The 70190-nt window shown below is 45.8% G+C and overlaps 4 protein-coding genes and 1 non-coding gene across 11 annotated transcripts in view; 2 read left to right on the top strand and 3 right to left on the bottom strand.

Moving 5' to 3' along the window:
• The window catches only part of Psph (phosphoserine phosphatase), a 25720-nt gene extending 10103 nt beyond the window's left edge, over window positions 1-15617 (top strand). For 6 of the 7 annotated variants that reach the window (XM_052755550.1, XM_052755548.1, XM_052755544.1 and 3 more), the window contains 6 exons: window positions 3303-3435; window positions 8025-8183; window positions 9487-9621; window positions 10708-10853; window positions 14365-14513; window positions 15274-15617. In XM_052755550.1, coding sequence (XP_052611510.1) covers window positions 8044-8183; window positions 9487-9621; window positions 10708-10853; window positions 14365-14513; window positions 15274-15381 — 678 coding nt within the window. In that variant the 5' untranslated portion in view covers window positions 3303-3435; window positions 8025-8043 and the 3' untranslated portion in view covers window positions 15382-15617. Of the gene's footprint in view, window positions 1-2145; window positions 2962-3302; window positions 3436-8024; window positions 8184-9486; window positions 9622-10707; window positions 10854-14364; window positions 14514-15273 lie in introns of those variants that run through there. The other variant, XM_052755551.1, reaches the window with a different exon arrangement.
• Window positions 11271-11346, top strand: Trnaa-agc (transfer RNA alanine (anticodon AGC)). The gene has a single exon. It is a non-coding gene; the product is annotated as a tRNA-Ala (tRNA).
• Window positions 15618-23153: 7536 nt separating the features above from the next.
• On the bottom strand, window positions 23154-53837 carry Nipsnap2 (nipsnap homolog 2). The gene is made up of 10 exons (XM_052755541.1): window positions 53689-53837; window positions 42142-42281; window positions 42002-42047; window positions 37371-37465; window positions 36564-36634; window positions 35560-35700; window positions 34059-34090; window positions 28488-28582; window positions 26667-26750; window positions 23154-24319 (listed from the first exon to the last, which is right to left on the bottom strand). The coding sequence occupies exons 1-10, from the start codon at window positions 53763-53765 to the stop codon at window positions 24255-24257; spliced, it is 846 nt and encodes a 281-aa protein (XP_052611501.1). The 5' UTR covers window positions 53766-53837; the 3' UTR covers window positions 23154-24254.
• Window positions 53838-60612: 6775 nt separating this feature from the next.
• On the bottom strand, window positions 60613-63544 carry Mrps17 (mitochondrial ribosomal protein S17). Its single transcript, XM_052754756.1, has 4 exons — window positions 63457-63544; window positions 62474-62609; window positions 61966-62105; window positions 60613-61003 (listed from the first exon to the last, which is right to left on the bottom strand). The coding sequence occupies exons 3-4, from the start codon at window positions 62086-62088 to the stop codon at window positions 60737-60739; spliced, it is 390 nt and encodes a 129-aa protein (XP_052610716.1). The 5' UTR covers window positions 62089-62105; window positions 62474-62609; window positions 63457-63544; the 3' UTR covers window positions 60613-60736.
• A 5163-nt stretch (window positions 63545-68707) lies between these two features.
• On the bottom strand, window positions 68708-69217 carry LOC128120747 (zinc finger protein 713-like). Its single transcript, XM_052754947.1, has one exon. It carries the CDS (start codon window positions 69173-69175, stop codon window positions 68708-68710), a length of 468 nt encoding a protein of 155 aa, XP_052610907.1. The 5' UTR covers window positions 69176-69217.
• Window positions 69218-70190: the final 973 nt, after the last annotated feature.

Below are 70190 nucleotides of genomic sequence, written 5' to 3'. Positions count from 1 at the left end.
TTGTAAATCTGTCTTCAACCTACAAGAAATTTGTTTAATGCGGGGGGGGGGCGGTGGTGGCACACAGCTTTAATCCCAGCACTCGGGAGGCAGAGCCAGGTGGATCTCTGTGAGTTCGAGGCCAGCCTGGTCTACAGAGCAAGTTCCAGGACAGGCTCCAAAGCTACACAGAGAAACCCTGTCTCTAAAAACAAAACAAACAAAAAACAAAAAAACAAAAAGAAAGAAATTTGCTTAAATCTCCCCCCCCCCCCCAGCGGTATATGAGAGTTCTCAGTACTTTTATCTTCACAGAAACTTTACTCATTCTTTTTACAAGTTTATTTACATAACTTCCTTTTTGAATGGTGTAGTTAAATTTTTGTTTTGTTTTGTTTTTATTTATTTATTTATTTATTTTTTGAGACAGAGTGTCTACAGCCCAGCTGGCCTGAAACTTGAAAATTCTTTATGTAACCCAGGCTAGTGTGAACATGCAGTGATCCTCCTGCCTTACTTCCAAAGTGCTGGGATAATGGCCAGCACCAGCACCTTCAGGCCTGGCTTTCGGCTCTATTTCTTAACTGTTCTTTTTCTTTGGAGATTTAGCACCTTCTTCTACTAAACTTATATTCCCAGTGTGTGTGTGTGTGTGTGTGTGTGTGTGTAGGCCAGAGGACAAATCTGGGAACGTGGGTGTTACTTCTCAGGTGTGTCCATTTTCTTTTCTTTTTTTTTGTTTTTTGAGACAGGGTTTCTCTGTGTAGCTTTGGAGCCTGTCCTGGAACCCTCAAACTCACAGAGATCCGCCTGCCTCTGCCTCCCGAGTGCTGGGATTAAAGGCGTGCACCACCACCACCGCCCGGGCTTTTTTTTTTTTTCTAAGCCAGGGTTGCTCACTGTCCTGGAGCTTGCCAATTAAGCCTGACCGGCTGAGCTCAGCAATCTGCCTTTCTCCTTATTGTCAGCCTGTGCATTATGCTTGGCTTTTTAAAAAAAATGTTTATTGAGTGTGTGTGTGTGTGTGTGTGTGTGTGTGTGTGTGTGTGTGTACCTGAGTGCATGCTGGATCTAACTTTCGTGAGTGTTTGTTGTGTGAGTGTGGGGGTCAGAAGACAACTTTTTGGAATCAGTTCGCCTTTTTCTAGGCTATTCTGGTTTCTGGGAATTGGACTCAGGTCATCAGGTTGCCTGGCAAGGACTTTTACCCACCAAACCATTTGACCAGCCCCTGGCATTTTTAAAAACACTGTTCTAGTGATTGAACTTAGGTTAGACTGACTGTGTGAGTCATTTCCCCAGCCCCCACCTCCTTGATTCTTTTTTTTTTTTTGAGACAGACTCTTGCTATGTAGTAGAGCCTGTCTTTAAATTTAACACCCCTGTGCCTTATTCTCCTGAGAGCTGAGATTATGGTCATGTACCAAGATGTCCAGCTATTTTTTTTTTAAGAATTTATTTATTTATTATGTATACAGGATTCTGCCTGCATGTATCCCTGCAGGCCAGAAGAGGGCGCCAGATCTCAATACAGGTGGTTGTGAGCCACCATGTGGTTGCTGGGAATTGAACTCAGGACCTCTGGAAAAGCAGCCAGTGCTCTTAACCGCTGAGCCATCTCTCCAGCCCGTCCAGCTGTTTTTTTTTTTTTTTTTTTAAAGACTTATTTATTTTATATTTGTGAAATATTTTGCCTGTATGTATGTCTGTGCACCATGTGTGTGCCTGGTGCCCCCCAGAGGTCGGAGGAGTGCAAGGGCATCAGATCCCTTGGAACAGGAACTGGCGTTGCAGATGATTATAATATGACATGTGGGTGCTGGGATGCGAACCCGGGTCCTCTGCAAGAGCAGCAAGTGTTCTTAACTGCTGAGCCATCGCTGCAGCCTCTGTTTGCGTTTTAACGCTTACTATTATTGTTGTCGTTTCTTCTACTTGGGTTTTTTTTTTTTTTTTTTTTTTTTTTTTTTTTTTTTTTGGTTTTTCGAGACAGGGTTTCTCTGTGTAGCTTTGCGCCTTTCCTGGGACTCACTTGGTAGCCCAGGCTGGCCTCGAACTCACAGAGATCCGCCTGGCTCTGCCTCCCGAGTGCTGGGATTAAAGGCGTGCGCCACCACCGCCCGGCTTTTTTTTTTTTTTTTTTTTAAAAGAACTTTTTGTGGTGCTGAGGATGGAACTTGGTGCGCGTTAGGTAGCCACTTTACCACTGAGCACTTCTCTAGTGCTAACGGTGAATATCACAGCTCACAGTTGGTAGCTTTGCTCCCTCGATGCTAGCACCAGAATTCCTTTACCGTATTTATTATTACTGCGAGTATCGGTACGGACACGCATGCGCCATGGCGTACCTGTGGAGGTCAGAGGACGGCTCAGGAGCCAGTTCCCCTCCTTCACCAAGGGTTCCAGGGCTTGAGCGAGCGAGGGCCATCAGAGTTTCAAGGTGAGCACCTACCGAGCCATCTTGCCAGTTCCGGAATCATTTTCTGACTTCTCCGTTACTCTTGACTTTGTTTCCCTGACTTGTAATTCATTAGTTGATTAATTAAATTGTTTCGTGAGCACAGGTCCAGGGTACTTGACTGCTGAGCCACACCTACAGTTCTAGCTCCTGGTCATTGATTTCTTTTCTTTTTTGAGTTTTGGAGACAGGATTAAAACTCAGAGTGATCCTCCTGCCTCAGGGTTCCTTAGCCCCTCTAATGTTGAAATTACAGGCGCGAGGCACCACACACATGGGTCTTATTTGGAAGACAGCAGGGACTGTTGAATCTAGCCCATGCTCAGGTCTCTCCACTCTGATTTGCATATTGTCTCCCAGCAGGCCCTCTTTGTACTCTGTCCATCAGGTACGTTAACTTCCCGGAAGTGGAAGCCACAGACCAGGCTGTGTAGCTACTTCTCTGCTCTGCTCCAGCATCTCCCAGGGGAAGCAGTTTTAGGAAACTTTGGTTTGAACCGTTGTTGGAACAATCTTACTAAGAGGTCAATCAGTCTTCCTTCCCCACACACCCCTGAAAATTTTCTTTGTGACTGGGTCTCATAATCCAGGCTTGCCTTGAACCGCTAACACCCTGTGTAGCCTAAGATAACCTTGAACTTCTGATCCTTTGGATGGATTCTGCCCCTTGAGTGCTGGGATTACAGGTGTAGGTCATCAACCCTGGTTTATGCACTGCGGAGGGTAGAACCCCAGGCTTGCTACCTTCCAGGTAAGCGCTTTACCAACTGTCCCACAATCCCCAGCCCCGCTACCTCCTTTGCCACAAGTCTGTTCCTGGTTGTTCATTTTCTCTCTCTCTCTCTCTCTTTTTTTTTTTTTTTAGACTCTTGCAAAAAACCCACAGTTATTTCTTACAACAACAACAACTCTAATCTGAGGTTTACGGTGCATTTTTAACCAACAAAGTAAGGGGAAGAGAAAGACATTGTCATCCAGGAATCCAGCTCTGGAGAATCGTGAGTACCTGACATCTCCATGCATTTGGTCGTTAGTTTTGCCAATGAGCTAACCTCCTCTAGCGGAAAGTAGCCAGCTGTTGGTTTGAGGGTGTGGCTTAGTGGGTAGAGCGCATGCTTATCATGCTCAAAGCCCTGGGTTCCACTGTACAAAGTAGGTGCAGTGTTCATGCCTGGCATCTCAGCACTCTGGAGGTGGGAATGGGACGATCAGGAGGTCAAGGTTATCCTTGGCTGAGTAGCAGGTTTGACGCCAGGCTAGGTAGGATACAGGAGACCTGTCTTTAAAAAGGAGGAGGAGGGGAGGAGGAGGAAAAGAAGAAAAAAACATTGTCTGCCATAACATGACATATGCCTGCCACTCTGGTTACAAGAAGTTTATCTGTTTCTTTGTTTTTTTTTTAATTAAATTTTTGTTATATGTGTATGGGTGTTTTCCCCCACATGCATATCTGTGTACCACTTGCAAGGCTGATACCTGAGGAGGTCAGAAGAGGGTAGCAGATCCTCCGGAACTGGAGGTGTAGTTGGTTATGAGCCACCCTATAGGTACTTGCTAGGGTCAAAATCAAGTTCCCTGGAAGAGCAGCCAGTGCTCTTAACCGGTGAACTGTCTCTCCAGCCCCTAAAAAATGCTTTTCTTTTTCTTTATTTTATTTTTTTGTGGCAAGGACTCATTTTGTATCCCAGGTTGGTCTGTAATTCACAGTAACCTCCTACCACAGCCTCCTGAGTCGTGACATACACATCATGCCCAGCTTGAACAGCTAGCTTTCTTTCTTAAAAGAATTCATTTATTTTGCCTTTGTGGTGGCGCACACCTTTGATCCCAGCATTTGGAAGGCAGAGGCAGGAGGATCTCTGTGAGTCTGAGGCCAGCCTGGTCCATGTGGTGAGCTCCGGGACATGTGTAGAGAGATCATGTCTCAAAAAAACCAGAAGAAAAAGAAAGGAATTTCTTGTGTATGAGTGTTTTGCCTGCCTGGATGTATGTGCACAACCTGCATTCAGTGTCCACTGGAGTCAGAAGATGGCAGTGAATCCCCAGGAACTTAGAGTTACGGATAGTTGTAAATCACCGAGCAGATTCTGGGAACTAAACCCAGGCTCTCTGCAAGAGCAACAAGTGCTCTTGAGTGCGGAACCATTTCCCTAGCTCCCTTTTCTTTTTCAAATTTACCATTACATTTTTTTTTTTTTATTTATTTTATTATGTATATAGTGTCCTGCCTGCATGTATGCCTGCAGGCCAGAAGAGGGCACCAGATCTCATTACAGATGGTTGTGAGCCACCATATGGTTGCTGGGAATTGAACTCAGGACCTCTGGAAGAGCAGCCAGTGCTCTTAACCTCTGAGCCATCTCTCCAGCCCCTTACCATTACATTTTTAAAATACGTGTGTGTGTGTATTTCTAACCACTGAGACATCTACCCAACCCTGTTTTTTTTTTCCTTTTTAAAAACATTTTTATTTATCTATTTTTTTTTACATTTAATTTCTTGCTTACTAATTTGTTTATTGTACATGTTGATTCCTGCACAGGTGCCCTGGTACTTGTGAAGTCAGAGCACAATATTCGAGACTCAGTTCTCTTCCTCTACTATGTGGGCCCTGGGGACAGAACTTAGGTCATCAGGCTTGGCAGCAGACTCCTGTAGCTACACTGAGCCGTTTCATTCACCCAGATTAACTGTTTCTTTAATCATAAAATGTAAGTGGCCAGGTATAGAATCATCCGCCTGTAATCTTAGCACTTTAGCTAAGGCATGAAGGTCTTGTGTTTGGCATAGCCTAGGCTACATGAGGAGTTCCATACCAGCCTGGGCTACCTGACAAACCCTTCTGCAATGAAAAACAAACAAACAAAAAAACAAAACAAAACAACAACAACAAAAAAACCCAATAAAAACAAAAGAAAAAGAAAGAAAAAAAATATGCTGGCCTAACACTTTTCCCCCCCTCCAGAGAGGGTCTCTGATTTGACCTGGATCTAGAAGTTTCCCAGAACCTGTTTTGCTGTCCAGGGGTCCTGAATAGCTTTGCCCTTAGGATGTTTCACCCACTTCCAGAGCCTAGTAAACTTGATTCTCTCCAATGTGTTTAACCTCTGTGGCCATTTTATTTATTTGTTTATTTATTTTCATAATGCAAAATGTACTTATTCCAACACTGAAAGTCCTCATGGTCTTTAACAATTTCAACACTGGGGACTGGAGAGATGGCTCAGCAAGCTAAGTGTTGTTGCTCTTCCAGAGGACTTGAGTCTGGCTTCTAGTACCCATGGTAGGCACCTTAGACCACCTGTAACTCCATCTCCAGAGGATCTGATGTCCTCATCTGTGTGGCCACTTTAAAAATGTATCTGTTTTTATTTGATGTATGTGTACCACACATGTACTAGTCAGAAGAAAGCACTGGATCCCCTGGGCCTGGAGTTACAGGCGATTGGAGAGCTGCCGTGTGGGTGCTGGGAGCTGGGCTGGTCCTCTGTACAAGCAGCAAATGCTCTTAACCACTGAGCCACCTCTCCAGCCTCCCTGTGCTGACCTTAACTGTCCTTTCTTTTGAGGCAATCCTTCCTGCTAATCCTTCTGTTTCCACCCTTCCTGTGCTGGGAAGATAGACAGTCCCACCACACCTGCTTTTATCTATTTTTAACGCAGCTTAGGAGATAAGAGGTGTGTATCATAACATAAGAGCTAACGTAATCTTAGGTGCCTCTTGCAAGATACTAGATGGAAAAGCATCGATCTGTTTGAGCAAGGAAAAAAAATTTTTTTTTTTTCCCTCTTACCCCAATTCCGGCCTCCTAAATCCAGCCGTGAAGGAAAAACCCTTTTTTTCATTTTGGGGCTCCGGGGAAGAACGGCTTGTCAGCACAATTTTTAAAGAAATACAGTCAGGTGGACGCACTGCCAAGCTGAAGTCCCAGCCTGCACCACGGAAGGCCGTAAGGGGGCCTGGGCCTGTGTTTGAACACAGACCTTTCTTCCGGCAGTCTCTCCACGCCTCATCTGTGGGCTTCCTCCCTTCCCCCAAAAGCCAGATGTGAAGGTTCCAGAGTCCATTCCCAGCAGTGATTTTTCTTTCTCTCTGTGAAAGTCTAATGTGCACAATTTACTTTGAAGCAGCTGAACTTAGTGTTCCCCTATAGCCAAGGTTTTTTTTTTTTTTTTTAAGACTAGTCTCACAATGTAGCACCAGCCTAGCTTTGCACTCATGATCCTCCTGCCTCAGCCTCCTTAGTGCTGGGAACACAGATGGGCATCACCACCCATACCCACTTATTTATTTATTTAGAGGTTGGATCTCTAGCCCAGGCGTGCCTTGACCTTAGGACCCCAACTCAGTTTAGACCCAAGGATGACCTTTAACCTCTGACCCTCCTCCCCCCATCTCCCCTCCCTAGTGCTGAGATTGCAAGCGCGCGCACACACACACACACACACACACACACACACACACACACACACACACCACCACCACGCCCAGCATCTCTGAAAGACCGTGAGCCTCTTAAGGACATTGTTTTGTTTACCTTCAGGTCCCACGTCAGGTGCCTGACCCGGATTTGTCTTTTTGGCTGGTTTTGAGCCTCTGGGTGCCTGTCAGTTACTCTCAGCCACGATCTCATTTTAGCTCTTATGTAATTTGCCTTCCTGCCTAGCTTTCCCTCAACCTGTGCCTCACCGTCCCGCCCAGTTGAATCGCATGATACATTTATGAAACAAGCTTTATGTCTTTTCTTAAGAAACTGTTGTTGTGTGTGAGTGGGGATGCATGTGTATAGCACAGTGTGAGCATGGAGGTCAGAGGTCAACTTTCATGACTCCTCTCTTCTACCATGTGGCTTCCAGGGTTGAGGTTTGGCAGCAGGCATCTTTACCTATTGAACCGTCTCCCTACTGCCATTTTTATTTGAAACAGGGTCTCATGTAGTGCAGATTGGCCTCAAACTTGCTATGTAGCTAAGGATGAACTTTAACTCTCTCTCTTACTCTCTATCTTTTGGTTTTTTGAGACAGGGTTTCTTTCTCTGGCTGTCCTGGAACTCTGTAGACTAGATTGGCCTCAAATTCACAGAAATCTGCCTGCCTCTGCCTCCTAAGTGCTGAGATTAAAGGCATGTGCCCCCACCACCCCGCAACTCTCTCTTTTTTAAAAATTATTATTGCTATTTTTATTTAACTGTGTACGTGTGTGTGTGTGTGTGTGTGTGTGTGTGTGTGTGTGTGTGTGTGTGTGCGCGTGCCAGAGAGGGTGATGGATCTCCTGGAGCTGGAGTTACAGGCAGCTGTGAGCTGCCTGATGAGGGTGCTGGGAATTGAACTTGGGTCCTTTGAAATTGCAGCCAGCACTCTTTACCACTGATCCATCTCTTCAGTCCTAACTCTTGATCCTCCTGCTTCCACCTCCTCAGAGCTGGGATCACAGGCAGACATCACTACACCTGACTTCGGTGGTGCTGGGGGGCTGAAACTCAGGGCTTCATGAGTGCTGGACCAACACCCTACTACTGAGCCCCATCCCTAGCCCCTTCTGATTGTATCTGACATCTTTAAGCACATTCCTCTTTTTCTCCTCCAGGAGGAAAATTCTTCCCAGGATGGTCTCCCACTCAGAGCTCAGGGAACTTGTCTGTTCAGCAGACGCAGTGTGCTTTGACGTCGACAGCACCGTCATCCGAGAAGAAGGGATTGACGAGCTGGCCAAATTCTGTGGTGTGGAGGCTGCCGTGTCTGAAATGTATGCGCTGTCTTTATTCCCTTTATGAGATGGTAAAGATGTCACCATGTTTGAAAAAAAAAAAAAATGACCTTCTGGGCATAGTAGTGCACGCCTTTTATCCCAGCACTCGAGAGGTAGAGGCAGGCAGATCTCTGTGAGTTTGAGGCCAGCCTGGTCTACAGAGTGAGTACCAGGACAGCCAGGGCTACACAAGAGAAACCCTGTCTCAAAAAAACAAAAACAAAAACAACCCCCCCCCCCCCCGAAACAAAACAACAACAACAACAACAACAAAAAACCCCCAAAGATAAACAAACAAAAACACCAACAAAAAAAAAAAAGACTGGATGAAAGGCCAGGGTCTCGGTTCCTAGGTTTGGTTTCTGGTCCAGTGCTAAGACAAAGCACTAGATATTTCCTCCGGTTGCCTGGAGCTGAATGTGGTATCATGCCATCTTTATTTATCCATCTGCAAATATTCCAGCAAAAACAAAGTCTGCAGATGAGACGCATTCTTAGACAGGCTGGGAAAATGATTAATCCAAGAAGATAATCCGGAGCTCTAAACATTCAGTTCCTCCTGTCACGGTTGAGAGTGCAGCCTTCTGCCTCGGTGGAGAGAGATCCCAGGCCGGGATCTTCTGTCCCTTCCCTCTCCCCTTCCCATTCTGCGGCAGCGACACTGTCCTGAGCTATGGCTGTCACCTGCTCAGCTGCATTTGACCCAGGAGCTTTCAGCCTTCGGTTTCTGGGTGTGTGTTTGTTTGTTTGTTTTGGTTTTTCTATTTTTTTTGTTTCTATTTTTTTTTTTCCAGAGCTGAGGACCCAACCCAGGGCCTTGCACTTGCTAGGCAAGCGCTCTACCACTGAGCTAAATCCCCAACCCTTGTTTTGGTTTTTTAAGACACGGTTTCTCTGTGTAGTCCTGGCTGTCCTGGAACTCACTCTGTAGACCAGGCTAGCCTCAATCTCACTGAGATCCCCCTGCCTCTGCCTTCCATGGGCTGGGTTTAAAGGCGTGCGCTACCACCTCCCGGCAGCCTTTGGTTTTGTTCTGGGTTTATGGCTTGCAGGCAAGGTGCCTGTGTGTGGGGTGTGTGGGTTTCTGACCCGTTGGTGGATGCATAGTACATAGTGTCAGAGTCTCAGTGTGATTCCCAAGCAGCCTTTCCGTACACAGCCTGCAGCATGTCTGTTGGAGAGTTGGTCTCGTGGCACTAACCTTCTTCCTGATGGTTATCATGAAGTCCTGGCATAGGAAGGCATGTTGACCTCAAGAACAGCTATGCCAACAGGCCTGATCATTGAGTCTTCCTCCTAGGACACGGAGAGCCATGGGAGGAGCATTGCCTTTCAAAGACGCGCTCACTGAACGCCTGGCATTGATCCAGCCCTCCAGGGAGCAGGTGCAAAGGCTCCTAGCTGAGCACCCTCCACACCTGACCCCTGGCATAAGGTAAGTACAGCCTGGACCCTTGGCACACTGCCTTCCTATCGGCTTGGGGATTTGTGACACTCTTTGCTCCTGGGAGGATCTGTTGCTGTGCAGCTCCCTTCTGCACGGCTCTCTTGGTACCTATAGCTGCTCTCCTCTTACTCTCTGGTCTCGCTCAGGTCTGTCCTCATGCTTCCACAAGGCTCTCTAGGAGTTCTTTATCTTAGCATCGGTGCGAGCATGGTTTGCTCAGCATGGTTTCCCAAAGCAGAAAAGCTCCACCCATTAATTTCTAAGTACATCTGAAAAAAACACATATAATGCTGGGAATGGTGGTGCATGTTTTTTAATTCTAGTATTCGGGGACCTAAGGCTGGAGGTTCATGAGTTCAAGGCCAACCTGGGCTACATAGTGAGACCTTGCCTTAGAACACACACACACACACACACACACACACACACACACACACACTCACAAGCCGGGTATGTGTGTAGCATACCCTTGTCTATCCTAGCACATAGGAGGTTGGGGCAGGTGGTCAGAAGTTCAAAGTCATCCCCAGACACATGGGATCCTATATCAAAATCAGCCAGCAAAACAGACAAACACAAAAGCCACAACCAGGTGTTGGTTCATGGCTGAGGCAGGATTGCTGTTGTGAGTTCAAAGCCAGTCTGGCTACATAGCAAGAGTTTGTTTCAAAAACAACCACAAACAACCAACCAAAGAACAACGAGAAAGGCAAAAATGACAACAACCTCACCACAGACGAGCGCAAAAGTGGACGGAGGAATAAAAATGTAGTCGATGGTGAAAGTGCGGACCCTGAGCAGAGAGACCTGGCTTCAGAACAGCCGCTGTGACCGGACAGAAGATCAATAAAGTTTTATTTAAACACATAAAACCCAGATGAACAATATCTCACTACCACCACTGACCCACCTCAGGAAAAAAAAAAAAACAAAAAGGAAAAGCATACAAAATGTTAAGCCCTTATAGATGGACCTCCAGCATTGGACCTAAGAGGAAATTTTTTAAAAAAGCACCTTTTTCATGTTTCCTTTTTGTATTAATTGATGTTTTGTGTCTTGTGTTTATTTTTGTAGGGAGCTGGTAAGTCGCCTACAGGAGCGAAATGTTCAGGTGTTCCTCATATCTGGTGGCTTTAGGAGTATCGTGGAGCATGTGGCTGCAAAGCTCAATATTCCAACAACTAATGTATTTGCCAATAGGCTGAAATTCTACTTTAATGGTAAGATTTTTTTAACCATTTTTTAACCACCATAGCTAATGGTAAGATTTTGATGGTAGTATATTCCCTTTCTTATCTGTTCCGTTATTTAATATTCTAGATAGCGTCTGTTGGAATGTAACTTAAATGGCTCTGAGGTTAAGAGTTACATGAATTATTCTTTTAAAAACATTTTTTTATGGCAGCTGGAGAGGTGGCTTATGGGTTGAGAGCACTGGCCACTCTTCCAGAGGACCTGGGTTCAATTCCTAGCATACACATTGGACAACCCACAGCTACGTAAGTCCAGTTCCAGGTATCCAACTCCCTCTTCTGGCCTCTGAAGGCACCAGACATTCATGTAGCACACAAACAAGCATACAGGCCAAACAGCCACACACATAAATAAAAATAAATAAATCTTTAAAAAAATTTTGGGCTTGGGGATTTAGCTCAGTGGTAGAGCACTTGCCTAGCAAGCACAAGGCCCTGGGTTCGATCCTCAGCTCAAACAAACAAAAAAAACATTTTTTTATGGCTGGGCAGTGGCACACGCTTTTAATCCCAGCACTCGGGAGGCAGAGCCAGGAGGATCTCTGTGAGTTCCAGGCCAGCCTGATCTACAGAGTGAGATCCAGGAAAGGCACCAAAACTACACAGAGAAACCTTGTCTTGAAAAAACAAATTGTGTGTGTGTATGTGTGCGTGCGTGCGTGCGTCCTTGGAGGCCAGAAGAGTGTATCAGATCTCCTGCAGCCAGAGTTACAGGCTGTGTAACAGAGCACAGGTTGTGAGACACCTGACTCGGATACTGAGAATTGAACTCGGGTCCTCTGCAAGATCTATTTGCACTCTGGACTGCTGAGCCGTCTCTCCAGCCCCATTTGAATGGCTCTTTTGACTGATACCCTCTGCACTTTGGTGTTCTTGGCTCTGCAAAACAGGCTGAGGATGTCATCTGTCCTGGCTTGACTTTGCATATTCATATGCTCGCCCGTCTACATATAAACTAAAATGTTAGCCTGCTGGCTTATTTTGTGATGTTACAGTTGAGGGTTTGTTCGTTTGTTTGTTTTGCTGTATCTGGAGCAATTTAAACCCAGGAAGGAGTTTGGTTAATGAGTTGCTGCATTACCATTGTTCTTGGGACACCTGGGGTCACAGCTACATTTACATAGTCCCAAGAGGGCTCCAGATATGCTAGACTCTTGAGGTGCTGAGGCAGGAGTATTTCAAGTTTGAGTCTAATTTGGGCTACAGAACAAAAACTTGTCTCTAAAGACTGAAAACAGGATGAGATGTGGCTCAGTGGTTAAGAGTACAGGCAGTTCACTTGGAGGATCCGAGTTTATTCCCAGTACCGTATTGGTTGGCAGCTCACTGTGGTCTGGATTCCACACAGCTGCACCCACATGTACATCCCCCACAAATGCATCATAATTAATAATAATAACAACAAAATAAACAGCAAACAGAGCGCTCTTGGGCTGGGCTCGGTCCTTTGGTTCAGTGTTTGTGCAGCCTGCCTAAAGTACCGGGTTGGCACTTAAACCGGGCAGGTTGGTTCCCACCTATACTCCAGGTGGAAGCAGGAAGATCAGGAGTTCAGGGTCATCTTAGGACACACAGTAAATTCTAGGATAGCCTGGGCTGTATGAAACCCTGTTTCAAAAACCAAAGAGCTCTCTAGTTTTGTCATGGGGTAGGTGGTAGTCTTAAAACCAAGTGAGGGCCAGAGAGATGGCTCAGCAGGTAAAGGTGCTTGCCAAAGAAGCCTGACTTGAATTCAATTCCTGGAACCCACATAAAGTTGGAAGGAGAGAACCGACTCCACAGAGTTGTCTGTTGACCTCCATGTGGGTGCCGTAGCTTGCACGTCCCCACCCCACTGATTTAGAAAGGTATCGAGATAGCCGGGCAGTGGTGGCTCACGACTTTCATCCCAGGAGGCAGAGGCAGGTGAATCTTTGAGACCAGCCTGGTCTATAGAGCAAGTTCCAGAACAGCCAGGGCTACACAGAAAGTCTGTCTTGGAAAAAAAAAAAAAAGTATGACACTGGGGAAGGGAATTGTGGCAGGGACAGGTCCGTGGAAAGAAGGAACAGAGGCACTCTAGGATGAATTCTAGCTTTCTGTGGCCACAGGATAGTCAACTTCTGATGAACTGACTCCTATAGCTTAGCCAAGGGCTCTTTTATTATTATGCAATTTTACACCCTTTAGCAAGTCAATTTCCATATACCAAAACTTCTTATCTGAAGATCCAAAGAGACAAATGCCAAAGCAGTTCCTAGCCATGGGACATCTCAGTTTGCTGAGTCCTCTTGTAACCAAATTTTGCATCAGCTTTGAACTGTTAGGAAACTCTCTGGATAAGAGAGTTTCAAACAGGAGGTACCGGACACAAAAGGTAGCAGTCACAAAAGGCAGATCAGTCCAGGTACTAACACTCGGGAATTAAACCAGCTGCAGAATTCTTCATGAACTCCCATAACAGGGAATGCCTATGTAATCCTAGCACTTAGAAAGCAGAGGCAGGGGATTAGGAATTAAAGGTCATTTTTGGCTACTTAGACTCCATCTTAAAAAATAAAAACAAGGCTGGGCGGTAGTGGCGCACGCCTTTGATCCCAGGCAGAGATGGCTGGATCTCTGTGAGTTCGAGGTCAGCCTGGTCTACAGCGTGAGATCCAGGACAGGCACCAAAACTACACAGAGAAACCCTGTCTCGAAAAACATAAACAAACAAACCAAACTAAGCCAACAAACAAAACAAAACAAACAAACAAACAAACAAAAAACAATTCAGTGACCAGGCCTGGGGACTCCTTCTTAACATTTGGGAGGCTGAGGAGGAAGTATTGCTTCAAGTTCTAGACCAGCCTGAGCCACAGAGTGACACTCATCTCAAACACACCACACCAGTCCCATGCCCCACTAATGAGTGTGTTCATTTCTGCAATAATAGAAATAAATTCAGAGTTGGGGATGGGATTCAGTGCGTAGAGCACTTGCCTAATGTGTAGGAAGCCCCGAGTTCCATCCCCAGTCCTGCATACACCAGGCGTGGGGAGCGCACGCACACCTGTAATCACAGTGCTCCAGATGTGGAAGCCGGAGAATCAGACATTCAAGGTCATCCTAGGATTCATAGCAAATTCAAGGAAAGCCTGCTCTACATGAGATCCTATCTTTTAAAAAAAAAAAGTAAGAATAAATTGGTTATTTCCTTTAGGTAATGTTAATATATTAATGTGATAAATTAATGTATTGCTATATTATGGTGCTCTGATATCTTAACAAAGTTTAAAATTCCTACATTGGAAGCTTAGAAGATGCAGGTAATTCAACTCAAGGTAACCCACCAGCGCCACCTCCTCAGGAATATGGGTCAGGTCCCTTGCTGTGTGACCATACCCAGGGCTGTTTTAGACTTCATGCTGATAGTTAAGTTCGGGTATCATCAGTATAAACAAGCTGGCCGGAGCCAGATGCTTCTGTGAACCTCGGATTTTCTCTCTGTCCTCTTAAGGGGAATATGCAGGTTTCGATGAGATGCAGCCAACAGCGGAATCTGGTGGGAAAGGAAAGGTCATTGGATTTTTAAAGGAAAAATTTCACTTTAAGAAAATAATCATGATTGGAGATGGAGCTACGGACATGGAAGCCTGCCCTCCTGCTGTACGTATCCAAGGATGCTGGGGGGTTTTGTTGTTGTTGTTGTTGTTGTTTTCCAGGTGGTAATTCTGTTTCCTAGGTCTGGCTGAAAACCATAGGAAGTTAACCACAGAACTTACACAAGAACAGCTAAATATCATAAGAACACAAAACCACTAAAAGACATTCAACCAGGAACACGTGTGATAAGTGTCTGAGTTACTATTCTATTGCTGTGAAGAGACACCATGACCAAGGCAACTTAAAAAAACCCCAAAAAACATTTCACCGGGCTTGCTTAGAGTTTCAGAGGGTTAGCCCGTCATCATGTAGGGGAGCGTGGTGGCAGGCAGGCAGGCATGGTGCCGGAGCAGTAGCTGGGAGCTCACCTCTTATCAGCAAGTTGGAAGCAGAGAGTGAGACTGGGCATATATACATATATACGTATATATAGCAATATGCACACACACACACACACACAGATATACATGTTTTTTTAAGTACATAGGCAATTTTTCCCTTAGAAGTATTTTATAGGGCACTGGAGAGATGGCTCAGAGCACTGGCTGCTCTTCCAGAGGTCCTGAGTTCAATTCCCAGCAACCACATGGTGGCTCACAGCCATCTGTAATGAGATCTGGTGCCCTCTTCTGGCCTGCAGGCCAAACGCTCTGCACATAATACATAAATAAGTCTTTAAAAATTATTTTATATGTATTTGGATGTATGTTTCTGGGTGTGCCATTTTCAACGACATTAATCCCCTTCTCCCTTTCCCTCCTAGGATGCCTTCATTGGATTTGGGGGAAATGTGATCAGGCAGCAAGTGAAGAACAACGCCAAGTGGTACATCACCGACTTCGTTGAGCTGTTGGGAGAACTGGAAGAATGATCTCAGCTTGTCGCTCACTCAGAACAACTCCAGCTTCTCCAAGCTACAACAGCGAGGCCCCTGGTGCAGTCCAGGGGGTAGCTAGCCTTTTCTACTGTAGTCCCAATATTAATATGACTACTAATTACCTGGAGAGTTTTATATTCTGAATCTTTTGTGAATATTTCTACCTATATTTTACCTGGAGCTTTCTGAGGTGCATAGTAAATTAAATGCTTTTACTCTTGGGACATGGATTCAGTAGCCTTAAGTGAATATTGGGTTTCTCTTGGTATAAAAAGAATGTTTGTATATCAAAACAGGCCTGTTTAATTTTCCTTTTTCCTTTTTTTTGTTTATTTGTTTCTTTTGAGACAAGGTTTCTTTGTGTAGCTCCGGCTGTCCTGGAACTCACTCTGTAGACCAGGCTGGCCTCAAACTCAGAGATCCACCTACCTCTGCCTCCAGAGTGCTGGGATTAAAGGTGTATATCACCACAACCAGCTGATTTGTTCCGTTTTCAATTCTGCCTCTTAGGAATTCTTTGTCTAGTGTTTCAGTGACTGTGAGTATGGAAGTTCCCAGCACCCACAACCAGTGGTTTATAACTCTCTGTAACTCCAGTTCCTCGGGGATCTGATGCCTCTGGCCTCCTCAGGCACATGCATTCATGTGCACATACCCACATGCAGAAACACACATACACACAATGGAAAATAATAAAAAACAAACATTTTAAAAAGGAACGATGGAGCTTGAATAAAAATACTGGCTTTAAAAAAAGTTGCTCCTGGGTCAGAAGTGGTAGCTCCTGTCTCTAATCCCAGCACTCAGGAGGCAGAGGCAGGGGGATGATTGCCACATTTGGGGCCAACTTGGTGCCTCGGTTCTATACCCAGAGTCACAAAACAAAACCTGTCTATACCCTGTCTCAAAAGACAAAACAAAGGAAAATAAAAAAAAACACATTTATTTTTGTTAGTTGCGTCGAAGTTACACATACGGTTTACAAATCATGAAGGGAGGGGAACATTTTCCTAATATTAGCACAGTTACATATTGAGACTGCAGAATTTACCCCTGATGCGTCAGAATTAACTTCACTATTTATTCAGTTACAAGATACAATCAGGAAAAGGAGTCATCCTTTATATGTAACTCACATCCGATCCCATACTGGTCTGCCAGGCCCTCCAGCACAAGGCAATGATGAGATTGATAAATTATTGATAGGAAATGTGCTGGAGGCCTCAGCATTTCATAAAAAACATGTCAATAGTAAAGGTTTAAAAAAGGATTTTTCCATAACCTGGCAACAAGCCAAGGAAATAGTAAAGAAAAGTCCTACTTGTTCCTTCTACAATCAGACGCCATTACCAGCAGGATGTAACCCAAAGGGTACTCAGAGGAATGAAATCTAGCAGATGGACGTGTTTCAGTTTGCCGAATTTGGAAAATTGAAATATGTACACCATACTATCGATACTTATTCAGGATTTCAATGGGCAACTGCTTTGAGTTCTGTAAAAGCTGATTCTGTAATCACTCATTTGCTAGAAGTTATGGCCATCATGGGCATACCTGCACAAATCAAAACTGACAATGTTCCAGCATATGTCTCTGTTAAAATGAAACATTTTCTTGCTTATTACAATATAAAGCATATTACAGGTATACCACATAATCCTACAGGCCAAGCAGTTATAGAAAGATCAAACAGAACTCTAAAGGATATGCTAAATAAACAGAAAGGGGTAACAAAAAACCCCAGAGAGATGGGCTCACTGGGTAAAAGTCCTTGCTGCAAAAGCCTGGCCATGCGAGTTCAATTCCTGGAACTCAGAGGAGACAACTCTCTCAAAAATTGTCTTCTAACCTCTACATGTGTGCTGTGGCATGTGTGCACCTGGCGCCCAAACCACACATGCACATGTGCTTGCGTGCACGTGCACACGCACACACACACATATGCACGCATGCACACGCACATGTGCACACACAGAGTTCTTTTTCACAGATGTCTTGGGAAGAAAGACCTGCAGGTTCATGTTTGAGGCACTATCAAGGGTGGGGAAGTTCAGAAAATGCTTTAAAGGATGAGATTGTTTACCCTCCTTGCCTAAATTCTGTCCGAGGGGAAGGGTGTGGGTTAGGAAGACACATGTAGTATTGACTATTAGGTCATTAAGTAGGAAAGGCATATAGATTTTTTTGGGTTTTATTGTGTGTGTTTTATTTTTGAGTAGTGCTAGGGATGGAGCCTAGGGGTTTGCACATTTGAGGTAAGTACTCTTTCTACCCTGGGCTTTTAATGTTATTTATTTATTTATTTATTTATTTATTTCCAGAGCTGAGGATCGAACCCAGGGCCTTGTGCTTGCTAGGCAAGCACTCTACCACTGAGCTAAATCCCCAACCCCTTAATTTTATTTTTAATGATAGGGTCTCGCACATCTCAGCTATGTATGTGAGGATGACCTTGAACTCCTGCTCCGCTTGCCTCCACCTCCTGAGTGTTGGGGTCCCAGGTGTGCACCATCATGCCTGGGTTATTCAGTGCCGAGGACTGAATGTGAGGCTTCACGCATGCTAGGCAAGCCCTCCACCCCAGCCCTAGCCTCTAATGCCCAGTGTTTGGCTAGTGTAAATTATATAAAACATTTATAACTTAGCCCAATTGATCAAATGTGTCCAATTTCAAAATCAGTTGAGGGTGAATGGTGCCTGATATCTTCAGCACTCAAGAGGCTGAGGCAGCCGGGCAGTGGTGGCACACGCCTTTAATCTCAGCACTGGGGAGGCAGGTGGATCTCTGCGAGTTCAAGGCCAGCCTGGTCTACAAGGGAGTTCCAGGACAGGCACCAAAGCTACACAGAGAAACCCTGTCTCTGAAAACAAAACAAACAAAAAATTTCCAGGACAGGCTAGCCTGGGCTATAGGGAGACTCTGGCTCAAAAACAAACAAACAAAAAAAACTGAAAAAATAAACCTTTAATTCCCAGCACTCAGGAGGAATCCCAGTACTCAGGAGGCAGAGACAGGCAGATGTCTGTGAGTTTGAGGCCAGCCTGGTCTATAGAGCAAGTTCCAAGACAGCCAGGACTACACACAGAGAAACTCTGTCTTGAAAAACCAAAGAGAAGCCGGGCAATGGTGGCGCACACCTTTAATCCCAGCACTCGGAAGGCAGAGACAGGCAGATCTCTGTGAGTTCGAGGCCAGCCTGGTCTACAGAGTGAGATCCAGGACAGGCACCGAAACTACACAGAGAAAGCCTGTCTTGAAAAAACCAAAAAAAAAAAAAAAAACCAAAAAAAAAAAAAAAAAAAAAAAAGAAAGACAGAAGAAAAAACAAAAAAAACCCACACCAAACAGAAAACAAAACTAAACAAAAAATGGAAGGCAAAACAAAGCAAAACGCTCAGGTTTTGGAGGAGAGGCATGGAGGAGTGTGCTTGGCCGCGCTCCCACGGGCTCCCAAACAACAAGCCCGTTGTCCCGGTTGTAAATGCTTCCTGGCAGTTCTCCTGGATGTTGCTTTGTGGGTTTGCACTTTTCAGCAGAGCAAAATGGGCAGGACCAGGCCTGCTGGGTCTCAGCAGAGTGCTGCTACAAAAGGTCTCCGTTTCCATTACCACCTCGGGCACACAAGCCCAGGCAGAGGTGGAGGAGGAGGTGGAGGAGGCCACCACCGGCTTGGTTACAAAAGCTTGCTCCCGACAGGACATCTGAACAGGTGCGATGCCAAATTTGCCCCAGAGGAATCTGATAAGGGTGCAGATGGAGACTCTGATAGAGAAGTTTACAATTCTACCATCAGTTCTGTGGGCCATAGGCCACCGGCTCTGGTACAACTGGTACAATCTCCTCTTTGTTGTGTCAGGGGTGAATATGAATGAGGCAAGAACTGTACTGAACTCTTTCATGCTTTTCTAATTGTAGACTGGCTGGAAGCAGCCAGAGGTTACTTCTCCCACAGGCGGTATCCACGGGTAGATACGGTATGGTGGGTTCCCCGAGTGGTAGCAGCATGATACAGCTCCTGTTTGGGGGTGCCACTTTTCAATCTATGAAAACTGTTTGTATAACCAGAGAAAGTTAAGGGGTTGAAGTTTGTCCTGGTTGAAGCAGTACAAGCCCTTGTAGCTAGGTATAGTGGCATATACTTGTAATCCTAGCACTCTGGGGTCTGAGGCAGGAGGATCTGAGGCTCCACGCAAGAATGGACTTCACAGCAAGATACTTTATCAAAAAAAAAGCAGCAAGTGGGCAGAGTGGTGCATGCCTGTGATCCCAGCAAAGTGGGAAGATCAGGCCCACCTTGGGTACAGAGTGAGACTGAACCGGCCTGCCTGGTCTGCATGAGACCCTGTCTCTAAACAACAGGGCCAGCGAGATTTCTCAGTGGGTCAAGGTGTTTCCCATGCAAGCCGGGTTCGAGCCCCAGAATCCACATAACGGTGGAGAGAACCCACTCCACAAGATTGCCTTCTGACCCCCCTCACTCCATAGCGCGCACACACACACACACACACACACACACACACACACAAGTGCATGCACGCAAAACTAATAAACATTTGGGGATGGGGGGAGGTAGAGAGATGGTTTAGTTAAGAGTATTTACTGCTCTTGAAGATGATCTGGTTCCTAGCATCCACATGGGGTAGCTTATCCCTGTAACTCCAGTTCCAGGGGATCCAATGCTGTCTTCTGGCCTCTGAGGGCACCCATATATACATAGTGCACATACCTATTCTCAGGCACACATACACATAAAATATTAAAAAGAAGGAATGGGCCTGGTGGAGGTGGTGAACTCCTTTAATCCCAGCACTCGGGAGGCAGAAGCAGGCGGATCTCTGAGTTAGAGGCCAGCCTGGTCTAGAGAGTGAGTTCCAGGACAGCCAGGGCTATACAGAAAAACAAACAAACAAACAGACAGACAAACAAACAAACAAGTGAAGAAAGGGTGGTGAGGTGTGATGGCTCAGCAGGTCAAGGCTCTGACTGTCAACCCTGATGACCTGACGTCCTGAGTTTACCCCCAGGACCCACACGGTGGAAGGAGAGAACAGACTCCTGCAAGTTGTTCTCTGGTCTCAGGCATGTCACGGCACGTGCGCTCATAGACAGACTCACACAGATAAATTATTATCATTATTTTTTTTTTTTTTGGTTTTTTGAGACAGGGTTTCTCTGTGTAGCTTTGCGCCTTTCCTGGAACTCACTTGGTAGCCCAGGCTGGCCTCGAACTCACCGAGATTCGCCTGCCTCTGCCTCCCGAGTGCTGGGATTAAAGGCGTGCGCCACCCCCGCCCGGTGATAAATTATTTTTTTAAAGGGTGAAGAGTTGGAGGAACGCAGTTGGTGGAGGGCTTGCCTGGCATGTGGGAAGCCCGAGGGGTCCATCCCCAGCACCACAGAACTCCAGGTGTGGTTGCACAGGCCTGTTATCCTCACACTGATCTTCACAAAGTAGGTCTTAGAACCTTAGGGAGTAAGATTTCATCTGCTGTATTAATACGTTAATGCTGTGGCCAGTGTTAATAAGTATCAGGTCAGGGTGGAAACGCCTGGTTTAGGTAAATTGTTAACTTTAGTAATGCATTAGATAAAGAATGCTGGGGAAAGGGTTTCAGCTCTGGGTGTGACCTGGTGGCAGTCGGGAGCGAGTGGGCAAATCTTTCTGTTGGAAGCAGTGGTTCTTGTCCTGCTGACCTCAGGGTTGAGGGAACTGCATGAGGAGAGATGGGAAAACACTTCGGAGGATGTGAACAGAACTCATGTGACCTGTGGACAGGTCACTCACTTGTCCAGATGAAACTGACCATTAAGATTCTGACGGCTAAACCGGGCGGTGGTGGCGCACGCCTTTAATCCCAGCACTCGGGAGGCAGTGGCAGGCGGATCTCTGTGAGTTCGAGACCAGCCTGGACTACAGAGTGAGATCCAGGACAGCCGGGGCTACACAGAAAGCCCCTGTCTTGGGGAAGAAAAACAAAACAAAACAACAACAACAACAAAACCCACAAGCAAACAAAAGATTCTGAGGCTGTAGAGGCAAAAAGCCCTCCTATCTCTGCCATCACTAAGGTGTCTCCGAGTATCTCTGGAATCTTTCACTGCTGCTGTTCTGGGGGTCTCTCTCCCTTTCTTGGAGATGTACTTGCCTGGGAAGGAGAATATATACATTCATTAAAATAGCAGTTTATCCAGAGAATGGGTCTCAGTGGAGCCGGGCAGGAGTAACGTCATGCTCTTGGTTTTATTTTGCCTTTTTGGGAGACAAGGTTTCCTGTAGCTCAAGATGGCCTCAAACTATGGTAAAGCTGAAGATGACCCCTGGTCCACCTCCTGCTTCCACCTCACAAATGCTGGGATTCCAGCATGTGCCAGCATGCCCAGTGTGTAAATATAAGCTCTGGAGATCGATTGAGCCTGGGAGAGCTTGTGCATAAGCACTCTATAAAGTGAGCTGTACCCTCAGCCCTGGCCTTTTTTTGTTTTGTTTTCGAGACAGGGTTTACAGTTTCTGTGTGAAACCCTGGCCGTCTTGGAACTCACTTTGTAGACCAGGCTGGCCTCAAACTCAGAGATTGGCCTGCCTCTGCCTCCTGAGTGCTGGGATTAAATGTGTGCACCACCACTGCCTGGCTTCTTCATTTTCTTGTAGGCAAAAACACAGCTAGACCTGTTGGCACACCTGTAATCCCAGTACTCAGGAGTCTGTGGTAAGAGGATTGTTGTGATTTAAAGCCAACCTGACGTATAGTAAGTCCCTGTCTCAAAACAACCAGACCCGTGAGATGGCTCAGTGGGAAAAGGCAAGCACTGCCAGCCACACATCACGACCTGAATTTTTTTTTTTGTTTTGTTTTGTTTTGTTTTTCGAGACAGGGTTTCTCTGTGTAGCTTTGCGCCTTTCCTGGAGCTCACTTGGTGACCCAGGCTGGCCTCGAACTCACAGAGATCCGCCTGGCTCTGCCTCCCAAGTGCTGGGATTAAAGTCGTGCGCCACCAACGCCTGGCCACGACCTGAATTTAATCTCTGGGACCCATGTGGTGGAAGGAGGGGACCAACTCCAAAAGATGTCTTCTGATCTCCACAGGCCGTGCACCAATGAACTACCTTTACCTCTCTCTCTCCTCTGTCTCTCTCTCTCTCTCTCTCTCTCTCTCTCTCTCTCTCACACACACACACACACACACACACACACACACAAACAAAAAGTGTAATTATAGTAAGAGTTACAAAAAAATTTAAAAATTGAAATTTTCCCCAAATCTCACAGAGGAAGAGGAAGACAGCAGATTGTCCTCACCCTGAGGATGAGAGAGATGGATCGCTGGTGCAAAAATGAGTTTGTTTTTTTTTCTTTTAGGATGTGGTGGCTCGTGTATATAATTCCAGCACTTGGGGAAGGAAAGGCCAGAGGATTCTGAACGTTCTGGGTCTGGGCCAGCATGGGCTATAGAGTGAGACTCTGTTTCAAAAAAACCAAACCAACAAAGAGACAAACAGCTGGGTGTGGCGACGCACGCCTTTAGTCCCAGCACTCAGGAGGCAGAGACAGGTGGATCTCTGTGAGTTCAAGACTAGCCTGGTCTACAGAGTGAGTTCCAGGAAGGCCAGGGGCGTTACACAGAGAAACCCCGTCTCAAAACAACCAAACAACAAAAACAAAACAAAAAAGGTTTCAATCATGCAAAATGTGAAAATTAAGAGGATTTTATTTACTTTTCTATGTTCTTGGAGAAAAGCATTCGCATGTAAAAATTAGGCGTCTGATAGGAGATTTAGACATACTTTATTTTACACATATCAATTTGCAGGGCAGACATAATTCTTCAGTTCAGTGGGGCTTTCACAGGACTGCAGTCACAAAATTGGCACACTACATTAAAAAACAAAACCAAACGGAGACAGACAGAATATGCAGCTTTATGTCAACTTAGACCCAACGTGCACTGCCCTTCACACAAGATCTTGGAAGTGTCTGCTGTGCGCTTACCAAAATAGAACCAGAGGTCAGAGGTCACAGATGGCGGCTTACAAAATAAAACCTCTTTTCCAAGAGCTACTTGTTTTATAGAAAAATATTACAAATAAAATTAGAGCTATCTGAGGTGTTTATTACCAAATCGCATGTGGTGCACTGGTTCATGTCAACCCCTCAGGACACAGTGCCTGGTGGAGCCCGAATTACTGGGCTAGTGCCCCGTGACCACCCTTCCAGCTTAGGGTGGTACACTGCTCAGCCCTCCCTGACTGACCAAAAGTCACAAAATCAGAACCTTTTCAGCCATTGGGTACACTCATAATTTGTTCCTAGTTTGAGACTCAGAAAAACTGCTCGAGAAACGACATAATTTGTATTTCTTCCTGAAGGAAAGAAATTTGTAGAAATCTGTAAACATAAAACAGATTTTTTTTAAAAAAATAGAAAGCAATAGCTGATTCTTTTTTTAGAGCTAGAATTTTACTCAGAGATGATTCGAATTTTAAATTCGGTTTTTGAGACAGGGTCTCACTATGGAAGCCCAGGGGTCCAAGCTTGCCTGAAACTCTCTGTGTAGCCCAGATTGACCTAGGACTTAAAATTCTCCTGCCTCAGCTCCCTGAGTGCAAGCTACCACCCCCAGCTTCAAACGATCATGTTTTCCTGAAGGGCTAGAGGCTTAAGTTTGGTAAGCAGAGCTGTGTCAGAGTGGTGCTCCCGTAGTCTGATCCCCGATTTCCCTTCGTGATTATGCAAATTTTAAAGAAAAGAGATCTTACAAGCTATGTACAGCAGTTTACACCTCGGTTTCTTTTTTTCACTTGATGAATGGCTGAAACGAATTCATGACATGTATTCATCCCGGAAATCCGTGTAGGCACGTGGAAGCTTCACTGGAGGGGTGAGGTCTTGAGCGGGATCATGATTCTGGACTCCATTTCCTGAATGAGTGGGACTGAAAACAAGGTGCAGGTTACTTCGCGGGCCTTTCCGAAGGCACTGGGGTAAGGACACATTAACAAGGCGCCTGCGCAGACCAGAAACACATGCTGCTAGAAAGCAGGGGAGTGTGAGGAAAGGGACTGGGTACCGGGGCAGAAGTCGGTGACAGCACCGAGTAGGGTGTCACTGAAACTGAAAGAGGGTCCAACATGGAGAGCTGCTTGATGGGAGATTAGCCAAGTCTTGGCTGTGAAAAATAGCGCTTTCTCAAAAAGTCCTTTAAACTAAAACAAACAAAAATCCAAATAATACTGCATCTAAATGTATCCCATAGAAAGGAAAGTAGAGGGCTCAGGGTAAAGGCACTTGTCACCAAGCCTGACGACCTGAGTTCAATCCCTGGAGGCTATGTGGGGAAGGAGAGAACTGACTGCCACAAACTGCCCACTGACATCCACAGGTGTGCTTTGTGGTGGGTCCCTGCCCCCCAACATAACAACAGCACGCATGGAAATAAATGGAAAAAAAAATTTTTTTTTTCATTTAAAAATTTGTAAAAACCGATGGGTCGTGGTGGCGCACGCCTTTAATCCCAGCACTCGGGAGGCAGAGGCAGGCGGATCTCTGTGAGTTCGAGGCCAGCCTGGGCTACAGAGTGTGTTCCAGGACAGCCAGGGCTACACAGAGAAACCCTGCCTTGAAACAAAACAAAACAAAACAGAAAACCCCAACCACTTCTGTGGACCAAGACACATTCTGGAAACTTATGAGAAGTTTAAGAGGAAATTACAAGCAGGCATGGCGGCTCATATCTGTAATCCCGGTGTGTGGGAGGCTGAGGCAGGAAGGACCCCTCCCCGCCAAGTTTGTGAACAAGTTTGATACAGAGAGACTGGATCAAAATAATAGAAGAATAAAACACGGAATTACATACGATTACAGGATTTTGTTTCTTTTGTGACTGGCTTCCACTCTCCATGTAGCCAAGGAAGACCTTTAACCGGGACCTTCCTACCTGCCCTTCCTGGTACAGGCCTGGCTCAATTGTGTGATATTTTTTTTTTTTTTAACTAAAAGACAAGCTATTTCTACCTCCTAGGTTGCTTTCTCATCTTCTTAGTATGCAGCTAAATTCCCATCGAATTGAACTTTATGCCAATCTCTATGAATTTGAGGCTAGCCTGGTCTACACTGTGAGTTCCAGGACAGCCAGGGCTACACAGTGGAGGCCCTGTCTGGGAAAACCACCAACCAAACAAAAATTAACTTTATAATTGCTCTCGACTTTTAGTGCTGTGGCTCAAAGCCATCTCCTTAGCCCTAAATTTATTATCATTGTCATTACTATTATTGCTATTCGTTACTCCAGTTACCCTGGAGCATTCTTTTAGCCTTAGTCTTCCAAATGTGTGTGCCACCATACCTATTTGCAAATATATTCTTTTTAATTGATGTATTAAATTATTTTGGGGAAGTGATGGTTTTAACAAAAAAAAAAGTTTAGAAAAAATTGTAAGTTTTAAAGAACAAAGAAACTAAAAAAAAAAAAAGTAATATTTAAAAAAATTAAGCTAGTCCAGCATGGTGGTGCATGCCTTTGATCCTAGCACTTAGGGAGCAGAGGCAGGTGGATCTCTGTGAGTTCGAGGACCAGTCTGTTCTACATAGCGAGTTCTAGGACAGCAAGGGAATAAAATAATTAAAAGAAATTAAGCTATCCACATGTCTGAAAACTCTACTAGGTGATACAATAGTGTTTTTTTGGTTTTTCCAGACAGGATTTCTCTGTGTGTATTCCTGGCTGTTCCAGAACTCACCACCACCACTGCCCAGCAAGAATCAATATTCTGATTTTGTTTGTCTTCTGCTTTAAAAATAATTTTATTTATTAATTATATGTGTATGGGTGTTTTATCTGCATGCATGTCTATATGCATTATGCCCATGGAGGCCAGAAAAAGGCATTGGATTCCCTAGACCTGGAGTTACAGGTGGTTGTGAGTTACCATGAGGGTGCTAGGAATTGGACCCAGGTCCTCTGGGAGAGCAGCCAGTGCTCTTATTCTGGGCCATCTTTCCAGTCCCTTTTTTGCTTTTTTTCAGACAGGGTCTAACTCTGTCGCCAACCTGCCTCTGCCTCTGCCTCTGCCTCTACCTCCGCCTCCCAAGTGCTGGGATTAAATGTCTGCACCACCACTGCTGGGTAGAATCAAGATTCTTAATTTGAAACAAAGTCAAGTTAGTATGTAAAGAGGAAAAAAAAAAATCGGTCTATCTCATGCCTTGTTAGCCTTATCTTCCCATCCTATACTTTACGTCTGCGTTTTTCCCAACGCTGTAAGGGGTCATGAGCAGCTCACCCGTGTAGTACACCAGTTCCTCCCAGCCATGCTTCTGCCACGCTGCGCTCCGTATGTCCTCCCTGGTCTGAAGATCTTTATAAGCTTAAACATGAGCACAGGGAAAGAGATCCGCGTCAGACACAATCCCCACACTCCAGGAGTACGGTCGTTCAGGTGCATGTCTCCTTCTCTGACACTACTTTGGTCACTCAGGAACTGACTTGGAAAGTAGCAAGCATGGACTGAGAGAAGGCAATGTGAGGGCTTCTGGGAGGAGTGAAGCTGTCTGCTCTCAGGGTTTTATAATCCGGTAAGCACATGATGTCTTTAAGAAAGCAAGGAAGCTTCTTCAATAACATACTACATCTATGATCGGGAACCTTCAGATCAGATAAACAATGGCCTCAGACTCACAATCCTCCTGCCTCTGTCTCCCAAGCGCTGGGCTTATAGGGATATGCAACGTGATAGGGCAGAATACATGTTCTTGTTTTGATTTAAAAAAGATTTAATTTAAATCTTATGTGTGTTTTGCCTATATATAATATATACATATATATGCAGGCATGAATGCATGTATTATATATGTGTACTCCGTGCATGACATGGAGGCCAGAAGAGAGCCACAGATCCTCTGGAACTGGGGTTACAGGTGATCATTAGTCACTGTGTGGGTGCTGGGAAATGAACTGGGTCCTCTGCAAGAGCAGTCAGTGCTGTTAACCAGTGAGTCCTTTCACCAGGAGAACACACTTTTTGTTGTCTTTTGACATTTGTTTGTGAACTCTATCCATTTGAAAACGCTGATGCTTTGTGGAGTCAAATCTCACTCACCAGGCAATGCACTGTTGAGGACATGGCTGACCAGAGGTGCTATGAAGAGGAAGGGTTACTGTTATAATCTATCGTTAGTGGAGGCTTTCAGTTTCATAGATGCTACAGGTAAGTTCAATTGAGCAGAAGAGCCCTGGCTACCGCAAGGGTTTCTGGGCGTGATGATAGGATCCTTCCACGAGAAGTTATCTTTTTTGCCTCAATGTAACCACTGAAGCTTGGCTTCCCCGCAGCTCTGCTACTATGTAACTAGTCTGCACTATTTGTGGATTTTTTTTCCTGATAAAGATTGAATCGTAGGCCTTGCACATGGGTATTAAGTCCTACCACCCAGCCATACCCTTTTAATTTATCTAAGTGTAGGTATGTATGTTAATGTGATGTATGCCATGTGAGGGTGGGTGCCTGCAGAGGCTAGGGGAGCAGCAGATCCCCTAGAGCCGGAGGTACTGAACCTGGGGTTCTCTGGAAGAATAGCAAGTTCTTCATTGCTGTGCCATCTCTCTAGACTCTGGTTGTCATTTTTTCCGGTTTTAATTTGTATTTACATACATGCATGCAATGAAATATAATTATAACCATCCTCCCATGTCCCCCTTCCAATGCTCAGTAACTTCCCCAACAGCCTCCCCCCCCTTTTTTTTTTTTTGACCCTGGCTTGCTTTATAGCTCAAGGCTGGTCTGGAACCTTCCATGCAGCTCTTGCTGGTAGGGAACTCTCAAGTCTCCTCTCTCAGCCTCCTGAGTGCTGGGATTACAGCCGCGCCCACTCATCTGACTTGAGGCCGACTTGCTGCCAGTTTATAAGCCAGCGATCCACTGGCCTCTGCCGATGGTCTTTTTTTTTTGTTCTAGAAAGCCCAGCATTTACCATCCACCTGTGACCTTTGCGTCTGCTATAGGGTTTAAGGTTACCGAGTCTAGATTTACCCCGCTGTGTGTCACAACTTTGTTAGTAATGAATTCAATCCCGGTAAGTCACAAAAGAAGGAAAAATACACATACCCCAAAGATGATGCACCATATATAGCTGCCCAATTTGAGAGAAGAATCCCCCAACTGCCTCATTACTGTCCTGTCTAAAGCGAATGGCTCGGGCCCTGTGAGAGAAAAGCAGTGTTCCGATGGTTAGGGAGAGTCAGCCGGCGCTCGGGGATGCTGATGCACACCTGTGACCCCAGCACTCGGAAGGCAAAGACCGAGGGAGACCAGCCTGGGCTGCACAGCGAGTCCAGGCCAGCCCATGCTATGGAACGAGACCCTTTCCCATCGAAGCAAAGACTCAGACTGTATTTCCTCCACTCGGAGCCAGCGGGTGGGAATGAAGACTGTTTTCTTCGAACACGTATCAAATCATTAAATACAATCAAGTTTTTATTTTATTTATTTTTGGGGGAAGTTAGGATCTCATTCTGTACCCCAGGTTAAGCTTAGAATTTACTATGTAGGCCAGATGACCCCAGATGCGTGATTTTCTTGCCTCAGCCTCCTAATTATTTTTGTGAGAAGTAGATAATATTTAATTATGACTTTTCAGAATAAAAACAGCAAATAAAGATATATGGTGGCACTTCTGCTTATTACTAAATTTAAATTTATACTTCTGATTCTTGATATAAACTGGAAGGGGAGGAGAGCTGTTAACTTAAAAGGAACCGCTTCATGGCTGTGAACTTTGCAATCTACAGTAACTTTCCTCACAAGATATGCCCACCGGTACAATGGCAGCACTAACGTTATTGGGGAAGCCAACTATTTTTTGGTTATATTTAAGGCCTATTCCATGAGGTGGAATCCATATCTGATACCATTAATGAGGCCAAGATCTGAGAATACATTATAGGCCCTAGGGGACAACCTGCTACTATTATTCTGTTAAATGGATAGAGTAATAAAATGTAATTCCCAGACCCATAGATCAGTAGTACATTGCTCAATCCTCATTGGAGCTTTCCTTGTAGATGGCAGTTAACACAGAGACCCACAACTGGTCCACATGCAGAGAATAAGGGGCTTTGGAGTGTTCAGTCCTATAAACACACAAAAACTCAGGGATCTATGCGGAAGATGGGCAGGAAGACTGTGAAAGCCAGAGGTGGCGGTCATATGTGTGGAGGGTGTGCATACACATGTGCTATTGATACACACAGCATGGAGTCATGATTGAAGTGGTTTAAAATGGGCATCTGGTTCTGGAGAGAGCTCAGTGTTGAGAGTATTTGCTGGTCTTCTAGAGGACCCAGGTTCAATTCCCCAGACAGCTCGTGACCACCTACAGCCACAACTTCCAGGACTCTGATCACTGCTGATCTCCATAGAAGCATGCATGTGTGTGTGTATACACACATACACATTTAAAATCGATAAAAACAGGCCTGGCAGTGGTGGCACACACCTTTGATCCCAGCATTTGAGAGACAGAGGCAGGTGGATCTCTGTGAGTTCGAGGCCAGCCTGGTCTACAAATCGAGTTCCAGGACTGCCAGAGCTGTTACACAGAGAAACCCTGTCTCAAAAAACAAAAACAAAACAAAAACAAAAACAAAAACCTTAAACATCTTCTTCTACCAGGGACTCTGTTTTCACATTCAGTGAGAGCACCTGAAATCTTGAAAATGTTTAAAAATGAATTTTTCTCAAAATTAATTTTCTATCATTCCCAATAAAAATGAAGGCAGGGCTTCAAATGATGTAGGGCTCCCATCTCACCAGGAGAGCAAAGCTGGGGTGTATCAAGGGTGTCTTTACCATGGACTACCCAGGTAATCAGTGTTACTACTTCCCAAGCTCTGGCCTGGTCTCAGGCACATGAAGGGTTTAGCGTTGATGAAATTTGGGGAGAGAGATTCACCCTCATTTATTTAAATAACCAGAACCTGAAAAATAAGCTATGAACATCTACAGTGAGAAAAAATAACCCTTATGGGACCGATGCTTTACATTTTTCTTTGAGATAGGGCCTACTATGTTAGCCCAGGCTAGCCTTGAAATCATGATCTTGCCTCAGCTTGCCAAATGCTAGGACCACAGGTGTGCACTTCTGTGCCCAGTAAGGAGCAAGATTCTCCAGCTGGCCTGACCAATGTGTTCTCTTACTGAAGGGAAACTTCACAGACTCAATTCTAACACCTTAACAGGGCTCAGAAACAGGGGAGCAACCTGTCCGGTTAGTGATGAGGCCAGCTTGCTGAAGACCACTTTGTACACCTCCACTCTCATTCATGTACATGGAGTACCCAAAGTGTGACCCCACCAAGGCCTCTAGGTTCCTCTGTTGTGAATCCACCATGGGTTACCCACAAATTATACAGATATGGTCATAAAAATTACAAATGTGATCAATTATCTTGAATTAAGGAAATCAACTGAACTGTGCGCTGTAACTGCTCAGGAGGAAGAAAAGAGGTTTTCATTGACAGTGATAAAATAATCTGGATTATTAGTTTCATTCTGAAGTTTTCTAATTCAGTTATGGAAGGCAAAGGAAATATACTTGCCGTAGCCTGGTAATAATCAGAAATGTGTGCTGCGGAGGAGACCACCATCTTAATAGTTACCTACGTGCCAAAATACAAATCAAATGCTGAACTGGCTATAGAAAAGGTTGAAAAGAGCTGAGTAACCTCAACATATCCTGTGGATTCACTGTGAAAAAATATTCATTAGTAACATCTTAGTTGTATGAACATCTAAACTGCTATAAGCTAACACAAACAGCTCAGAAACATGAACAAAAACCCCTTGACAAAAATGGTACCTATCATAGCACATAATCAAATATGTTTTTTTTTTAATTTGTTTGAGGCAGGGTCTCAGTAGCCCAGGCTGGTTTCAAACTTGCTATGTAGCTGGGGATAGCCTTGATCTCCTGATCCTCCTGCCTCTACCTCCCCAGTGCTGGGAGCACAGTGTGTTCTACCACACCTAGCTAGATTGAACTTTTGTACTGAACCTAAGAACTTTTGCTAGTTCAGACTAACAAAGATTTTCCCTGGGCTTTTTTCATGCTTCAGTTCTTACATTTAAAGAAATGTTTATTTTTATTTTATGTTTATGAGTGTCTGTCTACCTGCATGTATGTATGTGCACTGTGTGTATACAGCACCCTTGGAGGCCAGTAGACGGCATCAGCGTCCCCTGAAATTGGAGTTACAAATGGTTATGAACTTCCATGGTGGTTAAAAACCCAACCTGATGCTGGGTTGGTTGTGCATGCCTTCAATCCCAGGATTCAGAAGGCAGAGGCAGGCGGATCTTTTGAGTTCAAGGTCAGCCTGGTCTACAAAGTGAGTTCCAGGACAGCCAGGGCTACACAGAGAAACCCTGTCTCAGAAAAAAACAAAACCAAAAAAACTCAACCCTACTCTACAAGAGCAGCAAATAATGCTCTTAACTGCTGAGCCATCTCTCCAGGCCCTTGAGTTGGTTCATATTTTTATACAATGTAAGCCAGGAGTGTAAACTCTTTTTTCATATACCCAATTTTCCTGACACTCTTTGATTAAATAATTATCTTCCCTCACTGTAGGAAGATTTACTTTGGCATATTTGTCAAAAAGAACCTGCTCATAAATGCCATCAAATGTTAATTTCTAGCCCTTCAGTTCTGTACCACTGGTCTATACGCTTATCCATGTGCCAAGACCATACTTTTTTTTTGTTTGTTTGTTCTGTTTTTTCAAGACAGGGTTTCTCTGTGTAGCTTTGGAGCCTGTCCTGGAACTCACTCTGTAGACCAGGCTCATCTAGAACTCACAGAGATCCGCCTGCCTCTGCCTCCTGAGTGTTGGGATCAAAGGCATGTGCCACCACCGCTCGGCAAGACTATACTTTTTAAAGACAACATCTTCCATTGTATCTCAGGCTGGCATCTAACCTGCGGCAATCTTCCTGCTTCGACCTCCTTGAGTAGGATTACAGGCATAAGCCACACAACGTAAGGCTTAAGGTACAGGTTTTTGAAGAGAATTGTCAATCTTCCTACTTGGTCTGTTTTAGTTTGCACTGGTACTTTGCTACTCAAACTACAGAAAGAAAAAGAGCTGCATCATCAACCCCAGCTGTTCTGTTAGTAAACAAACCCCAGATTCCTGAGGAGATACCCCTCAAGAAGTGTACAGAATAGTGTCACACAGTACTGGGACTTGGTTTGCAAGCCCCTTTGAAAGGATGTATGCTGAAAGGGTTATGGATTAAACAGCATGTGCTCTTGGTAATTCCTAAGAGTCTTAACTGGAAGAGTTAGACCTAAACATGACTGGCCATGTGTTAGTGATTTATTTTTGTGTATGTGTTTTTGTTTGTTGTTTGTTTTGTTTTTTGAGACAGGGTCTTCCTATGTCTTGTGACTGTCCCACGTTAGCCTACTAAGTGGTGGGATTATATGTGATATTTGACTTGTGTTAATATTATGGAAGCAGGGCTGAAGAGTTGGCTTATTGGTTAAGAACACTGTCTGCTCTTCTAGAGGATCCAAGTTCAATTCCCAGCACCAACATGGCAGCTCATAAGTGCCTGTAACTCCAGTTTTAGGGGATCCAACACCTTCACACAGACATATATGCAGGCATAACATGAATGAACATGAAATAAAAATAGAAATTACTTTAAAAAATTATTATGGAAGCTTAGAAATAAGTATAGAATGGGGGATCCGCTATATTGTTCTGTCTAGTTTTGTACATGTTTGAATTTTTTCATAAAAACATAAAACAAAGCCATCTAAACCAGGGGCCAGCAAGATGACTCAGGGTTTGTTAAAGGCTCTTGCAGCCAAACCTGACGACCTGCGTTTCATCCTTGGGATTCATACGGCAGAAGGAAAGAGGCAACTCCAGGAGGCTGTCCTCTGGCTTCCGCAGGCACCATGCCCTACCAATAACAAACCAAAACGTAGTAAAAAGACAATTACAGAAGACAGATCGGGCAGAGGTTGGAGAGACAGCTCTGTAGTTAAGAGCACCTGCCGGTCTTCCAGAGGACCAAGTTTGGTTCCCAACACTCACAATGGTGGGTAACAAACACCTGTAACTCCAGTTCCAGAGGCTCCAACACTCTCTTGTGGACTCTGTGGGTACTGCATGCATGCAGTGCACAGACGTACATGCAGACAAGATGCCCAGACACACAAAAGAAAAATAAATCTTAAAACCGCCTCCCCTCAAGAAAAAAAAAAAAAAAAAAGGATGGTGGTGTGTGTCTGCACGTCCAGTTTCTTTGGAGGTGGAGGAAGGAGGCGCATTAGAGCCCAGGCATTCAAGACTATCCTGGCAACGTAGTGAGAGACTCTGTGAAAAATGCAGCACTAAGTCAAGGCATTTAAGTTGTTTTTTTTTAACTTAAGGATTTACAGTATGAGCCAGATGTGGTGACACACACACCTGGAAGTCCAGGAACCTGGGAGGCGGAGGCACAAGGATCAGGAGTTCAAGGCCTGTCTTGGTTACATAGTGCATCTGAAGGTAGGCTGGGTTATGAGATTATGAGATTGTCTCAAAAAGGCAAAACAAAAATCATTCATGACATGGCTTAAAATAATTCATGGGATTGACAAACTCAACATAATAACGTACTTACCAGTAATTGCCCCATTCGATCATTGTCCCTGGCTGAAAGGGAATTTAGAGTTTGGTTAGTGGTATGAAAACATAAAGAATAGGAACAAACCTGTGATCATTTGCAGTGTTCCTCTGCCATCACTGTAGCAGTTTACGGGGTCCTATGAGAAAACAACCCACACATACTCTAAGAGTAAGTCACCCACGGATGGTGATGAAACCATTGTCGGGTCATCCTCTGATGCACTGATCATTAGATCACAGAGATGGACACCTTGTAATGCTGCCGCCACTGGAGTCTGGCAAGGGCGAAGGATGTGTATACAAAGAAGATGGTTCACGGATGTAATTAACCATGTTTTCTATTGTATGTACAATCAATAAAAATGGGGCTATATCTAGGTCATTCTTTTTAGTACACAGGAGGGACACGTTTAGAAAGTTGGAAAAAAAAAAGCATTCCCACTTTTTATTCAGTTCTTTTTTGTTGGTTTTTTTTTTTTGAGATAAGATTTCTCTATGTAGCCATGGCTATCCTAGAACTTGCTATATAGATCAGGGTGGCTTTGAACTCAGAGACTTGCCTGCCTTGGCCTCCCAAGTGCTGGAATTAAAGGCAATCGCCACCAGGCCTGGCTCACTCTCCTTCTCACACAGACAGCGCTGTAGAATTTGTGCAACACTCAGTGTTTATTAGGCACTCTTGGTTCAGCAAGTGTAGTTGCTGTACATTGTGCCTGGTTCTGCACTCAAGGTGTTTCCTCAAACAAAATGTTATTGGGGGGCTAGGGATGTAACGTAGTTCAGTTGATAGAGTGTTTACTGGCTTGCACAGAGCTCGGTTTTTTTTGGGGTTTTTTTTTTTTTTTTTTTTTTTTTTTTGAGACAGGGTTTTCTTGTGTAGTTTTAGTGCCTGTCCTGGATCTCACTCTGTAGACCAGGCTGGTCTCAACTCAGAGATCCGCCTGGCCCTGGGATTAAAGACGTGCGCCACCGCCGCCCGGCTCACAATTCTTAATTTTTTAAATTTATTTTTATGTATATGGTGGTGCACACCTGTGATCCCAGTGCTCGGGAGGTAGAAGCAGGGGGGCCAAGAGTTCAGGGCTAACCCTGGCTACATACTAAGTTTGAAGCCACCCTCAAAAAAATTACTTGGAAAAACATCAAGTAACAAACACTATATATAATGCCATAAATACAAAAGAACTTAGCAAGAGAAAAAGGATGAGAGAGAGAGAGAGAAAAGTAAAACAAAAAAGACTAGATTGGGAGAAAACAAGTCTAATCAAAATATAAGGCGGATGTGGTGCTGGATGTCTGCAATCCCAGCACTCAGGAGACTATGGCAGGAGCTCAAGTTCAAGGCCAGCCTGGGCTAAACAGCCAAGGCCAGACCCTGTTTCCAATCACTGCCACCACCCTTGAAAAATACATGTAAGACACTAAACACACGTAACAAAGCGCTCACTTCTGTTTTACTGTCTGTGTCAGGGACACCGCCTGCGTTCCCTACTTACTCGGAGCTGGTAGGACCTGAGTTCGTATATATTGGGTCCTGATCTCGGCACTGGCTCATTCCAGAAACTGAACTCCAACAGCAGCTGATTCTTCCTGGAGAGAAGCATGTCACTTCTGGCTTTACGGAAATTTACAAATTCCTTTGGGTGAAAAAAAAACATGCTCGTGAAATCTTCGGATACTTACATATATAAATATACTTTAGTAACAACTAAATTCCACAGGATATGGTTATAAGTAAGACCATCTTATTTTTTATCTATTGCACTGAAATAATGAATACAGCATTCCTTTCCACTTCCTAATGTATCCAGATTTTTTTTCAAGGATTTATTTTATTTCATGTGTATGAATGTTAGTTTGCATGAATATATGCACACTATGCATATCCCTGGCACCCATGGAGGTCAGAAGAGGGCATCAGACCCCCTAGAACTGTGGGTGTTGGAATCAAACCTCAGTCTTCCACAAGAGCAACAAGCCCTCTAAACTACTGAGCTGGGGGTTTGATCCACAGCAGCACATACCCCAGGGACAGTGGCACAGACCTATGATCCTGGAGTTTGGGAAGGCAGGAGAATCAGGAACTTAAGGCCATCCCTGGGTACATAAGGAGTTTGAGGTTGGCCTGAGCTATATGAGACCGTCTCCAACAAACAAACAAAAACTGAAAAATTGAAAACAATGTATGAGGCTGACAGTTTCTAATTGTAATCTAGGGCTGTGTCTACCATGCAGCTTGGCCAGTATTAGGGTCTTGTCTCATCAATTTCAATGTTCATGGAGGAATTGTGATTTTGATAGTATTAAATCTAGTAATTTCATGCTTACATACAATTTTAAGAGCTGATATGATTAAATTTCTACTATGAAAACTAAATGGTTTACTAACAAAAGCTGATAACTGTGTCTTCATGAAGTTCTGTGTGAATACACCCTGTATCATTAGACTACACAAGCATATCTATTATCTATAAATAAATTTTTTCCCCAAAATTGTTACCTGGTTTTCTTTGAGTTTATTCATGACCTCCGTGAGGGCTGGATAGCCTCCTTCATACCTCCAGAGGTGGACTGAAATGCATTTTAAAGGACAGCACACATTTAGTCTCAAGGCACTCTTACCTAGACAATATAGATGCCTGTCACGTGAATACAGTATAGCACTGTAGTGTGCCTTGTACCCACCATGTGAACACAGTACAATATTGTAGTGTGCCTCATATCCGACACATGAACACAGTACAACATGGTACTGTATCTTATATCCAACACATGAACACAGTACAACATTGTAGTGTACCTTGTATCCACCTGGTGAACATAGTACAAGGTGCATCTTACATCCACCACATGAACACAGTAAAACATTGTAATGTACCTTGTAGTTACCATATGAACATGTTACAACACTGTAGTGTACCTTGTATCTACCACATGAACATGGTACAACATTGTAGTGTGCCTCATATCCACTACATGAATACAGTACAACATTGTAGTGTGCCTTGTATTTACCATATGCACATGGTACAACATTGTAGTGTGCCTTGTATCTACTATATGAACATGGTACAACATTGTAGTATGCCTTGTATCTGCCATTGACTTATATTACAAAGTTTCCATAACAGATTTGAACATTAAAAAAAAAAGTAACTTTTACAGTGAGTTACTGAAGAAACCACTTGATCCATGAAACCAGATGGGGCTTGAAAAGGACTGTAAAAACAAGCATTACATTGCAAAATAATTTGAATGACTGCAAAGTAGCACAAAGATACTTATCCCAAAGACTTCTGCTTCTTACCGGCTTGATCCTGCTCGCCATACCACGTGTTCCATGTTCCTACCAAGGTACAAGGGTACTGCTTGCCTTCATGAATCTTTGGTAACACTTCTTGACTTAAAGAGAAAAAACAGCAGAGCTGATTAAACAGGGGAGAGATTTCCCCGTAGACAGCACAGGAGCATCAATTGGATGCAACCACTTACCATGTGTTCTAGCAACTGACCCCACAGCGTTATGTGTTTTATTTTATTTCAGATTTATTTATTTATTTATTTATTTTTAAAGATTTATTTATTTATTATGTATACAGAAGAGAGTGCCAGATCTCATTACAGATGTTTGTGAGCCACCATGTGGTTGCTGGGAATTGAACTCAGGACCTCTGGAAGAGTAGTCGGTGCTCTTAACCTCTGAGCCATCTCTCCAGCCCCAGATTTATTTATTTTATGGGTATGAGTGTTTTGTCTGCATGTATGTCTGTGTACCATGTGTGTGCCTGATGCCCACAGAGGCCAGAAGAGAGCATCGGATCCCCTGGAACTAGAGTTACAGATGGTTGTAAGCCACCGTGTGGGTGCTGGGAGTCAAACCTGAGTCTTCTGCTAGAGTAACCAGTCCTCTAAACCACTGAGCTATCTCTCCAGCCCCCTATGGCCTATTTGTAAGATGATGTCCGGAACTGAAGTGTTAGCCAAATTCTGTTGTCTGTCAGCACCCATTTATCAACAGCTTAGGCTTTAACTCCAGGGTATTTACAAGCAACTCCTGGAATGTGATAAAGGTGTTTACAAAGGACCAAAGGTCCCAGAGTCCAGGAGCTATGGCTTCTACTATTTGCTATTTTAGGAGAAAGAAGAAAAAAGGCTATTTAGGGATGTGATGTTTATGAAAGTTAAGTTCTGCTGGTTCCCATAAAGAAAGAAAGATAAGAATTAGATACAAGATCATGGAAGAAATCAGAAAGTGGGGGGAAGCATTCAAGACAGGGACGAAGGATGGGCAGCTAGCTCAGCAGAGCAAGGCAGTGGGAGCAGGACTTCGGGAAGAAAGACAACAACCAAACACAGTGGGATGAAGCAAGCCTGCCTCTGTAGTCCCCAAGGCCACCAGCGTGGTATAACAATGTGGAAGAATCAAAATCAAGTATACACTCGAAGCAACAATTGGTTCCATTCAATTCAGCCAGCTATAGGGATCTCAGAAGCATCACAATGAACACGCCAGCCAATCCAGGACCGCCAAGAGCAGGATGGGTGCCTGAGCCCCCACAAGTCAAGGCCATGTGTGACTTTTCACGGGTGTTCTATCCAAGCTTAACTCCACGGAAACCTTCCTATGGTATACACAGGGTCTCATATAGCTGATAAGGACCTTACACTTGGGACTGATTTTTTTCTAGGTACCAGCATTATAGGCATATGTCACCATGCCTGGCTATACAGAAAATTAATATTCGACCTTGTCTCAAAAAACTGAAAGAAAAAAGAAACGTTACTGGTTCCATCTATCTGCTGACAACAGACCATAATAGTAGGCCGGAGACAAATACTACGTGTTGTTTTAGTGGTTTTTTTGTTTTTTGTTTTGAGACAGGGTTTCTCTGTGTGGCTTTGGCTGTCCTAGAACTCGCTCTGTAGACCAGGATAGCCTTAAACTCACAGAGATCAGCCTGCCTCTGCCTCCCGAGTGCTGGGATCAAAGGCATGCGCCACCACTGCCTAGTTGGTTTTTTTGTTTGTTTGTTTTTGTTTGCTTTTTTGTTTTTGAACACAGGATTTTGCTGGGTAGCCCTGGCCAGCCTGGAACTTGCTCTGTAAATTATACAGGCTTCAAACTTGCATCGATCTCCTGCCTCTGCCCCTTACCCTCCAGTGGGCCTATGTCCGATTAGAGTTACATACATCTAAATTTTGTTGTTGCTTTTGAGACAAGGTCTTGTTACTACATATTCCTGGCTGGCCTTGAACTCACAATCCTGCCTCAGATTCTGGAAGTCTGGAATCATAGGTGTGCACGGCCAAGGATAGCCCATGCCTGCCTCTTGAGAGGTGACATTTACTTTTTTGTGTACGTTGATTTTCTTAAATAATGCAGATCTGGGGTGGGGGTGGGGAGGTAAGTTCAAGATGAGTTTCCTTCTGTGCCCTGATGTGAGCAGGAAGTAAATGAACTGTGCAGTGGAGCTACTGCAGAGGAGTGACAGTATGGACAACCAGGGTGGGGTCTAGAAAGGTCTGGGGGAGGGGTGGGGAAGGGAATTACATTGGGCCCTAGGCTTCTCATCCGCACAGACCAACATATGGAATCAGTCAGTTCTTCATGCAGGGGCCCCAGACTTGCTCTTACAAGCCCAGGCCTTATCTAAGCGGAGGCTAGGAGACAGGTGGTACTTGTACTGAGAACTGGGTGGGTTGGGTGGAGTCTCTTGACAGGGGCCCCTAAGGGCCAGGCAGCAGTTAGGTTATGGGATCAGGTGCTGCAGGAAGTTTTAAAGAAAAGGAAAACAGACAAACAAACAAAAAAAAAAAATAAACCATGATGAGGGAAGAAAACAGAACTCAGGCAGATCAACCGGACAGACTCTGGGGTAACGGGTTGCTAAGGGACATGTCGCTCCAGTCAGGAGGGCAGCCAGAGGAGAAGGTAACTTGGGGACGGGGCTCGGTAGGCCAAGAGGAAGAGGGAGGAGGAAAGTACAGGGAGGTCAACGACAAGGCAGGTGAAGAACGCCAGCCCTCAGTGACTGATCTCCCAGAATCCAGGAAAGAGTTAAACAGAACATGGCAGGGACAGAAGGAGAGCGGGTGATTTGGGGTGTTGAGTTTGAAGTGAGTGTAAGCTGTCCAAACACATACAAGACATACAGCCAGGAATCTAACACAGGCTAGAAAGATGACCCAGGGAAGCATAAGCACAGAGAAAATTATCATTTTGTGAGGGAAAAACCAAGAGATAAACATCTTTGGTTTGGGTTATATTTATTACTTAAAGGTTTATTATTATTATTATTATTGTTATTATTATTATTATTTTGAGACAGGGTTTTTCTACGTATCCCTGGATATCCTGGTACTCTCTTTGTAGACCAAACTTGCCTCAAACTAAAGTGACTGGCCTGTCTCTGTCTCCCAAGTGCTGGGACTAAAGCCATGTGCCACCACTCGTGGCCAATATTTATTTTATTTTTATTTTTTTTTTATTTTTTTATTTTTTTGGTTTTTCGAGACAGGGTTTCTCTGTGTAGCTTTGCGCCTTTCCTGGAACTCGCTTTGGAGACCAGGCTGGCCTCGAACTCACAGAGATCCGCCTGGCTCTGCCTCCCGAGTGCTGGGATTAAAGGCGTGCGCCACCACCGCCCGGCTCAATATTTATTTTTATTTTATGTGTATAGGTAGTTTTGCGTGTATGGTTTGTGTACCATGTGCATGCAGTAACTGTGGAGGTCAGAAGAGGGCGCTATATCCCTTGGAACTGGTGGTGGTTTAAATGAGAATGGACCCCAGAGGCTCATATATTTGAATGCTTGGTCCCCAGCTGGTGAAACTTTGAGAAGGATTAGGAGGTGTGGCCTTGTTGGAGGAGGTGTGTCATGGGGTGAGGGGTAGACTTTGAGGTCCATGCCATTCCCAGTTAGCTCTCTTTGCCTCATGTTTGTGGATCAGGATGTAAGCTAAGGGCCACTGCTCTACCAGCTACCTCCTGCCTGCCTGCCTGCCTGCCTGCCTGCCTGCCTGCCATGCTCCCAAACATGATGGCCACAGACTCATCCTCTGAAATGGTAAGCTCCCAATAAAATGTTTCTTCTGTGCGTTGCCTTGGTCACGGCATCACAGCACAGCAACAGAAGAGTAAGTTATTAGTCATCATGGGAGTGCTGGGAACTGAACCCAGGTCCCTCTGCAAAGAGCAACAGGTGCTCTTAACCACTGAACCATCCTTCCGGATCCTTTATTTTTAATATATTCGGGGGGGGGGGGGGGCGGATAGCCAGATAGGGTGTCTCTATATAGCACTAGTTGGCCTGGAACTCACTACTGTAGACCAACCTGGCCTTGAATTCAGAGATCTGCCTCCCTTGGCCTCCCGAGTGCTGGCATTAAAGGCATGCACCACCACAGCTAGCTAATTTTTCAAAGTTTTAGGAAGAGTTTCACATTGCAGCCCAAGCTGCCCTCCAGCCTGGAACTCACTACATAATCAAGAATGACTCTGAACTCTTAATCTTTGTGTCTTCACCTTCCAAGCGCTGGCATGACAGACTCAGTCACCAAGCCCACCCCAGTTCCTCACACGGGACTTCTTAGGGAAAAACAATGGAGATCGTATTTGGAACTGCTAACACTCCAAGTTGTCCAGAGAGGGGAGTTTTTTACCCACAGGCAGCCAGGAGGGCCTGAACAGACCCAAGGCCAGAGTCACAGATGGATAAGAGGGTCTTCCTGGGTTCTGACGAGGGAGCTGTGTGAGTGCTTAAGACCAAGACGCCACTGACAGCCCCTCCTGGAACTCAGGCCAACCTCTGAACATTCAGCTTTAGGGAGATCAAAGATCTCTCCTCTGCTATGGAGTGTTAGCCGAGCCAACACATATGAAAATCATTACATGCAACCCCCACCCACCCCGGGGAAATGACAGCTTGAGATACACACCAAATTTTGTTGTATGCGTCTAGGCATTCCGGCTTAACGTTGTGAACTGAAACAAAAAGAAAATGCAAGGATGAACTTCTGAACAGATGGACAGAGGGACGGACAGAGTGGCGCACAAGGACAGCCGAGCCCCTACTCACACTGTAACTTGTACAGACTGCTCGTCTCCTTCTTGGCCAGGAGGTTGGAGTGTGCGTCTTTTCTCGGATCTACCTTTCTGACAAATAAGGACTTGAGCCAGCTGTCTTCCCGAGCTCTGGGACTTGAGGATGTCACTGTCCTAGGGAAGAGTGAAAACAGCCTTCTGAATCTACTCACAAGTGTGAAGACCTTAGCGTTCTTAAGTTCTGTCACCACTTCCGGAAGCACGCCGTTTCCCATACTCCCCACCCCCCAGGGTGGGGGAGGCAAGATGTGCAAGGATAAATATATGGAACCTATTATTAGAAAAATAACTGAAAAATGAAACTCACTTTATACATAATTAAAAACAGATTAGAAAATAGTTCTGGGGTCTCTGGCTCAGCAGGTAAATGTGCCAGCCACAGGTCTGGCCTGGTGACCTGAGTTCAGTCCTACCAAGTGGCAGCAGAGAACCAACTCCTGAGGGTTGTCCTCTGTCTGACTTCCACACATGCGCACAAAAGAAATAAAGTAGTTCTGAAGCTGGGCATGGTGCAGCACACCTGTAATCACAGCACCTTGGAGGTAGAGGCAGGGGGATCAGGAGTGTGAGGCTAGCCTTGGTGTCTATCAAGTTCAAGGCTGGATTTGGGCTACAAGATCTCAAGCTGGGCGGGAGCGGCACACACCTTTAATCCCAGCACCAGGGAGGCAGAGGCAGGCAGATCTCTGTGAGTTGGAGGCCAGCCTGGGCTACAGAATGAGTTCCAGAACAGGCTCCAAAGCTACACAGAGAAACCCTGTCTTGAAAAACTAAGAAAAAGAGGCCACATTTCAAAAACCAAAACAAATTTAAGTTTTAAAGTGTGGCAACTGATCGAGGTGGTGGTGGCACACACCTTTAGTCACAGTGCTTGGGGGGCAGTGGTACTCAGGAGGCAGAGGCAGGCATATGTTTGTGAGTTTGAGGCCAGCCTGGTCTACAGAGTGAGGACAGTCAGAACTCTACAGAGAAATCCTGACTTGAAAAACAGAGAGAGCGAGAGCAAGAGAACCAGACAGCTAGAGGATGGAATGGGGGGAGGGGAGGGGAAGGAGAGGGGAGGGGAGGGGAGAAGGGTGGGTAATGGATGTCACTCAAGTCCTTGTAGAGGACTTTACTAACTGAGCTAACTCCACAGACAATTACATGTATACATACACATACACACATATACACACACACACACACACACACACACACACACACACACACACACACATATATAAAATTTTTATAATTTGAAAGCAAGATTCTCCCACCCTTCCATTTTCACGTATGCCTGTGGTGTGCACCTGGAGCTGAGGCTCATGTGAGAATTGTTCCTGACTGCTCTTCCCCGCCCCCTCCCCACTTTTGTTCTGAGACAGGGTTTCTCTGTGTCGTTTTGGAGCCTGTCCTGGATCTCGCTCTGTAGACCAGGCTGGCCTCGAACTCAGAGATCTGCCTGGCTCTGCCTCCGAGTGCCGGGATGAAAGGCATGCGCCACGCCGCCACGCCCCCACGCCCCCATAGGCAGGGTCTCTCAGGCAAACCTAGAGCTCGCCATACGACTAGCCTACCTAGCCAGCTTGCTTTGAGGACCCAGACTCAGCCTACTGAGCCATGGATTACAGGTGGGGAGCCCCCAGTCCCCCGCTTTGTAAAAGGGTGACCCGAGGCTTTCAATTACATTCTTTGTGCCGCTTGCGCGAGCGCTTTAGCCACAGATCCAGTTCCCCATAATTTATTCAACTTTGAGACTGGGTATCATTCTGCAGCCCAGGCTAACTGGAAACTCAGGGCAATCCTCCTGTCTCCTCCTGTGTGAGCGAGGGCAGCTGTGCAGAGTTTAGAAGGACAAATCTGGGAGTCAATTCTCTCCGTTCACTGTGGTTCAAGACACTCAGGGCAGGTGAGAGCAAGGTTTTGTTTTTTTTTTTTTTTTCCATCTTCCTGTCCATTTCTTTCTTTCAAGGGGCTCAGATAAGCCAGGTTGGCCTTTAACTTGTTGTATTTTCAATTTTTAAAAATTGATTATACTGTGTGTCTGTGAGGGTAGATGTGTGTGTGCCACAGTAAGCATTAGGAGGTCAGAGCGACAGGGGTCATTCCTCTCCTGTCTGATACACTGCATCCTCCCGGCTAACTGGTCCCCAAGCTTCTCCTGTCTCCACCTCCCACCTCAATACAGGTGCGCTGGATTACAGATGTGTAACACTGCAGCTGCCCGCCTTTTTTTTTGTAAAGATTTATTATTAATCTATATGGTGTTCTGCCTGCATGTATGCCTGCGGACCAGAAGAGGACACCAGATCTCATTATGGATGGTTGTGAGCCACCATGTGGTTGCTGGGAATTAAACTCAGGACCTCTGGAAGAGCAGTCAGTGCCCTTAACCACTGAGCCATCTCTCCAGCCCGCAGCTGGCTTTTTAAGGTGAGTTTTGGGGACTGAACTCAGGTCATCAGGACTGTGTAGCAAGCGCTTCTACCCTCTGAGCCATTTTGCTGGCCCCCATTTTTGTAGATTTTTAAGTGAAAAAATGTACATGCTTCTAGGTCACACACTTAAAGTTCTAAGCATAGCATCTGGTAAACAGAAAGGGCTTAACAAATTGCTTCTGGGGTGTGGAGAGACAGCTCCACAGTTTAGAGTACGTATGTACTGCTGCTCTTGCAGAGGACCCAAGTTCAATTCCCAGCATCCACATTAGGCAGCTCTCAACCTCCTGTAACTCCAGCTCCAGGGGATCCCATAGCTCTGACCCCTGTAGGCACTGCACTCACATGTACACACCCACACAGAGACACATTAGTAAAAATGGGTCCAACAATAAATCTTAACAGTCTCAACCCTCCAAAGGCTAAGGCAGGGAGATGGTGAGCTTGAGGCCAGCCTGGGCTACGTAGAGATTCTTTTTCTTCAATATTATACAGTGTTTGTTTCTGTCATCAATCCATTCTTTGAATATTTAAAAAAAACTTATTTTGAAGACTCTGTAAATGAATCATAGCACATTTTATTTCAATAAAAAATGCAACACAATAATTTATTTTTTTCCCCTTCCCTTCCCCCAATAATTTATTTTTAAAAAAGCAAGTCTCGTTATGCATCTTTGGCTGACCTGGACCTCCTTATATATCCAGGCTGGCTTCAAATTTGTGGCAATCCCCCTGCTTCTGTCTTCTGAATACAGCTGTGTACCCCTATGCCCAGCTTGGCTTTCGTTGTTGTTATATGGGATGGGACAGGGTCTCTCTATGTTGCTCTGGGTGCAGCCTGGAACTTGCTGTGCAGACCAGGCTGCCCTCAAACTCTCCAGACATCCACCTGCCTCTGCCTCTTGAGGGCTAGGATTAAAGGTGTGTGCCACCATGTCTGGCTTTGTTTAAATGTTTTAAATATATATTAAAATTTCTTTTTAGGAGTTGCACAAGAGATGGCTCAGCAGGAAAGAGCACTGGCTGCCCTTCCAGAGGACTAGCACCCAATTTCTAGCACCCACAGGCCAGCTCACAGCTGTCGTAACTCCTCTCCTGACGCTTTCCTTCTTTGGGCCTTCATGGGCACCAGGCATGCACGTGGTACACAGACACGCAGGCAAAGCAACCTTTTTTTTTTTTTTTTTGAGGCAGGGTTTCTCTGTGTAGCTTTGGTGCCTGTCCTGGAACTCACTCTGTAGCCCAGGCTGGCCTCGAACTCAGAGATCCGCCTGCCTCTGCCTCCCAAGTGCTGGGATTAAAGACATGCGCCAACACCGCCCGGCTGCAAAGCAACCTTAACATAAAATTTCTGAAATATTTTTTTTCTAAGCCTTAACTTGTGGTTCATTTGGTTATAGACAAGGCTCAGGGACCCGTATGACGTCATCTGAATACTGGTTCCTCCCATTCTTCAGAGACCAACAGACTATTCAGACCCAAAGGCAGCCAGAATCAGGAAGATGGCTCATTGGTCGGTGTCCTGAAGCTACTCTTGCCTGATGAATTACCTGTCACAGTGGATATCTGCCTCACGGAAAGCAGTACAGGGACAGACACAGCCACATCAGCCAAGGGGGGGGCGGGGGTGGGGCGAGAAATTCTATGTGCTTTAGTTGATTGTCGTAATCAAATCTTGACTGCATCCTGCCTACGCTTGCACCAGGTAATGCTGATGGATTTTTGAAGAGAAAAACTGCACTTTTTTTTTTTTAATTCTTTCTTAAGGACCGCTTCCCTCTCCTCCTTTGGAAGGTTTGCAGTATTCCGCTTCCACCTCCTTCTTCTGGCCCTTCTGTCTGCTCTGAATGAGCTGTTTCACCAGTGTCCCCTAAATCTTTCTGCTTTTAGTCTCTTCCCGAGCCCCCTGCCTCACACTCATCTTTATGTCGGACACTCGATGAAAGCACTCTTGGGTGGGACCTCTGGCACCCACAGCTGGCTTACTGACCATCCGTTCCTCCTCCCGGATTCCTCTGTGAACTGTACATCGAGCACAGAAGCCATGATTCGTACCTAAGCTACTGCTGAAGTCCAGACAGGCCGGCTCAGTACCAGCGAGCTTTTTTTCACAATCTTTACTTATCTTTTAAGAAACCAGCTTGCCCAGCTGGGCGGTGGTGGTGCACACCTTTAATCTCAGCACTTTGGGAGGCAGAGGCAGGCGGATCTCTGTGAGTTCGAGGCCAGCCTGGTCTACAAAGTGAGTTCCAGGAAAGGCGCAAAACTACAGAGAAACCCTGTCTCAAAAAAAAAAAAAAAAACCAACAAAAAAAAAAAAAAAAAAGAAAAGGTGACATGAAGTGAGGAGGAGGTCGTGACAGCAGGGCCTGGGGAGAGTGGGAAGGGTGGACATGATCCAAACACACTCTATACAGTGGGAGAGTCCCAGCAACCACATGGCAGCTCACAACTGTCTGTAACTCTAGTTCCAGGGAACCCAGCACCATCTCCTGACCTCCAAGGGCACCAGGCACACACATGGTACACAGACATACACGTAGACAAAACATCCATATACATAAAAATAAATTTAAAAAAATTAAAATTGTGGGGTTTTTTTGTTTAAATAAGTTGTAACAGATTAGTATTAAAAATTATGACCTATTAAGAAAAGAGTATCTTATCTAGTTCCTAGTTGAGGCTGAGCCAGGAAAACTGTCTCAAGTTTAAAACCTGCCTGGTCTACACAGTGAGGTCCACACCAAACTAGCCTACTAGTAGACTCTTGTCTCACCACCACACCACCACACCACCACCACAAGAACAATGAAAATGTTAAAAAAAATATATTGCACTAGGAATTTCACGTAAGACCAAAGCAATTACTATGAATTTATTTTCTTCCCCATCATCAATATTTATTTGGCACTTAGGAATGTATTTGGTTTTCTATTCTTAGATCGTGTCTCACGTAGCCCAGATTGACCCCAAATTCACTACTGATCTTTCTGTCTCTGCCTCCTAAGTGCTTAGATTACAGGCATGTGCCACCATGTCCAACTCTAATTGTTTTTAATGTGTCCTTCAGAAACGCACACAAGTCTGAATTATATACACATACACATGACTATTTAATTTTTATTGCATCTAATACTTTATATATGTGAATCTAATAAGGAATTATTTGCAGGCTAAATATGGAGTGGAAAAACCCAGTGACACATTTTTCTTTTTCCTGAGGGCTCAAGGGTATTGAAAGCTAATAAACACACATTTCTTTCCACGGACTGGTTGATGTCATTCATTGCCGATGGCATCTCATTAGAGCGTCAAAACAACTAGCAAGGTTATGTCTTACAAAAGACTGGCTCAGTGAGACAAAATAATGAGCTAAGGACAAACGACAGACATTCGTTTTCACTAATCGGGGACATCTCCCAGATAGATGTCTCTGCAGCTGACCTTCGGTGTGAGCCTGGCTTTGAGTATCCAACTCTGAAATCTTTTTTTGGGTGTCAGGTATCAGCTGACTAAAGCTGATATGATAATGCTTAGTCCTGGACACAGGATGCGTGATACATGGTCCAGGCTCTCTCACTGTGTAAGCCAAATCCGGAGAGAGCTATGCCAAGAGCTGCCAGAGTGGTAAGATCCAGGCAAGGCCTGGGGTCTTACTGACAACCACAGACAGACAGACAGACAGGCACAGGCACAGGCACACGCACACGCACACGCACACGCACACGCACACACACACACACACACACACACGTTGGAGGGTCATGCCCCCCCTCCCCTGCTTCCTATCAAACACTACAAATAAACTTTGTGCACTAGGTTCTGTTGCTACCAAGTTCAACCAGACGCCCATCCATTCTCCTGGGGAAAACAGCCAGAATGAGCACAACAGATACCAGAGCGGCCACACAGTGCCAGAGCTCAAGGGAATGAATCATCAGCTTGGAATCAGAGGCAGCGCGAAGGGGACTCCAGTAGAGCTACTGCAGCTCTGCCCTGGAGGCCAAGCAGGACAGATGGACAAGGCAGGTGATAATCCCAGTCAGAGGGAACTACATGTACAAGGACACAGTGTCATGGAAATGGACGGCAGACTTCTGGGACAGCAAAGAGCTCCGTAAGGCACGAGAGCAGAGTGGGGGAAGAAAGAGCGGCTATAACAGAGATCAACTCGGGCAGGGTGGCTAGGTTTCTGCGAATTACACCTGGACATGTGTATGCTAGCAGGTTTTCAAAACAAGCATGAAAAGCAGCCTGGAAGCACCGAGTCAGCGGCTGAGGGCAGGGGGTGCCGTGCCCAGCAGAACCTTTTTCGGAAGGAAGCATTCACTCAGTGGGTGGGACAAGGGACAGCCCGCTGCTTAGGCAGTGGATGGAGAGATGAAGGGAAAGAAGGTTTTCAAAAGAAACCTCTGAGGTCCTGGGTTCCATCCCCAGCACTAGAGAGAAAAAACAAAAACCTGCTGGTGTGAATCTTAGCACTTGGGAGGGGCAGAGTCAGGGATCGGTAGATCTCTGGGTTTGGGGCTGGTCTGATCCATGTATCAAGATCCTGGCCTGCCAGGGCTATGCTGTGAAACCCTGCCTCAAAACAAAATAAAAATAAAAACAAAAAAAAACAACAACAAAACAAAACCAAACCTCCCCACAAAAACAAACCCAAAAGGCCCTGAGGTGGAAAGGGTCCTACCAGGTGAGAGGACAGTACTAGCGTTTAGTCAGAGCAAATGAAGAAAGGAAGTACACTTAACGTTCAGGCCAGGGCAGCAGCACCATGGGCCTTACTCACTGACCCTCAAGTATTCGCTCACTGCGCATGTGTTAGGGGTCGGGCCAGTGTGGAAGAATGCACCCACACTGAAGAACAAACCTAGGCCCCACGACCTCCCAGAGCTGAGTCTGCAGTCAGAGCAGGGAAACATGATCACCATCAGTGTGACATGAACTCTGGGACAGAGGCACGGGGGTGGGGTGGGGTGTGTGCGTGTGCGTGTGCGTGTGCGTGTGTGTGTGTGTGTGTGTGTGTGTGTGTGTGTGTGTGTGTGTGGTGGGGTGGGGTGGGGGATGTCTCAGTTGGCCTGGAGATGAGGCACCTGAAGAAGTACCTGGCGAGCTAAAGCTGCAGAGGAGGAGATGACATTTGCTAGGTGGATAGCGATGGGCGAAAGCACATTCTAAGAGCTGGTAATGGCCAAGGCCAAGAGAAAATATTGCAGTGAGGAAGGCCAGGCAGGGGCAAAGGAGAAGGCAGATCTATTGCAAGAAGTCTCATATTAAAGCAATACTCCCCTAAACCTAACTCCCGCTCTGCTACGGAGACCCCACTCCCCAGTTTTTTTCACTTAGAAAAACTTCAAACACAGATAAGTTGAACTAAGAGAACTTATGCACTCCATGTGGATCAAAAAAATTAACGTGGTTATCTTTTAAAGTGTTTTCTTTTTAACTTGTATAGATTTGAAAATTGTATAGACATAATACAAGCTTAATACTTCAGCATAGGCCAGGCATGGAGGCGCACACCTTTAATCCCAGCACTCGGGAAGTAGAGCCAGGCGGATCTCTGTGAGTTCGAGGCCAGCCTGGGCTACAGAGTGAGTTCCAGGAAAGGCGCCAAAGCTACACAGAGAAACCCTGTCTCGAAAAACCAAAAACCAAAACCAAAACCAAAAAAGCCAAAACAAACAAACAAAAAACGAAACATAAAATCTACACCCATTTTCTATTAAATGTTTCCACTGTCTTTCAAACGGCTTTTATTACTTTTCTTAGGAGGGGTGTTGGAGAAGGATGGGGGGGCTGGGCAGGAGGGGGTGAGACAGGGTCTCATCATGTCATCCAGCCTCCAACTCCGAAATCCTCTTACTTCACTTTCTCAAGTACTACTGGCTGTAGCCAGGTGTTTTTTTTTTTTTTTTTTTTTTTTTTAAGATTTATTTTTATTTTTAACTGTGTGTATATGTATGGGAGAGGGGGGCATGGGCATGAGAGTGCAGGTTCTCAGAGGGGTCAGGGTCCCCCGAAGCTAGAGTTACAGGTGCTTATGAGTGGCTTGGTGTGGGTGACAGGATCTGAACTCAGGTCCTCTGCAATAGTACACGCTCTTAACCACGGAGTCATCTCTCCGGTCACGATAGCCTGCGTAACAGGTGTTTTACAATGGGAAAAAATGTCCTCTTAGAATTTATCCGTCCCCTTCAATGACGGGATCAAGTTCACATTCTTCATAGGACAAGTGTTGCTGCTGGTTAAGGGTAACGGGAAGGGAGCCGGTGGAGCCTAGACATTTGGAAGCAGAAACGACAGCTCTGACAGCCAATGAGAAGGCTGGGAGGGAGGGAGCATAGGCTTGGGGAAGGCCTGGTTTCTGGCCTGGACAATTGCATTACTGGGAGGAACATGAATTAAATCCTGGTATCTTAAATCCTTGCCAGAGCTTCCGGGCATTAGCGCAATTGTTCTAGTAAACATCCTAATACAAACCATAGCTAAATACGATGAACTAGAGAGTACATAAGTCCGGGATTCCCACAAAGACCCGATTCCTTTCTGAGACTCATGTTGCAAGGTCACCCCAATACTCCTGTAGGCAATACTCTGTTTTTTTTTTTTTTTTTTTCTTTCAAATGTCATCTTACTTAACCTTTTAGCCAGTAGGAGACACAGCTGAGCAGTCCAATAAATATTCTCCCTCTAACAGCTGTCACACGAGGATGGCGCTGGCTGCTCTTTCCCTGCCTTCCTTACCGGCTCAATCTCCTCTACCCAATCAGTCTGTAAATGTGGGCACACACTAGGGCTTGCCTCTCAGCTTCTTCACTAGCCAGAGTCTTTTTTAAACACTTCCAATCATCACCGTGGCTTCAAAACAAAACAACGAGGCGTTGGAGAGATGGCCCAGCAGTTAAGAGCACCTGCTGTTCTCCCAGAGGTCCTGAGTTCAATTCCTAGCAACCACATGGTGGCTCACAACCGTTAAAGAGCCCACGCCTTTAATTCCAGCACTCGGGAGGCAGAGCCAGGCCAATCTCTGTGAGTTCGAGACCAGCCTGGGCTAGAAAGAACCCAGGTCTCTATCAACATTCCTATATGCTGACAATTTTTACCAGCTGCTTGGAGCCCAGACACTTGGTTTCTCCATTTGAACAGTCTGCACCTCAAACTTCACAAGGTTCTAAACTGCCCTGGACCCTGGGTCCTTCCTCCTTCTCTAAATTGCTCCCAGAAAGGACTGGCAGAAAGGGAGAGGGGAGGGTGAATGTGTCTCTAAGGAAGCACAGGGCATTTGGCTCCAGCAGGAAGTAGGGGTTCCTGGTAGGCCCAAATCTCGAATTTACCAGCTTTACAACTTTGTTAGGTCTTCAGTGAACGCCTTGGGTTTCAGCTGAATGCTTTGGGTTTCAGCTGCCTGAAACCTGTTTTCCAAGGAACAAAATACACACTTTAGAGGCTCGGATTGCTTGTTTAGTAGCCACAGGTGTCGAAGTTGTTTGCCCATTCTACTTGGAAACATGTTCCACATGACTTAAACAATTTGCATCTACAAGCTGCATCTGTCCTAGAAAAGGCACCGGGCCTGACACACTGAATTCACACTTTCCCTAGTCTCTGTGAGGCTCCATCTTCTGAAATGCACACCCCATACTTAAGACTGCTACTAAATTAGACAAGCCATATTATATAACGCTCACACAGGGCTGGGGAGACTCGGCTCAGTGGTTAAGACCATTTGTTCCTTTCCCAGAGGGCCAGAGTTCCATTCCCAGCACCCCTGTGGTGGCTCACAACCCACCTCTGTAACTCTAGTTACAGAGGATTGGATGCTTTCTTCTGACCCCTGTAGGCACCAGACATGCGCATTGTGCACATACACATATGCAGGTAAAAATACAACACATACATACACACACACACACACACACACTCACACACAAAATCTTAAAAAAGAAAAAAGTTTTAGGGCTGGTGAGATGGCTTAAAGGGTAAAGACACTAGCTACTAAATCTGGGGAACTAAATTCAATTTCCCAGACCCACATGGTGGAAGAAAACCAATTACACACTCGTGTGGGCAAGCGCGCACTAGATAAATCTACTAATTTTTTAAAAGGCAACATTTCAATTAGCGAAGGCTGGGCTTGGTAGTGCACACCTGCAATTGGAGTACCGGTTTGCAGAAAGTTCAGGCCGGCCAGAGATACATGTATCAAGACCTTGTCTCAAAAAGTAACCAGACATGGCTCAGCAGTTAAGAGCACTTGCTGCTCTTGTAGAGGACCCAGATTGAATTCCCAGCCCCCACATGGCGGGCTCACAAACCCTCTCTAACTCCACAGTTCCGGGGAATCCCAACCTTCTTCTGGCTACCACTGGCACCAGGCACATACGTGGTTCACATACATGCAGCCAAACGCTTCACACACATGAAATCAAAATAAATCCGTTTAAAAAAATAAAATAATAATCATACAAGGGAAGGAAGGGAAAACAAATCTGTCGGTAAATTAGGATGGCCTTTGGCTGTTTTGTTCAAATGTCAAGGTGACAGATTCAGACAACTGCACACGGAATCCACTGAGCGTTAGGCAAAGAAGAAAAAAAAAAAAGTTTGAACGTGAACTCCGCCATCTACGCCCGCTGGCCACTGTCGATGACTTTTCCGATCCACTCCACTTTCCAATTTAAGTCCAGAGACTTGCTCCCGAGTCGGGGGGGACCTGGGTGCAGAGCTTCCCCGGGAGGGTTTAAGGGGGATGGGATGGGGTGGAGGGGACCTGCCACCATCTCACTTTCTGCACAACCAAGGGGGCGACTGCGGAGGGAGAGCGCAGTGCACGGAGGCTGCGGGCAGACGTGGCCCGCGAGCCCGAGCCCGAGCCCGAGCCCGAGCCCGGGGCGGCGCCCGCAGGGACCGTGACCTTGAACCCCACGGGGGGGTGGGGGGGACCCCCCGGGAAGGCGCTGCAGCCACGCCAGCCCTCCGGCCGCCCCCCCCCTCCCCCTCCCCCGGTGTCCCCACAGTCCGCCCCGGGGACCCTGCACCCTTCGCCCCATAGCGGGCCCCTCCCCGGCCGGGCCCCGGAAAGGGCGGCGCTGGCTCACCGGAGCCCGGGCAGGAAGCTGCCGGGGGCGGCTGGCCGCAGCAGGCCTCCTCGCGCGAGCAGCACTCGTGCCGCCATCTTGCTCCGGAGCCTGAAGCTCCCGACCGCCCGGGTGCCGCTGACGGCGCCGCCGCCGCCGCCGCGACCCCTCCCCCCCGGCCGGGCCGCTCCGGCTAGGGCGGGGCAGGGGCGCTAGGCCGCTGTAGTGGAGGGGCGCGGCCGCCAGGGGGAGCAGCGTACGGCTGCGGCGGCGCGCCGTGCCGCCACCAGGGGGCGCGCCAGCCAGCCACTGAAGACAGCCACAGGGGAGCTCGGGGCCCAGAAATGGACATGCGAAAGGAACCTGGTCAGCGTTGGGATGGACACGGGGAGGTCCACAAAATAGGAGTAGGTTTGTGGAGAGGAGAATCCGGAGAGTATGGGAGGGACCCACTCTTTACAAATTACTTTCGAAGTTTTTTTTATCATGTAAATGTCATTTCCCCAAAAAATAATACTTTCTTTCTCTCCCTCTCTCTGTCTCTCTTTCACACACACACACACACACACACACACACACACACACACACACACACACACACAACACTTTGTGCATATTTGAGACAGAGCTTCCCACTGTAGCCCAGGCTATCCTCAAACTCATGGCAATCCCTCCTCGCAGCCCGCCCCTATGCAGGAATTACAGGCTTGCGCTCTCATGCCTGGTTATATTTTCTGTGTGTGTGTGTGTGTGGTGTGTGTGTGTGTGTGTGTGTGTGTGTGTGTGTGTGTATTGTTGTTTGTTTTAGACAGGGTATCTTGTAGCTCAGGCTGGCTTCAGAGTCGTGGTGTAGAGGAGGAGGACCTTGAAGGTTTTAGCTCCCTGCCTCCGCTTCCTGAGAGCTGGGACTACAGAGGCATGTTTCACCATGCTTGGTTTATGCAGTGCAAGCCTTTTTTTTTTTAAGTTTTCTTTTTTTTTTCTTTTTCTTTTTAGACTGTGTCTTGTGTAGTTCAGACTGGTCCCAAACTGCATAGCCGAGGATGACCTTCAATTCCTGAGCCTCTTGACTCCAGTACTCAAGAGTTGAGATCATAAACATGTACCATTGTCTCCCCCGCCACTGTTTAGACAGGGTTTCACACTGTAGTCTAGGCTGGCCAGAATTCTTAGGTAGCCCAGGCTGACCTCAAACTTGCAGCAATACCTGATTCAGCCTCCCAAATGCTGAGGTTAGAGGTGTGTATTACCCATCCAGCTATAAGTAACATTTTGTTTTCTTTTGTTTTCAAGACAGGGTTTCTCTGTGTAGCTTTGGAGCCTGTCCTGGAATTCACTCTGTAGACCAGGCTGGCCTTGAACTCACAGCGATCCACCTGCCTCTGCCTCCCAAGTGCTAGGAGTAAAGTTGTGAACCACCACCAGCCAGTTTAGAAGTCACACTTTTCTAAATGCCCTCTGGGTGGGCAGATACCTAAACTCTTGTCGTCTGGGAACTGTTCATTTAAGCATCCATTGGGTGCGGACCATGGGGAGTCCCTTTCTAGTGATGTGATTAGAGCAGTGTGAAGAGGTAAAATGGAGAGTTTCACAGGATGGGAAGTCAGCATGGAAGGGGGATCATGAAATAATGGGGGTGAGGTGGTATTGGATGGGTCAAGAAAGAGTTCTCAGAAGGGCAGAAGGAACAGTTCACTGCCAAGGGAAGGAGTCTGCCTGTGAAAGCAGGGTCAACCTAAAAGGCATGGAACTGGGTGAACACAGTATAGGACAGTAGTTCTCAACCTGTGGGTCGCGACCCCCTCGGTGGCCGAACCCCTTTTACAGGGGTTACCTAACTATCTGCATATCGGATATTTACATTATGATTCGTAACAGTAGCAGAATCACAGTTAATGAAGCAGCCATGAAAATAATTCCATGGTCAGGGGTCACCACAACTGTGTTAAAGGGTCGCAGCGTTAGGAAGGTTGAGAACCACTCTGATGAGGAAAATAGACTCTGTAAGGATAATAAAAGGGCTATGGATATAACCATGAGAACTTCAGCAAGACAAGAGTCGGCCAAACCAGAGCCAGAGCCCAAACGGATCAGAGAAACGCAGAGCAGCCTGGGACTCAGCTACCTTCAGAGGCTGGGGCCCAGGCTGCAGAGGCCAAGAGGAAGACACTGTCCAGTGACTGCCTGCATGGTTCTGGGTAAGAGGAGGGGTGGGAGCTGGTTCTCCTACAACCTGTAATCTTGATGCTCAAAGGGTGCAGTTTTCTTTTCCTTTTTTTTTTTTTTAAATGTGCATTGGTGTGTCACTTGCATTTATGTCTGTGTTGGACTCCTGGAACTAGAGCTACAGACAGTTGTGAGCTGCCATGTGGGTGCTGGGAATTGAACCCCGGTCCTCTGGAAGAGCAGCTGGTGCTCTTAACCACGGAGCCATCTCTCCAGCCCCATGGATGCAGTTTTCTAACAAGCAGAATTTGAGCATGCTAATATAGTAAGGAGCGTCTTGTTCCTTTGAGTGGGAAGAAGGCTGAGGGAATCCCATACAACAGTAGACCCAACTGTGGCAGGGCAGGCAGACATGCATGAGTCTTACTGGGGCAGGGCCTCCTTAAGAGCGGGTGGGCCCGTGTTTCTTGCACAGAGCCTCGGTTTCTTAACGTCTCTGAGACAGGGTCTTGCTGGGTAGCCCCGCCTGGCCTTAAATTTGTGGTCATTTGTTTACAGCTCTTGAGGTGGTTGAACTTGGGAGAACGGAGCCTGAAAAATGAGGCAGACTGAAGTCTCACACACTAGCCACCTTTACTCAGAGCATCAGGCAGTTTATACTCTGAAGGCGGAGGAGAATCCTATGAGTGTACGATCACAGGGACAAGACGCACGAGTGGCAAAACCAGGTTTTTTCGTCATATAATAACAGCAGTAAGCAACAGTGTCTGATCTGGAGTCAACTCACTCTTATCCCCTCCACCTGGGAGGGGCACAAACCACATTCCAAGAACAATTTCATGTCTTGAAGGAACTGAGGTCACAAGACTCTTTGTTTTCTTAGAGCATTCAGAATTCCCCTCAAACGACTTCCATTCCCAGGCTGTGTTCCTGAGGGTTATATGCGCAGTCACCAAACCCAGTTTACTTATATTTATTTAAAACCCGGTCTCACTATGCAGTTCAGGCTGGTCTCAAACTCTCAACCCCGCTTCCACCTGGATCTCTGTTGGAATGCAGCCGCGGCATTTATGCGTTTCTTTGCTGGCCCTGCTCTTGTTTTACTTAGCATTAGACCAATTAGTCTGTATTTTTGCCCCTTGGCTGCCATTTTGCTCTGGAGTTTCATTAGTTCTTTAGTCCAGTGCTCCCCCCGCCCCCGCCCAATACTGATGATTGTCCTAGGCAAGTGCTTTACCAATGAGCTGTATCTAGTTTTGAAGGAGGTTCTACTAAATTGTCTAGGCTTGTCTCGAACTTGCCATTCTCTGCCTCTGCTTCCTGAGTGCTGGGTTACAGGTGTCTACCACCACCTGTGGCTCTAGGCCCTAGTGGTTCTCAACATGTGGGGCGTGACCCTCAAAGAGATCGCCTAAGACCACCAGAAAACACCTGTTTCCAATGGGCTTAGGAACTGAGACATGGCTCCTCTCTATCCATCTCTAGACGAGTCCACCTGAATGAGTTCCAGAAACTGCATTAAAGGCTGCAGCATTAGGAATATTGAGAAACACTGCTCGGGGATAATTTCCTTTCTTTCTTTCTTTCTTTCTTTTCTTTCTTCTTTCTTTCTTTCTTTCTTTCTTTCCTTTCTTCTTCTTTCTTTTCTTCCCTTCCCCTTCCTTCCTTCCTTCCCTTCCTTCCTTTCTTTCCTTTCTTTCGACAGATTCTCACTGTGTAGCCTTGGCTGGCTTACAACTCAACTATGTAGACCCCTTGGCTGGCCTTTGTGCACCTTCAAGCCCCTATTCCTCATTACAAGAGTCCTCCGGAAGCCTAATTAAAAATTTTAAATTCAGCCAGGCGGTGGTGGCGCACGCCTTTAATCCCAGCACTCGGGAGGCAGAGCCAGGCGGATCTCTGTGAGTTTGAGGCCAGCCTGGGCTACCAAGTGAGTTCCAGGAAAGGCTCAAAGCTACACAGAGAAACCCTGTCTCGAAAAACCAAAAAAAAAAAAAAATTTAAATTCAAGTTATGAATTACATCTATGTGTTGGTGCACGTGTGCGGTGCCTGGACCATGTCCAGCATGTGAAGTCTGGAGGAAAAACCTCTGCTCTTTCCTTTCACCATGTGGGTCCCAGGAATGGAACTCGGGTGGTCAGGCTTGGTGGGAAGGGGGCTAGATTGTAGGTGTGCACCATCAGGAAGTCCCTCCCTGCAATCTTGTGCTTGCCAGGCCAGTACTCCACCGCTGAGTTACACCTCAAGCCCAAGAAACTAATAAAAACTATGTATCAGTGTGCATATCCACTTCTCAAGTATTTTGCGGATGCTTGGAGCTGGAGACCTGACTGGTCTGAGAGGTGCCAGTCATGTGCTGAGAGGACCACACAGCTCCACCAGAGCCAAACAGTCTAAAACAGCAGTTCTCAACTTGTGGGTCGCAGCCCCCAAGGGGGGGGCGTTCTTAGGAACTGAGACGCCGCTTCTCTATCCTCTCCAGGCGGGTCGGCTCACATACAGGTACCCGGAATTGTATTAAAGGATCGCAGCATTAGGAACCACTGTTCCAAACGATTTTTCCCTTCCGTCCCAATCCTGGCACCAAGCCAAGAGTTTTCCTTAAGTACAAACCATCCCACCTCTCTGTGCAAGGTTTAGGTTTTAGGATCAGTCTTTCCCCTGACCCCTCCACCCCCAGATAGGGTCTCTCTGTGTAGCCCTGCCTGTTCTGGAACTTACAGAGATCTGCCTTCCTCTGCTTCCCGAGTGCTGGATTAAAGGCATGCGCCACCACCGCTCGGCAGAATTAGTCTTTTTTTCCCCCCGAGACAGGGTTTCTCTGTGTAGCTTTGCGCCTTTCCTGGAACTCGCTTTGGAGACCAGGCTGGCCTCGAACTCACAGAGATCCGCCTGACTCTGCCTCCCGAGTGCTGGGATTAAAGGCATGCGCCGCCGCCACCACCACTCAGCCCAGAATTAGTCTTTTACAGTCAGTTTCCCAGCCCTTCATCTTATTCTATCCTGTTCTCTACACCAATGCTATTTACCTTTGCAATCAAATACCATCATTTTCCTTGAAAAACTTTAAATAATCCATTATCCTATTTCTCTGAAGTCTACCTATGTTCAAAATGTACCAGCAATCCTCTTCTGCTTTAAGAACTCTTGGTTATGTTAAAAAAAAAGTTTGTTTGCATGGATGCCTGTGCACCACATGCATGCAGTGCTCATGGAGGCCAGAAGAGGGCGCCAGATCCTCTGGAATTGGACCTAACAGCTTTGCAAAAGCAGCCAGTGTTTCTAACCACGGAACCATCTCTCCAGCCACACTGGTCATATTTTTTACTTAGGACTTTACACTTCTTCCTCTGTTTGAAATGTCCTCTTCATACCCCTTATTGACTAGGCTGCAGACTTCAAAATTTAGGTCTAGTACTGCCCCATTTCTCTCAGTAAATTAATTGGTCTCTCACCACTTACCCTCCACGGGTCCTATTTGTCATAAGGGCACCTATGCATCCCCTCCCTACTTTGTGAGCGTGATGACCCATCACTGTGCTCCTCACTGATACCTTACAGTAGGCTATGCCTGGTGGCATACATCTGTTCATCCCAGGTACCCAGGGGCTTGAGGTAGGATGACTGTAAATTCCAGGCACAGCTGGGCTATAAACTGAGACACTATCTCCAAACAACAAAACAAACAAAAACCAAAGAAACACACATATATCATACATATTAGCTGAAATTGAAATATACCCTAAGTCTCTTTCTAGGAGTTAGAAAACTGGAATTCATAGGCCAAAGTTTCTGCAATAAAACAAAAACTAAGTTATAGCACTTAATCTTAATACGTGTGCATGTGCATGCGTGTGTGTGTGTGTGTGTGTGTGTGTGTATGTGTGTGTGTGATTGTCAGTTATCACACTAATGAAGATCAACCTAGAAACTTCCACCTCAAATGCATATAGAGTTCTACAACGTTCCTGGGCACGGTGGCTTACACCTGTAATCCCAGCACTCAGGAAACTGACAAGGAGGATTGCTGTGAGTTCGAGGCCAACCTGGATTGAAATGTGAGCCCCATTCTCAAGCAAAACAACTCCCCAAACAATGAGAGTGCTACAACTGTTTATCAGATCTTAAGATCTCATACAGCCTAGGATGTAAATGACTCCGAATCTTATAAATCTTATTTTCTACATGTCAATGCTATTCTTATAAATACAGTTCAACCGGACAAAGTTCCCCCTTTGGGAACTGGTGAAATCAGAGAAAAAAAAAATTAAATCCACCTTGAATATAAGCTGTTAAGACTTGGTACCAGCAGGATGACGGCTCTTTGGGTAAAGGTACTAACTAGCCGTGCAAACCTGACAATCTGAGTGTGATCACTGGGAACATGTAAAAGTGGAAGGAGAGGACTGACTCCACAAAGCCCGGTGTGCTGTGGTACATGTGTACACACACACACACACACACACACACACACACCATGGACACACATACAATAAATTAAAAAAAAAAAAAACTATGGAGTGTAGCCTTATGTGTTCTTTTCGTTTGCTAGTTTTGTTTTTTCGAGACAGGGTTTCTCTGGTGTCGCCCCAGCTGTTCTGGAACTCACTCTGTAGGCCAGGCTGGCCTCAAACTCATAGAGTTCTGCCTGCCTCTGCCTCCCCGGTGCTGGGACTAAAGGCGAGCTTGCAAAACAATGCGGCATACTTGGGCATACAACATAATCTGAAAGTATGTTCAGTGCTGAGAGTCGGAAACACAACACAAACCTCTGGGACCCTGTCAGTACTTTGCTTCATTTACTTTTACTACTTCATCAACGTCACAAGAGAAAACTGGACGGTTAGTAATGGAAGCCTGGAGGAGCCATACAGACAGCAATCCCTTTGGCTCCCTCTTCCCTAGGCGGAAGAGATCTTGAGTTCTTCCAGAGTCTTGCTTAGGTTAGTGGGTTCTGAATTGAGTGGACTCTCTAGGTAGGTGGTTCCTGCACAGGGCTTCCCTGTGATGGGGTCGATAACTCGGCCGACTTTGAAAATGATCTCGGCCAGTTCATGTTTCACGTGCTTGGATCGCGCGACGGGCAGAGCTCTGAGGAGCACGATGTCCCCGACGCTGCACTGCTGAAGGGCGTCGTGAGCAAAGTAGGTTTTCCGCTTGTTGAAGTACTGTTGAGAGAATGGGAGGAGCCAATCAGTAACTCCCACCTGTGAGCCGGTGGTGGGAAAAGAACACGGAGAGACGATGCACAGGAAACCAGCCAGGGCTTGGCACCGGAAGAAGAAATACGTTTGGAAGCTTCTGGTACAACGAGCGATTAGCTGCTTAATTTTTGGAAATCGGCAATGACTTTCCCAGAGACATTTCTGAGCTATGGAAGTCTCTCCTTTAATTACCCTGGCTCTAAATCAATGATTATCTGTCTCTATATTGACCCTCTGACTGAGGCCTCCACTCCAGCCTATAAACACACAGCTCTCTCCACTAGCTGTGGGAGTCAACGAACCACTCCAAGCTCAATTTTTTTCCACCACAAAAGGAGGCTCAAAAGTTATTAAGACAATTAAACATTATAATGAGGCCACGTGGTGGTGGTGGTGGTGGCGCACGCCTTTAATCCAAGCACTCAGGAGGCAGAGGCAGGTGGATCTCTGTGAGTTCGAGGCCAGCCTGGTCTACAAAGCTAGTTCCAGGACAGCCAGGGCTACACAGAGAAACCCTGTTTTGAAAAGCGCGACCCCCACCCCCCCAAAAAATGAACTACCACAAACTATTCATCATAGTTGGAATGACTTCTTGTCATCTGGTCTAGGAATAAAATCTTACTGGAGGGTCAGCTCAAATGTCTCTTTACTGAGACGTTCTCTTATGGCAATCTGGGAGGAAAGAGTGACGTGTCTTGTTCTCTGTTCCCATACTGTTTTGCCCAGCAAATGACTACAGAATGAACCTAAATGAACTGTGTGTTCCTGAAATCCTCCAATGAACCAGGTTATAGCCACAGCCCAGCAGAGTCTAGATTACCACAGAGGTACAACTTACCTTTTTATCAACAGGGAAATGCTTTTCTGCTCTGACTCTAGAACACGTAACTTATCAGTGCCACTTTAAAACAGGTGTTGAGCCTTACCTTTAGCAAGTAGGGATCCAAAACAAGCCTGGTCGCCCTTACTTTAGCAGTTTTTACCATTGCTGTGCCAATCACCTTTCCCACGACCCATTTGGCATGGACGGATGAACGGACTATTGACATGGTGGGTCTCTGAGCACCTAAAATTAAATTTAAAAAAATTCAAAGCTTAACATTGTTAGGACAGTCTTGCCCCTTCCTCCCCATCCATCTAACAAACCAATGGCTCCGCCTCTTCTCCCTGAAGTCTACCTTTCTCCGATGTAGCCCAGGCTAGCCTTGAACTGGGAAAGCCTCCTACATTAGCCTCTCCTGAGTTGGGCTGGAGAGATAGCCAAGCAGCTAAACACTAGCTGCTCTTTCAGAGGACCTGTGTTTAGTTCCCAGCACCCATATGGTGGCTCAAAACCTTTGTGGCACCAGTTCAGGAGGTCCTCTGAAATTACACACAGGCTGGTGCCACAACACTCCATGCTAAACTTTTACTATTCTTATGGTAAGCACTTACCAAGTGTTGTTTGTTTCTTTGTGTAGCTCTGGCTGTTCTGGAACTGGCTTTGTAGACTGGGCTGGCCTCCAACTCACAGAGATCCACCTGCCTCTGCCTTCCAAGTCCTAGGATGAAAGGCATGCGCCACCACCGCCTGGCAAATCAAGTGACCTTCGTCAGGAGCAGTGCCCATGTTCAGAAATCATTTTTGCTACCTTTCTGGATGCATACAGCTCTTATCTTTAAAGTGTTTACAAAGCAGTAAATGAATCTCACCAACTCTCAGATTCCCCATTCGGAAAGTTAGGAAAAACATGGCTTGCTCACAAGTATTTTGAGGAACTATTAGAGTGTGCAATCACACAAATAAACTGGTCACATTGGAGTCCCTCTCTCCAAATGGGGCAGGAGACGGAGAGTAAATCAGTAATTCAGGCAACAGCTCTAGCGAGTCTCCAAGTTAATCATCTGGAAAACTCCGCTGCTGCCGCTCACAGATTCTCTACCGATCAAAGCCCCTCTACTTACAGGTGCCTCATAGATCACTTATTTACCCTTTACCCACGTTTGTCTTCTTTGTTCTGTAACCATTTACAAACACCACGTCCTTGCCACTTGAATGGTGTTTCCTTTCTGGGAACCGGTCCCTGCTTAGGGAGTTTCTCTAATAAACTGTGTTGTTTAAAGTGCTCAACTCCCGAGTCGGCGGGATTTATTCCTTGTCGTTAAAGGGGTACGATCTCGAGGTCACAGCACCCATTGCAGCTCGCTGCCTGCCTTTATGACAGCCTGCTACCATACACACAAGGGCTCACAGCCCGGGTAAGCACTGAAAGACCTCGGCCGGGCAGCCAGCTTCCTGGACAGGGACAAGGAGACTTTGACTCGGAGCTACTCTGGGAATCAGTTGCTACCGACACCACCGCGCCTCGAGGAGACTAACAGGAGACGCAGCATTGCTGACCCTGCAAACCCATTGCAGACCTGGAACCCTCGCTCACCTCCGGATTCTATCACTTGGACCCAGGCCGCCCAAGCATGGGGCGCATCGTGATGCCGTCACACGGCGTGCTAGCTCCGCCCCGCCCCTTTTGCAGGGCGCCAGTCCTAAAAGCCTTGGGCGGGGCTAAGCGTAAGAGGCCCCGCCCAGTCAATTTGAATCAGCGTCTCGGGCGGAAGTCTTCCGCGTTAGGAGGTGTTTTGCTTATACTGTCCCTACAGGCATTGCGACGGGGTGCGCAAGAGGTTCCTGCCTTTTCTTAATCCGTTTTGTTTGCTGCTCTTCTGATTTCCTAGGAATCGACTGGACATGTCGTCAAATGAAAGGAACTTGCATTCGTCAGACATAGAAACAATTTTTCTTCTTTTTTTAACAGTCTCACACTGCACACCTGGCTAGCCTCTGCCTTTCCAGTATTGGAATTACAGGCGTTATCTACAATAGTTTTCTTCTTCTTCTTCTTCTTCTTCTTCTTCTTCTTCTTCTTCTTCTTCTTCTTCTTCTTCTTCTTCTTCTTCTTCTTCTTCTTCTTCTTCTTCCTCCTCCTCCTCCTCCTCCTCCTCCTCCTCCTCCTCCTCCTCCTCCTCCTCCTCCTCCTCCTCCTCCTCCTCCTCCTCCTCCTCCTCCTCCTCCTCCTCCTCCTCCTCCTCCTCCTCCTCTTACTCCTCCTCCTCCTCCTTTTTGAGACAGGGGTTTCTCTGTATAGCCCTGGCTGTTCTGGAACTCGCTCTGTAGACCAGCCTGGCCTTGAATCCAAGGGATTCGCCTGCCTCTGCATCCCAAGTGTTGAAATTAAAGGCATGCACCACCACTGCCTGGCCCAAAATAATTTCTAATGTTCTGTTGCACAGTATAACATTTGTGTAGATCAAAGTAGCAGATACAGGGGATTTTGAATGTTTTTAAGGCAAAGATGTGGTAAATGGATGGGTATGCAATTACCCTGATATAACTGTATGCGTGTTCTGCAATGTCACACTGTATCTCTTAAATAAGTATAATATGCATGTCAAGATTTCAAGTTAATATTAAAAGGTGGGCATGGTGGCACATGGCTGTAATCTCAGCATTCAAAGGCCGATAAGGCCGGGCGGTGGTGGCGCACGCCTTTAATCCCAGCACTCGGGAGGCAGAGCCAGGCGGATCTCTGTGAGTTCGAGGCCAGCCTGGGCTACCAAGTGAGTTCCAGGAAAGGCGCAAAGCTACACAGAGAAACCCTGTCTCGAAAAACCAAAAAAAAAAAAAAAAAAAAAAAAAAAACAAAGGCCGATAAGGACTGCAGTGAATTTGAGGCCAGTCTGGGCTACACAGTGACAGTTAGCCTCAGATACACACAAACATATATACATACACAGGGCTGAGAATGCAGTTCAGTTGATAAAATATTTACCTATTCTGCTCAAAGCCCTGCCTTGGGTCCCAGCACTACAATCTCAGCACTCTGGAAGCGAAGCCAGGAGGATCAGGAGTTCAAGATCATCCTTGGCTATATGGTGAGTTTGAAACCAGCCTAGGCTGCCAGACTTTTTCATAAACAAACAAACAAACAAGCAAATAAATAAATAAATAGATCTGGAAAATGAAAGGGAGTCAGGTGTGAAAATATGCCTTTTGTGCTACTCCTAAAGGAGTCAGATGATTTCTTGCAGGTTTCCCGATAAAGCTTTCTCAAAGAGAAGACTAGGGATGTATTAGGCAAATTGTGAAGAGGAACAGCCTATTGGAAAAGCCTATTTGAGGGTCAAATAGGGACAATCTCGACTACTGAGCTATCTTTACACCTGGTGTTGGAAGACTTGAAAAACAAAAACTCATCCAAAACATAGAGCTAGAAGTGTGGCTAAATGGCCGAGGGCTTTTCTAGCATGCACCATGGTCTGGAAACAATCCCCAGTATTACAGTAACAACAGTAAAACAAGGCATCAATCTGTCCAACCCATTTATTTCTTAGCAAACATTTATGGAACACATATTCCCAGAATCTGTGCTAGGCATTGTAGCAGTAAAGACAAATAAAAGGGGAGCCTGACCCACAAAAGGGCCACAGTCTAATGGAAAAGTATTTTAGCAGTTGTGAGCCAAGGAATACCACAAAGTCACTGTAAGAGTAGCTGCTTACAGCCTTGCTCCAGGCAAAGGTTTTCCCCATATAACAACTCTGCCCTGACAGGGGAGGGTTTCCCCAATGAAGTAGTTACAGTTCTGTCCAGGTGCCCCGGAGTGTAACAACTCAGCTCCCCTAGGGGAAGGTTTCCCCAGGGAAAAGTGTTACAGTTCTGCTCCACTCTGCTTCATTCAGCCCAGGCTCCATCTCTGCTCCAGGGAAAGAAGGTCTCCCCCAAGTATTATTTAAGAGATTTACTGGGAGGGAAGAATCCAGGAGAGTGGCTACCTCTGCAAGGGTGGAAAGAGGCAGCAGTGAACTGAACAGGCACAGAGCTTATATAGGGCTTCCTAGGGAAGGAGTTTTTCCAAGGTGGAGATTTTCAGGGTGGGAATTGGTCAGATTTCAATTGGACAATTGTCAATCGGACAGGCTCAGATTGGCTAGATTTCATGCTCATGGATTGGTTGGTTTTCTGCTTAGGGATTAGCTGGCTTTCCTCCTTAGGGATTGATTGGTTGGTTTTGTGCTCAGTTGGTTAGGGGCAGATTTGGCTCTGGTTTCAGGGCCAGAGTATGTTTGTTTCACAAGCCATTTTTAGCCTTTTGGCTCTAGTTTCAGGACCAGGGTGTGTTTCTTCCACTGGCTCTGGTTCCAGGACCAAAGTGTGTTTTTTTGGCTTTGGTTTCAGGGAGTGTTTCTTTGGCTGGCCCTTTCCGCCTACAGTCATGGTGTCTCTTAATAGCCATAGAAACCCTAGAACAGGTGGTAAGGTGGTTTCCACAGGAGGTGTCCCAAACCAACCTGAAATAGCTCTGGTTGGGACTCCAAAGAAAGAAACATGAAATTCTGGGGCAAATTAGTACAAAGTTCTTATGAGAACTTCCACCCTATCAGTGCAAATGGTATGAGAAGAGGGGGGTGTTCTATTTAGTTTTGTCCAGTTAAGGGTGTGTGTGCATGGAGCTCACATAAGGAATTTGGGCTCACATTGGGAGTCAGTTTCTTTCGGTTTTGGACAAAAAAATCTAACACTTCTGTTGGTGCTTGGGAGTGTTCAAGGCCATGGCTTAGATTCAAGGTTACTAGGAAAACATCAATGCTAGCTTAGTTAGTGGTCAAGGCACACGAGGATTTCTTTTTGTGTCAACACATAGAAGAAAGTAGGAGGAACTGGAGGACCCTATGGAGGGACATGGGATGTGGCAAGGATATCTGAAGCAGGAAGGAGATTGTGTAGAGGGGCAATGGAATGTAAAATGGTGAACAAGAATCAGGCACTTGGTCAGAACCAAAGCTATGTAGGGACTGGTCTCTCTGAGATGGCATTTCTTGTCCTCTATATGATGGGGAGCCTTTGAACATATGAGCAGTTTTGCAGGTAGGGTGCTTGTGTGCATGTGTGTTTGTGTTTCTGAGGCAAGGATTAACTATGTATCCTAAGCTGCCCTCACACTCACAGGGATCTTACTGTCTCCACCTCTGGAGTGTCTGGCTTACAGGCAGGAGCTACCATGCCCTGATGGTTATTGTAAATTTTAAAATGTATTCTTTTATATAATTTATTTGTATTTTATGTGCATTGGTGTTTTGCCTACATGTCTGTCTGTGTGAGGGTGTCAGAAGCCCTGGAAGTGGAGATACAGACAGTTGTGAGCTGCCATGTGGGTGCTGGGTATTGAACCTGGGTCTTCTGGAAGAGCAATCAGTGCGCTTAACTGCTGAGCCATCTCTCTAGCACTTAAAATGTTTGTTTGTTGTTAGTTTCTTTCTTTCTTTCTTTTTCCAAGGTAGGGTTTTTCTGTATAGTCCTGGCTGTCCTGGAACATGTTCTGTAGACCAGGCTGGCCTCGAACTCACAGAGATCTACCTGCCTCTGTTCCCTCAGTGCTAGAATTAAAGACATGTGCCACCATGCCCGGCTTAAAATATATTTTTATTTTGCAAGAAAGCAGAACAAATTTTAATTAGTACAGCAAACTATTAAGTTCCATAGATAATATTTATTAGGCCAGGCTAAAAATCCTATGTCCTTTGAAAAAGTATTAAGACTAACTATAGAAAAAAAACTGTAAATAAAGCACAAAATGACTAAAGTTTGAGAAATATTACTCTTTCTGTTTATTCTATTTTATGTAACTGGATATATTACAACATTCTTGTTTAATCAATATTCATATAATTAAATAGTATTATGGAATAAATCTACAGGTTAGTAATTACAGGCTATTGTAGGTCATTAGATTTTTTTTAGATTTATTAGATTATTAGATTTTTGTGGGTTTTTTCCCATTTCATTTTTAAAAATAGGGTCTCAAGAAGCCCATATTGGCCGGGTGGTGGTGGCGCACGCCTTTAATCCCAGCACTCGGGAGGCAGAGGCAGGCGGATCTCTGTGAGTTTGAGGCCAGCCTGGTCTCCAAAGCGAGTTCCAGGAAAGGCGCAAAGCTGCACAGAGAAACCCTGTCTCGAAAAACCAAAAAAAAAAAAAAAAAAAAGAAGCCCATATTGGCCTTGAACTCCATCCATAGTGGAGGGTAGCCTTGAATTCCTAATACTTTCTGCCACACCAAGTGCTAGGATCACAAAGAAAACAACAACAATAATAACAGCAAACTTGTCATGCTAGAATTGAAGGCATGTCACCACACTCCCCTTATTTAGGTTTTACATTAGATTCAGAATATGGCCCAATATATTTTTGTTGATAAAATTAATAACGTTCACTATTTATAAGATCTCCTGGGAATGTTTTAGTGTACTAACTTCAGTTACAAATTTGATTTCTCAGCCAGGCGGTGGTGGCGCACGCCTTTAATCCCAGCACTCGGGAGGCAGAGCCAGGCGGATCTCTGTGAGTTCGAGGCCAGCCTGGACTACCAAGTGAGTCCCAGGACAGGCGCAAAGCTACACAGAGAAACCCTGTCTCGAAAAACCAAAAAAAACAAAACAAAACAAAAAAAACAAATTTGATTTCTCTGCAGTAAAAGCTCACTGGTTAGCTTTCTTTCCCCCCATGAATAATTTGATAGTAAATGGAAAGAAAGAATTGAAAATTTTTCCACATCCGTGAGTTCACTCCCACCCCCCACCCCCCGTCCCAACATGAGTTATGTGCTATGGGGGGGGGGGCGGGGGGGGGACACTTCAGTTGGAGGCTTTTTCCCATTTATAGTCACATAACTTCTCACGACTGTGGATTCTCCTGTGCTGGTTAAGGTGAGCACTCTGGCTGAAGGCTTTCCCACATTCATTACACTTATAGGGCATCTCTCCCGTGTGTGTCCTTTCGTACTGATTAAGATGCGTTCGCTGGCTGAAGGCTTTTCCACAGACGCGGCATTCATAAGGTCTCTCTCCACCGTGAAGTCCGTGATGCTCAGTGAGCGATGTGATGTGGCCAAAAGCTTTGCCACACTGACTACATTTGTAGGGCTTCTCCCCCGTGTGGATTCTCAGGTGCTGGGTAAAGGATGAATGCCGACGGAAGGTTTTCCCACATTCGTTACAAATGAAAGGTTTTTCCCCTGTATGGATCCTCCGATGTTGAATGAGGTGTATCCTCTGGCTGAATCCTCTCCCGCATTCGTCACACTTATAGGGTTTTTCTCCCATAATGGCTATCTGAGTTTGGTTATGAGTTGAAGTCTGGTTGAAGGTTTTTCCATATTCATTGCATTTCTCTCTGAGAAGAATGCAATTAGTAAGAGAAGCATGCTGACGGAAGATTTCCCCACACTCATCATATTCATAGGCATTCTCTCTTATGTCATTTCCTCGATAATAAATCAAATCCGAGTGCTGTTTGTTGCTATTTCCTTGTGTGTCATAGTAGAGAGGCTTTTTCCTTGCATGTACATCACATGCATTCTATCCTGGGGGAGGCCAGAAGAGAACAATGAGTCCCCTGGGAATGTGAGCCACCTTGCAGGTGCTGGGACTTGAACCCAGGTCCTCTGCAAGAGCAGCCCATGCTCTTAACCACTGAGCCATCTCTCTAGCCTGTAGAGAGGCTTTTTAACCGAAGGGATTCTCTGAAGCATAATAAGGTTAGAATTCAGATTACAGTTTTCCTCAAACTTCTTACACCCCATGCTTCTTTGTGTAATTTTTTGGTGGGTGAAGGATACTTGTTCCAAGTGCTGCTGCTGCTTTTCGTGGTTTGATTCTAACTGATAATCAAAATCCCAGAGTCCTCCTAAGATGGAGTACCAGAAGCTGCCTCCTGTTAGTCTCTCCATTATGACCTCACAGAGCTGGTTTTCATTGGACGTGTTCTGCTTGAGAGTTGTCTTTTTCACTTCCGGTCTGTCCACCCCATCTAAAAGAAATTCAGAATGTACAAATCCTTTCTAAACCCTTTCCAACATTATGTTTTAAAATGGAAACTTGACATACGGAATTACCAGAGAAGCCTGGCGATAATACAATGAACATTTTAAAATGGGCACATAGGACAGTAGGAAGACCATGAAAGGAGGCAGGAATCAGTGAGCATGGGGACATTTAAAACACAGGTATGGCCGGGCAGCGGTGGTGCACGCCTTTAATCCCAGCACTCAGGAGGCAGAGTCACATGGATCTCTATGAGTTCGAGGCCAGCCTGGTCTACAGAGTGAGATCCAGGACA

This window comes from Peromyscus californicus, unplaced genomic scaffold (genome assembly GCF_007827085.1).
Source record: "Peromyscus californicus insignis strain IS unplaced genomic scaffold, ASM782708v3 Scaffold_2__1_contigs__length_46816999, whole genome shotgun sequence".
Classification (NCBI taxonomy): Eukaryota; Metazoa; Chordata; class Mammalia; order Rodentia; family Cricetidae; genus Peromyscus; species Peromyscus californicus.
This window is presented reverse-complemented; position numbering and strand designations above follow the sequence as displayed.

What these genes read in the sequence shown, in the direction of transcription:
- Nipsnap2 (XM_052755541.1), bottom strand. Translation starts at nt 53,765, where the DNA reads ATGGCGGCACGAGTGCTGCTCGCGCGAGGAGGCCTGCTGCGGCCAGCC. An exon ending in ATAAACTCAAAGAAAACCAG is followed by an intron (nt 35,701 to 36,563) that starts GTAACAATTTTG and finishes TTTCACCCAAAG; the next exon opens with GAATTTGTAAATTTCCGTAA. An exon ending in GGAACTGGTGTACTACACGG is followed by an intron (nt 24,320 to 26,666) that starts GTGAGCTGCTCA and finishes CCTTGTTTTCAG; the next exon opens with TCCCACTCATTCAGGAAATG.
- Mrps17 (XM_052754756.1), bottom strand. Translation starts at nt 62,088, where the DNA reads ATGTCAATAGTCCGTTCATCCGTCCATGCCAAATGGGTCGTGGGAAAG. An exon ending in TGGATCCCTACTTGCTAAAG is followed by an intron (nt 61,004 to 61,965) that starts GTAAGGCTCAAC and finishes TTCTCTCAACAG; the next exon opens with TACTTCAACAAGCGGAAAAC.
- LOC128120747 (XM_052754947.1), bottom strand. Translation starts at nt 69,175, where the DNA reads ATGGGAGAAAAACCCTATAAGTGTGACGAATGCGGGAGAGGATTCAGC.